This window comes from Paramormyrops kingsleyae, chromosome 11, assembly GCF_048594095.1.
Source record: "Paramormyrops kingsleyae isolate MSU_618 chromosome 11, PKINGS_0.4, whole genome shotgun sequence".
NCBI classification, from domain to species: domain Eukaryota; kingdom Metazoa; phylum Chordata; class Actinopteri; order Osteoglossiformes; family Mormyridae; genus Paramormyrops; species Paramormyrops kingsleyae.
Genome location: NC_132807.1, coordinates 7,057,927 through 7,123,043, shown reverse-complemented (window position 1 = coordinate 7,123,043; position 65,117 = coordinate 7,057,927). Strand labels below are relative to the sequence as shown.

The window sequence follows — 65,117 nt, the reverse complement described above, 5'->3', positions numbered from 1 at the left end:
GCACACACCATTCACAGCTATAAGCAATACGGCAACTCCAGTCAACCTCAGCTTGTTTTTGAACTGCAGGAGGGGAAACCAGAGCACCCAGAGGAAACCCCACAATGATATGGGGAGAAGATGCAAACTGCACATATATGGAGCCATGGCAGAGACTCAAACCCAGGTCCTAGAGGTGCGAGGCAACAGTGCTAACCACTGCACCACCACACCAACCATTAAAACAACAATTAAAAATAACAGAAGAGTCAGAATATAGAGCAATAATCTCAGTAATTACATATAGCGGTGTGCATCAGAAAGACGTGAAATGAGGAATGCCTGAAACGATGTAGTAAGAGTATTAGGCATGTAAAGTAAGAAGGTCTCCATAATAAACAAACCAGTAAATAAAATCTACAATGACAACATACAGTACCGATTGTGGCTTGCTAGGATTAATGCTGTTTGTCACTTTCTACAAAGGCAGTCACTCACATCCCATAAAAAAAATCTATATAGGTAAAACATGCCAGATTTTTTTTTAGTGTGATGTTTTTTGAATGCCTACAGTCCTATCAAGAGCTCCGGCATGGAGAGCGTTCTGCAGAGCTATATCTCACAAAATAAACTCAGTGACCATTACTAGACAGTCAACCACAACAGTCGCCCCAAGGCCTTTACATGGGTGTGTTGTGGTACTTTAACACTATTAAGGCAGAATAATACAGAAACAGGGAAAAGGAAAGACAAAGAAATGAAAGAAAAAAAGAAAGCCAAGAGACAAGGAGGAGAAGGAGGAGAAGAACCAAAAGCTACAAAGTAAGGAGAAAAAAACCTCTGGGGACAAAAAAAACTGGCTACCCAACCCCCCAGGGCAATGTCACATTACTGAACACAGAAAAGAGTGGACTTGCTTGTTAAAAGCAAGATGTAAACTGTAATTAACTGTAATTAAGGTCAAAGCCAAAATCCATCAATGAGTCAGATCCCCACGCCAGTGTGTGTAGGGTGGCAGACTGAAGGCTGCACCCACGCTGTTACAGTCCGTAAGTCACATCAACAGTGTCACAAGGTCACACGCTCTTTCCCTCTTTTTGAAGAAAGTCAGCATTGGCCAATGCACCTCACAGAATAGCAAACATCTACCAAAAAATCTGTCAGAAATTGTAACGTCATTTCTCAGCTGAAAGTTCTTCATGGAGAATGGATAAGGATTTATTAGTCGGGCACTACCAGAGCTGGTACTGATTGTGACCCTGTTGCCATCAGGCTGCCTAGTACCAGTTACACAGGCAAGAACCCCCATCTGGTCCAGAAACACAGAGTTCCATCTAGCAGCACTAGGCAGGGTACCTTCCAAAGCACCAACAACTGCCCTGCCCACCTCTGCCAGCCAGTGACACAGGGGCTGACAGCTGCTCACTGTGGTCTCATACCTGACCACAGAGTCTATCAGGACCAATTAAAAGAGGTGAAAATCCAGATCGGGGTTTCGTTCCAACCATCCAGCTGAGTACTCTGTGACTGTGACTCTTTACACTCAACTGGTTGGTTGAAACAAAACCTTGGTCTGGATTTTCTCGACCTGAACTTTCCACCTCTGCCAATCACATATATTCCCACCAGTCACTTCATGTTTTGGTCTGAGACAGTTCGATTGCAAAGAATCCAGTTTTCTTATTCCTGTTAACTGGAGCAGAAGCATTACCGTTTATCAGCGCAAAAGAGCTTTACACATGACTGACCATCTGCATATTCTCATAAACTTATAACAAAAGCACAAAAGAACTTTGTTAGTAAGACAAAGCCATCACCTTTATAATAGGAGCAGGTAATTTGCATACAATATTTTTTCAGCTCCACAAGCATCAGAGATTTACATAAGATTAAAAGTTTTTACAGGTGACAACCCATCTTCCGGAATTTACATAACACGTCAGCATAAGCTCTCTGAACCAGAGCACCATTAACCTCTGAAGACTGAAAAAGATTTTAGGATTTTAAAGTGGATGCTAGAGAAATGCCCTCTTCTTAAATAGCTATTTAACACAAAACACATTGGAATGCAGAGGTGTCCCACACTGTAGGTGAATTTCCAGCATGTTTAATGAATTAAATGTAAGTGAGGATTTCTACTTTCAGAATTGATTGATGCATATTTTTTACCAACACACTTCTGTACTTAAACTTGCATCATGTGAGGAATTAAAATCTTAGCCTTAATTAAAAGCATGTTTTAAAATTCTCTCCATATAAACCATATATGAATTCTTGCAAGGGACTGCTGGAGTGCTGTAAGTTGTAAGAAGATAATGTTTCTGAAAGCAGACTTTTATTTTGAGAAGACAACCAAAAGTAAGGTAAAGGATATTTCCTATAGGCCTATCTGCTCGTTAAATAAAAACATACTTGCATATAACTTTACCAAAAACCTTTTTTTCAACATCTGAAAATGAGCTGCGGTAAAGTCTTGGATGAAGAAGAGTAAAATGACTTTTTTCTTTTTTTTTTTTCAAATGTGAGATGCATGTCATCATTTACGCGAGCCTCTGAAATCCCAACCTATTCATTTCCACAAGGCACCCCAGAAAAGCACAGGTCTGACCCATTTAATTTCCAGGGATGGCCTGACGAGCCAATTGTGTCAAACCTAATGGAAGGAATCTGGAAAATCAGATCGCCTCGCTTTCAGTCAGCCGGTGCCAGTTCGACGACTGGCCTGACACGTGAAAAAGCAATTCGTTTCAAACTGCTCCTCCAGATGCGAGAGCACCAAGCGGAGCTGGAAAGGACGGAGGGTGAAAATAATCCCTTAAAAAAAGCTGCAGTTTATGGTATTCAAGGTGGTGACATGGCAACGGTGCAGCAAAAGGAGATTAGCGGCATTGCTAAGCTCTGTTTGGCAGCCACTCTCACCCATCCAGATGCAGCTACAGTATGGCTTTACACCTGACGGAGAGACACACCATAAAGCATGCAGCACTCTGATCTCACTTTATCCTAGGAAGTCCTGCAACCAAAGGGCTGACAGCACTGCAGTTAAACTCTCCCCTAGTTCTGCCACAATGTGGGCCGTTGGGCCAGAGCTAGAAACCGTGACACTGGGCAATCTTAGGCGCAACACTTTCAGTTCTAGATACACTATATGAACAAATGTATTGGGACACCTGGCCATTACACCCACAGGAACTTTTATGACGGATTCTAAATCCATAGGCATCAATATGGAGTTGGTCCCCCTTTGCAGCTATAGCAATTGCCAATGTTCTGGGAAGGCTGTCCACAAGATTTTGGAGTGTGTATGTGGGAATTTTTGCCCATTCATCTAGAAGAGCATTTGTGAGGTCAGGCACAGATGTTGGATGTGAAGGCCTGGCTCACAATCTCCCTTCTAGCTCATCCCAAAGGTGTTTGATGGGCTGAGGTCAGGGCTCTGACAAGAATAGCAAAATACAAATACTAATTTTCTATTCTACCCATAAACCGTATATTCTAGCACTCCAATAAAAACACAATGTACCACGATATTAAAAGAAAAGAAAAATGACTGAGGCTATATAAATTTAGCTAAGTATATAAACAGCACATAAATGTAAGTTTGTTTGAAGCAATATGAAGAACACATTCTACAAAATGGCACCACAGTGTTGGCTCACGAGTCCGTGAGTGAATTTCCTGAAAACGGCTGCCTGAGTCCAAGGCTAATGCTCTAAATGCGTACAATGGCGCCACCTTGTGATCATAGATGGATCTCACAGTCCGCTCACCTGTTGGCCTGAGATCATCTTCGTCTGCGCGATTCGACTGCTTGGTTTGCGCATGTCCGTTTAATGCCGTGCGTGGGCGTTTTCAACGCTAGTATTTTGCTTCAAAAACACATTTTGCGATTTAATTGGTATTTGCCGTTTTGATTGCACAGTTATATATTTCAGTTAGTGGCATGATACTTTAGTTCATTATATTTATTATAATAAATTCATTTTGAATTATAACTTACTATGGTGCCGTTTTGGAGGGCCGACATCCTTCCAAACATCGAATAACGAGGTTCACATTTGGTATAACTGGCCACTTAACCTGCCGAATAGCCTGTTCCCCTTGAAAAATAACATAAATACTTGAAAAACAAAATCTTTAATACTGATACCTTAACGGTGCTCTGATTATTCACCTAATCAACTAGTCCTCCTGAAGGCTAAACGACCCAGGTAATGCAACTATATCAACTGGTACAATGCAACTCAGTGCTGAAATGTTTAAGGTGACCAATTCTTTTTTAAGCTTGAAAGTGGGCAAGCCATACAGGAAACAATAGCAGACAAGCTTTTTAAATTACATATATCATATACGATTGCATATAAAATATTATATTATGTATACCTATAATATTAGATTAAAGCTATGGTAATACATAGTCAGGTCATTATTTCAAACATCTTGTACATGCAAAATGTATGTTTTTTTCAAAAACTGACACTTGAACGTAGCTGGTGATGAACTTATTTAATTACCACATATTTCAGGACAGGACAGAAAAGACCCCACCACAAGATATGTGCAGTTCATTGTATTAAAAGATGTATCTGACATTGCTTTGCATGCATGCCCTGTCTGAAAGCATTTCGCTTTAAAAGTGAGAGTGGATCGATTCGGACAACGCTAATGCATGGCGAAGGATACTCCGTTAATTTTATGTCAGGAAGTAAACCCTAGATGTCTTGCATATTTCGGAAATTAGTGTTCTCGTTTTCCTCTTAAACTGCGGACAAGAAACGGATAAAGTACAAGCTGCCTGTAATTTTTATGCGTATTTATCATCAATATATCTATAGTGAATATTTAAAAAACATAGTTTTAAGTGCCCTCATTAATACACTATGCGAATCAAGGCTTATCATTCTCTTATATAGAACTATATAAATCAGGCAAATAAAGTGACTTGAATCATCAGACTACAAAATGCACTATACAATTCTTAACAAAACGTGGTTAGAAACCTCTTAACTAATCAAGGCACAGTTTAAAAAAAAACAGTTCACAAACACAGAGACAAAAGTCACTCATTTGCTTTGCAGCTTAAAAGTTGTGCTTTGATATGCTGGTACAAAATGCAGGTTACTTTTTTTGACAAATACTTTTCGTCCCAATAGACTGACGGTTAGTAAGCCATGGCCCAAAGCTCTAGTGTGATGATCATGCAGGTATCAGGACATATTGGAGCAGGTCGTTCTCTGCGTGGAAAATTCCAGAAAACTCTGGGCTGTGAGCACCAACGCAGTCTGATCACTGCTGCTTTTGAAGTACAGGCTGTTTCAGGCACAGCTCGCTGCCACACGACACTATTGGTCTTTGGTTGTCCATATGATAGCGAATAAGGTGCCCCACACTCGTAAAAATGTGATCCTTTGTTCGCACCTTTGAAAAGAAGAATATCACACGAATTACATCTTCAGGAATGGTGAATGGTTCCTCAAGTAGAGCTCATTGACAGTGAAATATAACCAATGTACCTTGCTGATATATGCAGTCAGTTTAAAAATAAATAGAGACTTGTGCTCTAGATGGCACCGCAGATGAATACAACCTCCTTGGCTTACCATTCCTTCAGGGTCCACCAGTAGCAGGTGCTTCGCCGTCGCCCCCTGCAGGCCACTCAGCACATACTGCCCAGGAGAGGAGCTGCTCTCACGGACCAGGAAATCCCCGCTGTCGGTCAGCAGTCTCTCCGCGTCACGCCTGCTCATCCGTCCGTGATACCAGGCCTCATGCTGAAGGTGCTCCTGGATCTCCTGCAGGACACCTGCCGGGCCGCAATCCTCTTCCAGTGAGCTGTACGTTTGCTCAGTGCTCTCTGGAAGGACAGGCGCCAAGATTTGCTCCATATATGACATACGTACGAAAGGTGAACTCTTAGGTTACCTGACCTCATTTTTCATAAGGTTAACTTATTGATTTGAAATTACGGAAGAAATACAATATCCTGGTAAGTGCTCTGATAATATTCCCCAGTCAGTCCTTTACGGAAGTATCTGTTTTTCTTTCTGGAAGCCACTGCCATGTCTGACGGCTTTCTTCACTCTTGGTGACTATATATCCTTTGTGTATCAAATATCAATGTCCAGTGAAGTTGCTGTGCACCCAATAGCCTGAAGAGGCTTATTGCTTAAAAAAGATCAGAGGCACATGAATGAAAAATTGATTTTTAATCCATCTTTTAAAAAAGGTTGTTACAATAAAAGTGCACATCTCATGTTCTCTGCCTTTAATAGGCACCTAATTTATTAAATTAACTTATGAAACAGTGGCCGTCCTGTTAGGAAAACAGTCGGCGTAGTCAGTGCTTATGGAATAATTTAATTATGTGGGCAGGACGCACTGGGGCACCAGTCTGGTCTAAAAGCAACACGTGGAGACAGAAGTGGCAGCCCGCAGAGCACTTTGTTTTTGCCTCCCTACCCGCTCAGCGACGACAATGACGCGGCAGCCCCTGGCTCTCGCTCGCTCACCTGCAGAGGGAGGTGGATGTCTTTCGGTCAGAGCGCAGTTCTCGTACATGCCGGGGTGCTGCGGGCAGCCAATCTGGAAGAGAGCAAGTATAAGTAGCGGCAGTGAGTCGTCCAAGGAAGCTGTGGGCTGTGCATTATGGGACAGATTATGTGTGGATTAACGGAGGTAGGGGCTCACCCATCGGAGCATCTCCTCCTCCCCCTGACCTCCACCGAGGGACGCCTGGAGTATTTCCGCTTTTACCCGCATGTCTAAGAGGCCACCGGGAGGCGGCTGCTTGCCGGGAATCTCGTTGTAATACTCGTGCATCTCGCTGCCCTCCTGAAGCCAGCTGTTGCTGTCAGTGTCCAGCGTCCTGCCCGGAACACAGCCAAAGGAACAAGAGGTCGGCAATGAACTCTGACTCTTTCTCGGGTCTACAAACTGGACGAGCTCAGTGAACACACTGTAGACTAACTTCCAGTTACTGCCATTCGTATGAGGATGGAGTAATTGGGAAGCATGCCGCGAAACGTCTCTATGAGGAGCCTAAAAAGGCTCAGAGTGTGGCAAACAAAATGGGCATCACCAGGCTGATGGGCCATTGCGGTGAACTGGGAAAAAGCAGGAGAAAGTTCTACAGTACAATATAAGTGAAAATGACTACAACACAGGTGGATAATTTCACATGCACTTTAAGGCTCCATACAATTCTTCTTCAATGAGGAATGGAGTTTCAGATGAGTTAACTTCAAAGATATGCACTTGAAACCTGAGACATGCTGGAAAGATCAGTTAATGACTCAAAGATCTGTCTCTTCCTCCTAATTCACCACATCAGTCAGCAAGCGGTTGGCTTGGTCGTCGGGTCATGGCCTACACAGATTTTTTAATGTGGGCCAGATGTGCATCTATCCTGGACGGGAATTATGCCCATTCCCCATGTCACAGCAGCCGTTTCTATTCAAGAGGTAATACTGTACAGTGGTCCCTCCTTATCTGCAGTTTCAGTTACCTGTGGTCAACTGCCTTCTGAAAATATTAAATGGAAAATTTTACAAATTATTCATAAATTTGAAATCGCGTGCCATTCTGAGTAGCGTGAGAAATCTTACAACGTCCCGCCGGGGATGAGAATTGTCCTTTTGTCCAACGTATCCACGCTGTATACATGACCCACCCACTAAAAAAAGACCACACTCACAGAACTTTTATTACACTATATTGTTATAATTGATCTATTTAATTATTAGTTATTGTTGTTAATCTTCTATTGTGCCTAATTTATAAATTAAACTTTCTCATAGGTATGTGTAGGAAAAAGCATGATAATAATAATAGATACTTTATTAATCCCGAGGGGAAACTGTCTTTACGCCTCCCTCGACTTGCTCTTTGTGGAGTAAGTTGTCCGCAAAGGGCAGCTACCCGTAGCGGCGCCCAGGGAGCTGGGGGTTAAAGGCCTTGCTCATGGACCCACAGACATGCTGAAGCTGGGTTTGAACTGGTGACCTTGTGATTACAGGCACGCAGGCTTAGCCCACTGAGTCACACGCTGCCCCATAATGTATATATCGGGTTTCTGGCTTCTGCTGGGGGTTTTGAAACATATGCCCTGCAGATAAGGGGGTCTATTCACCGAACGCTGACCCTTCCCTGATGTTAGGGCAGTCAGATCAGTTCATTCTTTATTCTAGACAGGTTCACCCAGTTTTGTTGCAAGATGTGCAGGACTGATAAGGATGGCTTTTGGAAGGGTTTTCATTTTGGAGGGGGGGGGGCACACTGATAAAAATGCAAGATACTGACCTTTGAGTGGCTGCAATAAGGCAGGAGGGATTATTCAAAAACTGCCGGAAGCGCAGCTCAAATGCCTGTCCAATGGCATTTATAACCTCCTGAGCTAGTCCCTCTGGACACTCCAGGATGTGGCACGCTGGAAAACAGCACACGGACACGTAGTCATGCTAACGTAAATAAACCTGCAGCAAATCGACACCACCAACTCACCAGAGCTGATCTGTAAAACAAAAATAACTGAAATACTATAGGCGCACAGCGCCTACCAATAGTGTACAAATTGTACTCACCCCGCTGATTTACTGGGTCTTTGGCGACGTAAGCAACGTAATTTGTTATTTCCTGTAAAACATGATGGAAGCAAGAGGAGACCTAGAATCAGAGAATGTACCATGCTGAAAATGTACCCACCCAAAACGACGGAGAGTGCAAAGCCTTTAGACAAAGCAGGATTTAGGACATCTGCTTAGAAGAGGAATGAGTGGCCAGGCCGGCCTGTCTAGTCCGTCTCATCTCAGGTGAGCCATGTGAGAGCGAGGCCACCTCCCACGGACATCAGTCCCAGAGCCCAGGACTACCTGGGTTCACACTGGTGGCCCAACATGACCTTTCGGGTAGTGTGCGCACGTGCGAGACGGCTCCCCCGGTGGCGGGGTGCGGGACGTTCTCCATGAGTCAACAGGAAGCCAACCTCCCCATTTGCTACCGCTGGCAGTGAAGTAATTAGCAGTAATTTAATGACACGGTGCGTGCCACGTACACTGCTGGGACGATGATTAATACGGGAGCAGAATCAGGAAGTGGATGATGCTTGGGGGCGGCGAGAACGCCGCGTTAATTAAATCACCCCGTCCTCAGTCGGCCCCTCCCCTTCCCTCGTCTGTACCGTGCCACTCAGGATAATCAGCGTTTATAAATTCGCTGGCTTGTTTCGTCAGACTCTGCCATAAAAGAGAAAAACTGGCTACGCCACGGGAAAATGAAGCCGGCGCTGCTCCGCGTGGCCCACAGCGGGAAACAGGAAGAGCCGCCGTCACGCCGATAAGAGGATGATGAAAAGGACGACCTCTGGCTGCGCGCTCACATCATGTGTGAAACAGCCTTTTCCATCTGCACAACCAGCATCTCCATGCACCCTGTAACATACCCCACACCTTACACATGCACTCCATCCCCACATCATACGCCCATGATGTCATACTCAACGGTGTAGGACAACGTACAGGATCCCCTCCAGAAGCAAAAGAGATGGACTGCATGTGGTGATGGGCAATAGTCTGGAGAGGAAATGAACAGATATTAGCGAGGAAGCCATGACAGGAGATCGTCGTGGCAACATGAACATCACAGCTCTGCAGGGCGGCTGTGGCAGCGACAAACCATAAACCATCAGCCGCAGCAGCTCGCCTGTAAATACAGACGCCTGCTACTGTCCGAAGCTGGCACCATAAAACTGACCGTTGTTTCCATCTCTCATTACCATGGCGATAATGATGTTGCACATGCACGTTTTTGCTGTGGGGTTTCAGCTGAAAGAACCAGCGTTACCTGCTGTGAGTCCAGAGTGGTTAAACTCATACTCTCTGTGGAGATGCTTAGTCTGATGTTTGTTCCGGAAAACTGCAGGTTGCTCTTGCCCAAAATGGCGGAAAGTTCTTTATTTGGAGGCTAAAGGTCAAACAACAAAACATACATTTTTATAATACAAATATCACAGGCACTGTTTACATACACTATATGGAGAAAAGTATTGGGACACCCGCAGTAATTACAGGGATTGACCACATAAACAAGCTCCTGGGACCCACGGCCTGTGCGCAGAGAGTGCCCCGCTCGGCGTGCCCTGCGGTGTCCGCGTGAGAGTGTGCGTGCAGAGAGTGCCCCGCTCGGATTCCCCTGCCGCGTCCACGTGAGAGTGTGCGCGCGGAGAGTGCCCCGCTCGGATTCCCCTGCCGCGTCCACGTGAGAGTGTGTGCACAGAGAGAGCCCCACTCGGATTCCCCTGCCTTGTCTACGTGAGAGTGTGTGCACAGAGAGAGCCCCGCTTGGATTCCCCTGCCTTGTCCATGTGAGAGTGTGTGCACAGAGAGAGCCCCGCTTGGATTCCCCTGGCTTGTCCATGTGAGAGTGTGTGCACAGAGAGAGCCCCGCTTGGATTCCCCTGCCTTGTCCATGTGAGAGTGTGTGCACAGAGAGAGCCCCACAGGATTCCCCTGCCTTGTCCATGTGAGAGTGTGTGCACAGAGAGAGCCCCGCTTGGATTCCCCTGCCTTGTCCATGTGAGAGTGTGTGCACAGAGAGAGCCCCGCTTGGATTCCCCTGCCTTGTCCATGTGAGAGTGTGTGCACAGAGAGAGCCCCGCTTGGATTCCCCTGCCTTGTCCATGTGAGAGTGTGTGCACAGAGAGAGCCCCGCTTGGATTCCCCTGCCTTGTCCATGTGAGAGTGTGTGCACAGAGAGAGCCCCGCTTGACTTACCCTTCTGTGCTTGGATGCTGTCGTAGCTCCCGGCGCACAGTCACACAGGCGACTTATGGCTTCCCTAGAGACATGGGACAAAACGCATGGAAGAGGATGCCGGTGAGTCACAGATTAGGTCCCACACCACTTGGAGATTGCTGACCCCCAACCAATGCTGTTCATGGGGTATTGCGTTACCTACTGCGAGTGAATCGCAAGCCATACCGTAAGCTTGCTCACCTTCTCTCCCCATTAGAGTAACAGCCTTACATATTTAACATTAGTGTAACGTCACCAGTGGTATAGCCAATGTGACGTCACTGAAAATCTGTGCCATCTTTGTAGCAAAGATGCAAGCAGCCAGCCAATGGTTTCTGGGCCTGAGCTACTCCCATGCTTCTCATGGTGAGTCAAGTATACCCAGTAGTGTAAGCAGCAGGACATGACTGGGCCTGCAAGACGGGCGAAGGCGGTGGGGGACGGAGATGGGGGAGGGTCCAGGTGGTGGGGGATGGGGGGAAGGAGATGGGGGGAGGGTCCAGGTGATGGGGGATGGGGGGATGGAGATGGGGGGAGGGTCCAGGTGATGGGGGATGGGGGGATGGAGATGGGGGGAGGGTCCAGGTGATGGGGGATGGGGGGATGGAGATGGGGGGAGGGTCCCGGTGATGGGGGGACAGAGATGGGGGAGGGTCCAGGTGATGGGGGGACAGAGATGGGGGAAGGGTCCAGGTGGTGGGGGATGGGGGGATGGAGATGGGGGGAGGGTCCAGGTGATGGGGGGACGGAGATGGGGGAGGGTCCAGGTGATGGGGGGACGGAGATGGGGGAGGGTCCAGGTGATGGGGGGACAGAGATGGGGGAGGGTCCAGGTGATGGGGGGACGGAGATGGGGGAGGGTCCAGGTGATGGGGGGACGGAGATGGGGGAGGGTCCAGGTGATGGGGGGACGGAGATGGGGGAGGGTCCAGGTGATGGGGGGACAGAGATGGGGGAGGGTCCAGGTGATGGCTGTTCAGGATGCCAGCACTAAACTCACTGCTGTAAGAGGTGCTGACAGTCAGGAGACGTTCCCCTTCTGCAGCAGACCGCCCCATCGGGAGCTCACAGTCACACTTACCATTCACACATGCATGAGCTACAGGTGTGTGCGTGTTCCCTTACACGTCAGGAACCTCAACTCAATACATTTTGGACAACAGCGAAACAGACTGGATAGGCTATCAAGGCAGATCAAGGGACACATTCCAAGCACATACACACATACACACACGTGTGCACACACATATACACACACACATGCACATACATATACATACACACCTCACACATACATACAAACACATACGTGCACGCACACACACATGCATACAAACAGACCTGTACTCATATCTTTGTGGGGACCGTCCATTTGTTTCTATGGACAAAACCCTAATCCCAATAATACCAGCCGTAACCCCTACACAACCCTTAACTATACAGTATGTAACCAAACAAAACACAAGACTGCTGGCATTTTTAGTTTTTTGATTGCAGCCACAGATTTTTATAAAACTGAATTTCCTCTTGTGGGGACAAAAAAAATGGTCCCCCCTAATGTCAAAATAACAGGTTTTTATCACATTGTGAGGACATTTGGACTGTATGGAATGGAATGTATATCTAGACCACACACACACAAAACAATCAGCTGGAAACAGACAGACACAAAAAATAAAAACGAAAAAACCGAGGAAGACTCAGGTGATTCAATACCCCTTCTGGGTAAGGTTATGTAGGATCCTGCTGAACAGAAATGCGCCCCCTGCTGGTCACCCTGAACGGGTCAGATGGCTGCTCTAGAATGCCTCAGATTGTATGCTTAGAGGGTGCCTCGATGCTGATGCAGCTAAGCAGGAGATAGGAGTGAAAGCAGGGATGAGCGAATACTTAGTGAAAGAAGGGGTCTTTGGTACAGGAGGACAGGAAGTACAGGCAACATCTCCAGGGAGAAAAAGGCCCCCGTCCACATATGCACACGCAAACATGCATGTGTGCAACACACCACCTCCAGATCATGGGTTCTGATGAATGTGCTGTCAGCACTGGTCTTTAATATCCTACATATTATAGTGTATTACAGCAAATTAGGGTAATAAATGGATGCTGGAAGATCAAGTTCTATTTAATTTGTATAAATAGTCAAAAGTGCCTAAAAAACAGAGGCAGAATTAAGAAAAATTAAGAGAAAACTATGTTGCTGGCCTGATTAATTCAATTACGGTGGCTCCAAGAGCCCAGCAGGGACAGACCCACTTCAATAAGAGCAAGTAAACACGTCCCAATAAGCCATAAAACTTTTCTTCTGTTAGAGAACAAATTACAAATTGTGAACCACCATTCATCTTAAAATTTTATGAAACGCTATTAGCAGGAAATTTAATTTTCCAATAAATTATTCTTTGGGCTCAGTGATGGTACAAACAGATGTTCCATTCTATACTTTCCTTCCAAAATCCCTTGCAAATATCGACACTTTGAAGTTATTCCCAAGATAATAAAACATCTTCGTTTGGGACTAAGGATTCTTTGAGCTTGCCGGATTTAAATGCACAGCAGTGGCAGCCAGTAACATTTTGCAGACACACGAGGATCTCAGATCGTGGTGTAAGCGACTCGATGGGCACACAGCCAGAAAATGTGGCATTAATCAGTAAATGTGGATCTCTCTTATTTTGAGTGTCTTTGGTTCCTGGAAAATCTTTCACCATAATGACCCCCTGGCATCATTTGGTAAAGAGGATGCAGCTGGTTTTGCTCTGTAATCTTGAGTTTACTAGTATTTATTATTCAGAGATGGGTAGTTCAAGTCCAGAAAGTGAAAATCCAGACCAAAATTTTGTTTCAACCAAGCAGTAAAGTAGGAGTCACAGTCAAGAGTACTCAACTGGTTGGTTGAAAGAAAATCTTGGTCTGGATTTTACTTTCTGCACCTGAACTTTCCACCTCTGGTATTATTATTGCTGATATTCTTTATAATAAGATGAGACAATGGTTGGGAGCGAAACCTAGTTTCACTACAAGCACAGATGTCCATTTATTTCCCCGCTCAGGAGGCTCACCGTGTGACTTGTGTTCTTGTCTCGAAGTCCAAGAGCCTCATGGACTGGATCACCTCCAAGCAGCCCATATACTGCAGATGGAGCAAGTGGAGACAAAACAAAAGATCAGAATTTAAGCAATGGGGCCTACTTCCGTGGCGGGGGGGGGGGGTTGGCTCTGTGTAACCTGACCCTGCCTCCCCAGCAGGAAGCTACAAGAAGTTCAGGTGCACACCGAGCCAAAAAACACATGAGAGGGCAGAGTGTGGATCTGGTTCTGCTATATTGCACGTGCAAACAGGTCTTAATGTGGTTCGCTCTGGTTTGGGGTCACACTCTGGAGTGTCTTTGAAGGAAGAACGCAGAAGCAGGATGAGTCCTCTGCCTGGAAGGAGTTAAGCACACCCACTCAAGCAGCCCCACTGAATTCTGAAACGCGGTCTTACTATTCCAACCTTGATAGGACAGAGCCTTCACAAGAGCAGGTGACTCATCGTGGGAGCTCTCGCCAGGATGAATAAGTCCACTGCCATTTCCCCGGTCAGGATACGGGAGACTACAAAGCGCAGTGTAAAAATCAATACTGTGCTTGTGTGTGTGATTGCACATCCGTCTGGATGTGTATATATCTGGGTGCTTGATGGCCAGAACCAAATTAATGATTACCTCATATCATCTACCAAAATACCAACTGAGAAAAAGTACACAATGAGATAGTCAGTTTTAGCGATTAGTTAAGGAATTCGGACTTCAAATAGCATGTTAAAAGAAGGGGCATCAAAGCTCACTTCTGTCCGTTCATTCCATGTGTCCCTGGTCTTTAGGGATTTTCAGACAAATTCACGCAAACTGGTGCAAGTCGAGTACAAACAGCCAGTGTAGCGCGAGCTGCCTGTCAGAGCTGCTGGGCACGTGAAAATGAGTCATTCAGTAAGGCAAGACTTCAGAGAGGGACCCAGCACCTCTGCACCTGTTTTTCTGTTTTCGAGGCTGTGGGAAGAACAGCACGTGGCGAGATCACGCACCGATCAGCACGGAGCCGTTAGATCATTTCCGGCTAACACCCCCCACGCACCCCGCCTATAATGTCCTTAAGTCAGTAATACGACTACTGCCGAGAGCACAATTTGGGCTGGGTGCCTTTCTGCAGCTCGAGGACCATGTGGCCGTGGGCACTCGTTAAGTCATGCCTGCCCCCCTCCCCCCACCCCCCCCCTGCTGCGGGGCCACGTCTCTGTGGCCTGAGACTCAACCATGCGGCAAGTCCGCGGAAGCTGGCGGCCGCCCGCCTCACCGCGGACATGTCACCCGGCTCAGAACATTTCTGATCCAGCAGATCCAAACTGGAATATTAAGAGGAGATGAGTCATTTCTGTTAGCACAGGAAGTAGTGGCTGAGCGTGTGGGTGGGATGGGATGGGGGGGGGGGGTGTGTGTGGGGGTGTAACACTTCCACAGCTACTCTCTCTTCCTGCCTCGCATCTTGGTCTCCCCCCGCTTAAAGGGACACTGCGATGCAGGCTCACATCGCGCGGGCTCCCTTCCTCCAGTGACACGCGCCCGGCGCCGTGGTAACGGCAAGAAGGGGTGACAATGGCTACGGACCACAAAATGAAGACTGATGGTCTCAGTCTTAGGAGGCTGTCCCACCGTGTATCTCACATATCTGCATTATGCTTATGTTATTTAACGTGAGTTGCTGTTGTTAAATAGTAAAATTATAGGTATCCTGGTGCAACTTATAAGATCTTAGCTAAGGAGGGTGTATGAGTAAAACTTGATTATTCTAAACAAATACAGCAAAGCTTATGTGAGGCTAATTATACAGCAAAATTCCCTGGCAGAGGGTGGAGCCAGTGAACCAGAGAAACGACCAATCAGCTGCTTGGTGACGTTTCCCTACCCAGACACAACATCAATCAGTGTTCAGTATTCAACAGCATCACCTTCGATGTGGCACGGTGCGCAATATTGTGTCATAAAAATACATTGTTCTAACATCAGTATAGTGTAGGAGAATTAAGCAGAACATTGCACACAGACAAGTGGTTTCGTTAGGATGGATCACTGCCGTAAGCTGACTATGAAGAATGGGGGTGAAGGAAGACCTTGTATTCTCCAGGTCATTCAAGGCCAGGCACCATGAGCAAGGCCATGGAGAGGAGCTGCAGGAGAAGGTTTACACCACACAGTGCTGAGAGACTGCTGGATTATCCAGATTTTGTCGGAGGGTTGATTGAGAAGTTCAAGAAATCCGCTAGAAATCCACCCACCTCCACAACATTAATTTCTCATTAGAAAGTTGTTTAGATGTTTTCACACATAAAGGTTCTATCTATATTAATGCTAAGATGTGCTCAGCTTACACCATTTAAACTGTGATCCAGATGATGATCCAGCATCAGCTGATATCAGGAAGTTACACCTGAGGCCAGTTCATAAACAAACGCACACCCTTATAAACCCAGACAAATCCGGACACCAGTGTGATTAGAGTTATGCACTCGCACAGGTACCTTGATGTTGTACGACGTCCCTGACATCAGGACGCCTGGGCTGGGACACTCCGTCAGCGCTGTAGTCTTGGCAGCAGACAGCAGCCCCTCGGAGCAGGAGGGACCCTTGTCATCGTCGGGGGGTCGCGTCAGCTGGGAGGAGGCTGGCAGGTACCCGGCCAGGCGGACATGGGGTTTGGTGGGGCTGCAGTCCGCGCCCAGCTTTCCACGGGGCGTCTGCTTGGAGGACAGGGCCAGTCCCCTGAGGCCAAGCAAGCCGGCTGGGTTGGACAGCTTGATGGCAGCCATCTTGGGGATCAGAGTGCAAAGAGTGGTGGGATCCTCGTCCGGGGATGAGGCTGAGTGGTGGAAGGGGGGTGGCAGGGGGGCCAAGCAGGGCAGCGGAGCGCGGTCAGCGCAAGGGGCCGATTTACCACCGGGCGCGCTGTCCTCCAGGGACGTAACCGAGTCGTTGCGGAAGCGGCTGTACTTGCTCCGGTGCAGCATGTCTGCCTGTCCGAAGAATCCTACATGCAGCGCGTTTCCCCTGAGCCTGGGCTGGTTACGTTCTCTCATAGCCAGAGACTGTGTGAGACTGACGAAGCCAGACGCACAGGCTGACTAGCAGGACATCGGCGGATGGAGGGAGAGTAGGAGACACGGGACAGAGTGCCACCAAAATTGTTATAATATACAACCGCACACATATGCTTATTCTCATAAATACATTGTAGATTTTTATAATATATTCATAAGTAAAATATTTCCTTTATCCAACTTTTCATACACGCTCTATACAAACAGCACTTCCCTGGCTTACTACTGTAATTCATCTTGTGATTTATGGAGTATAAACTTATAGACTCTGAAGTAATAATTAGGTAGGACACATTAGGTGACGGCAATAATAAAATAAAAACGAAATAAAACAGCAGAACTGTTACATATAAGTATGTATACGATCTGCACGCGTGCCGCCGATGGTACGTAGGTACTTAGTTGTCGCGCTAGTTCTGTCCGCACGAGGCGGGCACGCGCCGCTTCGGTTTACCCGCGCGGTAATGTGTCAGCGCCCGATTTTTATTCCCTTCTGCTGCGCTGCCCTGCTCCTTTATTCCCTCTTCATCTAGATCATGGCATACGTTGCGGTCTTGAAATAAAGTGTCCCACACACACACAATTTCTTTCATGCATATAGATAAGCCAAGACTCACCCTCGGTCATCCTCCCGCGTCCTGCTGTCTGCTCCCCCTCCACTACGTAGAGTCCTGGACTCGGAGCTCGCAAGTGGAAGCGCAGGATGCTACGATTTTCATGAATGAACTTTTCCTTTTTTTATGAATGAGTTCCTCTCTCACTGCGCATGCTGATAAACGTGTGAATGAAGCAGACGATGCCTGTAATTGACTGACAGTGCTTGAGGGTGTTTTTTTCCTCTCTTATGCTACCGTCCAATCGCAAAAAGGCAGGGTGACTCATGCACCATAAATACACCAAAGCAGAAACCATTTGAATGTCCTCTTTTATCATTATCTGGTTTTGCTGTGCCGTATGTAACCATCGCATGCGAATGCTGTCGCAGCGTTCAAACGAAAAGACAGATTTTGCAGAGGGGAAAGACGTTCAGTGATGTGCTTTCGGAAAGATAGGTGGGGGAAAGGAATGGGGAAATTGCGAATATATGTTACCGTGGACACCGCGACATATGGTGTTTTCCCAAGGGAACGGTATGCTTCATTTTTACAATTCAGTTTTTTTGTCCGTTTGAATCTGTTGGTCCCATTCAAATGAACCGGGAGCCTCTCATGCCAGCCCCAAGAAAAGACTTTAGTGGATAATCGAAGCTATATGCTCCACATAATTTCACTCCCCCAACGTAAATTCATATGCTAAAGAGGAACTGCATACTGACCAGGAAAAATATTTTAAGTAAAAGATAGCTCGAACTTAAATGTTTAAAATGAAAACACGATCAAGAAGAAAATAATCCAGTCGTGCAACTGTATTGGTAAAAAAACACCGTGCTATTTAGGAGGGTCGTTATACTTATGAACTTGCGATCTGTTTCAAAATATCACAGGCCTACTTAAAAAAACGTAGGCTACGTAATGACATACATATTAATTAAAATATCCGAAATCCAATTGTAGTTAAGTAGCAGGTTGACGATAGGCGGCATATTTTTTTACTTCGAAATGAAGGTTGCGTAGCTGCTGGAAATCAAACGTGTGTTGCTCGTATTTCGTGTCTGCGGTGTATTTTGTAGTTTTACCTGAAGCCACACATATGAAAGTGTCCCGTCTAAGTCTAGCAAAGCCCTTGTATCCTAATGTGGCAAACAAGAGTCTTATGACCACAGGAAAGCATATGACTCATGAAGATGAAACAATTAGGGCATCCAGAGCAAACGTGGATATTCAAACTGCTGCATTGATGGAACCTGATGGGAAGCGATGATAGTGCGGGAATTTGCATTCATACTGCACGAGCAGTTATCTGTGCTGTTTTTTACACCGCAAAACCCGCCAATGTTACACACTGAAGTGAAAGAATCACATGTCATCTTACTGCGTTTTCTTTTGCTGGTTTAAGCTGAGAAACAAATTCATTTTAACACACGTTTAGTTAACTAACATTTACATGTAACTGGCTCAGCAAAGGCTCCGTACCACTGGAACACCGAGGCCCTCTGGTGGCTGTAGCGGGAAACCACAAGTACAGACACGCTGCGCTACCAGTTTCAACGTGTTTTTTCACCGTTACATTTACTCGTATGTCGCACTCTCGTATAAATGACCATTACATAATAAGAAAAATGATTAAATATGGCATTCCTGTTTTCTGTGATTATTAAAATTATCAGTGGCCACAGGCAAAAATGGGAGGGGGGGGGGGGTCCATATAATTGTGCATACCTGCAAAAGCAGGGGTGTAATTTTATTCATACGGTATGTTGATGACTTCCTGTATGGTGTCCAAAAAACAAAAGTTGTCCTGCCGGGGCTCAAAGCGGCTTATATTTTCAGGCTTCTCCAGCAACAGTCCACGATAATTAACTGCGCTAATTTTTATTTAAACATCTCTTCCCCCGATCCGGGGGTTTTGGCATTAACTTAGCAACAACTTTGTAGAGGATATAATTATTAGATTGAGCTTTAAGCCACACAGATACGTTGCACTGTGACTCTCCCGCAACTTTCAAAATAGAGAACAAGCTTCAGAATATCCATGTCCTTTGACGTACAGATTGATAACATTTAGCCATTGCATACATTTTCTCCAGTTTAATTTGAAGACATGAAAGGTTACGTAAAACGTTTTAATCATATTAACATTTAGTCATGTAGTCACACTTAGACAGGTATGAGAAGCACCCAGATTTGCCAGTGCTGGACTCAAAGAGCCATCCCCAAAAAAGTACTACAAAGAGGACTGACACACCAAACGGGATCTTCATACAACCAAACCTTTTACATTAGATACAAGAATTTTACTAGTATGTACAAAGTGCAAATGATGCGTTTGCTATCATTAATCCACACAAACTGCATAGACAAAAAAACAATAATAAGAGCTGACATGAAGCTTTATATCTACAGTACAGCACATCCAAAAAAAAAAGACCTTCATTCCTCATTCACAAATGTACAGCAAATCTCTTCCTGTCATGGCACTGCTCAGGAAACCAAGCTCTGATTCCTCGTGGTCACCTCCGTCACACATGCCATCTGTAACCAGGTACTATACAGTAATGGTGCTTGCCGCAAATTGGATTTTAAGAAAATTATTTAAAAATGTAAAAAGCTATTAGATGTCATTAAACAGTTTAAGTGGATAAATCCACTCAATCAATCATCCAGCTGCTTATACAGTAGAGGGTCATGGTTAAACGACACCTAGCAGTTTACCTCCCCCAGATCCTTAGCTGGAAACTACAAGCAAAGATCACAGAGCTTCTAGGTTGAGTTTAGCACTCAAACCACATAAACCAACATTAATCAAAGTTAATACCATCATACATAATACTTACGGTCATTATATAACATTGACACAGCTGAAGGAACTAGGATTTTAAAAGGGGCAGGTGGGGGGGGGGCAGTCACTAAAAGAACAAAGCAGGTAAGAGTAACACTGAACTGAAGAAACCGAAATGAGGGAGGGGGGCCTGGATTAACGGTGGAGCCCCCCCAGATTAACGGTGGCCAAAGAGAAATGTGACAGATGTGACCACACGTGGCCTGTGATCGCCCATCACAGTCCCTTCCTGGCAGTCAGACATAAGGGGACTGAGTGAGGTCTGGAGTCTCTCAGATTCAAAAGGTATTTTAGGTTTCTCCCAACAGTTTGAACTACCTAGAAAAGGAAATCTACACTGTAATTAGACCTGGTATTCATGGCAAATTTACTGCTAAAAGCGCCCTGTAGGACTCAGCCATGAGTACCAAGATTATATAAACACATACACACATTAATTAACCTAATCACAAACACTGCAACAGACAACACCCCTCCCGTAAAATTAATCTAAGCAACACAAAAATTATAGATTAAAAGGATATTCACGTCACATATACACATTCAGAAGAAATAAGAAAATTTGTTCTGTAATTTCAGCTTTTTAAATCTTGGAGCACCAAAAAACTGGCATGAAGACCTTTCCAGATTTATGAGGATTAATTTCCAAAGCTTTGAAAAGTACCTCTACTTAGCAACCGTAAAACAGAAAACCCTGGATAAACACAAATCTGTACTGCTTGAGCACAACCCATTCTAACATGATTCTGGGCATGAAAACGGCAGCGTTCACTATCTCCGCTAACCCAATGGGAGGACTGCGGTTTTACCTGCAATTGAGAGTAGAGAAAGTATGATGTTACAAAGTAACGCAAAAACCTAAACGGGAATCTTTTGTTCATATTCATATGGAACAATTCTAAGCATACTTTTGTAAAGTCCCAGCTCTGGGTTCTGTTTAAGAAATTAAAGGAAAAATAGGTGGAGTTATTTGAAATCGTCTGCATTGTTTGTACAGAAGATGGTCCTCAATGGAATGGCATTCTGGAAATAACTTAAGACGGAAATGTTAAGTATAACGGAAAGTGTGGTCTATAGGGGCGCCGGTGTCCGTTCTGCAAGCGAGCTGGACAGGGTGGGATTCCTGAGTTTCCAGTCGTCTTCTGGCAGCACATACACTGCTCCACTTGCGCTTTGTGGAAGCCAGTTGCTGGTTGGTTGCTGGGATAGTTGGAAGGAGCTCGGGACAGACAGGCCAATTAACATGCGATGCTTTTAGGCTCTGCTGCTGGGTCTTTGTGGTCCAATCCTGGCTCAGGCAGCTCGTCGTCCTCACTGTGCCCAGCCCCTTCTTCTTCTTCTTCCTCCTCCTCATCGTCTAAGTTATCCCTGCTCTTACCCAGCTGCAGGTTTTCCAAGGTCTCTGAGACCCAGGATTCAATCCGGCTACTAAGGGGTGGGACTTCTACAGAGATGGGTTCGGGGACGTAGTCCTCTTCTTCGTCTTCGTCATCCTCTTCCTCCTCACCTTCCTCTAGCATGCCGGGTACCAACGTGCTGGTGGTGCTGGTGATGGAGGAGTTGAGCAGGTCTCTGCAGCTGCCGTCCAGAGAACCAGTCTCCGTGCTCTGCTGGGATGCCCATTCCAGCCTGTCGTCCGTCTTAGCCTCCTCCCGGTCTAGACAGGCCCCAGCTTTCCCCAGGGCCTGCGCGCCCCCAGGAGGAGCTGGCGGCATATGGGCCACATGAGGAATGCTCTTTTGCGGCACGGCTCTCGCCTCGCCCCCAACAGAAGTCACTCTGCTGCTTGGCTCCCTGTCACTCTCTGCTGCCTCTAGACCATCTGAGTACTCTACCATGTTCCTCCAGTTGGTTTCTGAAAAGTAAAGGGGAGGGGGAGGACAAGGCATAGAGTTTAATGAACATGCAATGAGAAATAACCCAAAAGGGAAGATATCTGGATTCCTGCCAGAAGTATAAAATCAAGGTCTTACCATATTCCTTCTCGTTGACCTCAGATATGGGCTCCGAGATTACGCTGCAGAAGGAGATGGCACTGGCAGCTGAGGGGTTTCTGGAGTGCCCCATGTGGTGAGGAACCTTCTTGACGTTCTTCAGGGCTTCCTCAGCCTGCTCCTGCTCCAGCGCGGACACCATATCTTTGTAGGCCTTTCTGGCTTCTTCCGTTAGAGACACCAGCTTGTTGAAGAGTTCCTGAATGGAGACAACGGTGTGTGAAAACCAGAGGTTCGCAGGAATGAGCAGACAAGCTTGCCTATTGGCAGCTGGTCCCACTTACCTCTGCTCCGGAGTAGTTGAAGATTCCCACCACACTGACAGGCACCAGCTTGTTGACGCAGCGGCCGAGGGCCTTACGGCCCAAAGCGAACACAAAGGGGATTTCCTGTTCTCGGGCCATGGCGATGACATTGTAAAGAGCTTCATCCAGACCCCCTGATCAAGCACATCAAGAGTGTCACTGTTCATGTGCCCACATGCCTTTTATCTATTTTAACGCAACATTGTCAATGTCATGATCAAAATCAAGAATGTACTGATATCCCTCTAGTGGAAAGATCTAAAATGACAAGGATGAATTTCAATAAAGTCAGTTAAGAATGACCTAAAATACTGGACTGGACAGCCTAAAGTCACAGAAACAATACAATAAAAGGGGGGGGGGCAGAGATGGTGTGGAGGAGGCAACCACAGCGGCGGACATCACCTCCTCCTGGTAAGAGACAGAGCCTCACCTTTGGACTGAATCTTCTCGCAGTTGGGAGAGATGATCACACACTTGATCTTCAGGAGCTTCATGTGCTTGGTCACCTCACGCAAGCCCATGACCAGCCGGCGCTTGGCTTTAGCCTTCCCGGGGTCCCGCTGGTAGACGCGCTCCTGGAAGCGCACCAGCTCTTGTAGCAGCAAGGTGGCGCTCTCGTCGATCTCCTTGTTCAGCACCTGGTTACAGTACCTGTGGCAGGAACAGAGAGAGGTCGACGGGCCGCATTAAGTGATGTGATCAAGCCTCATTCCATCCCACTAAACACTGCACTTGATAAGTCCGTGGTTAACGTGTCCCTGAAATCCCACGGCGATGCATAAACGCAGAGGCGTGGGCTCAGATGCAGAATGTGTACGATGCAGGAGGCTGGGACAATGTGCTCACTGCTGCAGACTTTTCACACAACAAAGGCCCATCTGTAAAGGGTGGCATACATTGTACTTTGTACAGAGGATGCAGGCCTGGCACCATACAACGTACAATCCGTTATTGTATAGTCGCTCTTTAAAAGGCCGCATTTACATTCCCAGAGGACACTTTCCATTTCTGGGATGGACTTTTAGCCCCAATATGCTGGGTGGGTTAAGAATTCAGGCAACTAACCCATTCCTGTGACATTTCAGCTGCATGTAGGAAATCTTTGTTTGCAGTAATTTGCTGGTGAAGCATTGTATCCAAAGACACTGGCCTGTACAAAAATAATTCTAATCAGTCTAGGTCAGGGGTGCCCAACCTTTTTTAACTCAAGATCTACTTTTCAAGTGGCCAGTGTGCCGAGATCTACTCTGTTACTCTATTATTACTCTAGCTATTGCCTTTCTACATAGTTAACATGCACAGAGCAAATCCAGACAAATCCAGGTAATTCTCCAAATTGAAAAAGTGTAAATAAATGTATTTCTCTACCCTAGTGAGACCGGTGGCACTGGGAAGACGCAGCTGGGTAACAATTGACTGCTGTACTGCTAACGGACTTCTCAGTTCTCGCACTTTTTGGCTGCATATGGCTGTTTTAGTAGGGAACTCGATCTCGTAGTTTTAGTGCATCGTTTTGAAATTCCGCTCCAAATTGCCCTTCTTCCGTAAAGCCACGCTCGCATTGCATACAAGACATACGCTCGCATTGCATACAAGACATACGCTCGCATTGCATATAAGATATTTTTGATCTTTTGGCTTCTGACGTGTTTGCATGCTAAATGTTTACAGTACAAGATTAGTTGCACACTGAAAAATGGGTGCACATGCAAGTGCACAGACACGATCGATTGAGAATTACTCCGTGATCGACTCTTTGGGCACCCCTGGTCTAGGTGTACCCATAAAACGATTTCATCATAACCAAGAGCAGTCAGCAAAACTGCCACCTAACTGCCATTTGTGTGTTACTGTGTGAGTGAGTGTGTGTGAGAGAGCTGCATAATGGATTGAGATTACTGTGCCCCTAAATAGATAAGCGATTACTGAAAATTGATGGATGCAGGAAAAGATGGGTGGGATCTAATTTCATCCACCTCTAATTTAGAGAAGAAAATCTGTGCTACAGGGGTGAGGGTGAGAAGCGCACTTACTCTCTGAATCGGCGGCTGTGGATTTTGGTGATGGCAGAGGTGGCCATGGGGCTCCCGATCCCGGAGCTGGCGGGAGAGCCCTGGGAGACAGGGGTGATGCTGTACGGGGAGTTCTGACTGGCCGGCGACAGCGAGGTGTCACTGGGCACGCTCAGACCATTCTCTGCATAGCATCATAACCACAAGAGACAAGACTTCCCTGTTATTGTTATTTATTTGAGCTTTGTTTTTAGATGCATGCACGTTCCCTGTCTAATTTTTTACCGCCTGCTGCATTTGAATCCTTAAACTGAAATTTAATGGTTTTCGGAAGAGCAGACTGTTTACTCATGTCATTCTTTAAGGCGCCCCTGTGCCTACCGTCTTGGGACACTGCTTCTCGGGAGGGGTCGTCTGTAAAAATCAGCTCATCGTCCACCCGCTCGTCCGCTCTCAGTGCAGTGGGATCCAGGGAATACTTGCCCTTCTTCACCTCCCTCTCTTTCAGAATGATCTAAGCACAGGATGGGCAGAGTGGCGGGTGTCTCATGGATGTCAGGCAGCACAGGCGTAATGCAGCAGACCAGAGCAAAGAAAGAAACCACACAAAGCTTCACCTTCTCGGAGAGCTCACCTTTTTCAGAGCTGTAGGTCTCTTCACCTTGAGTACCTCCCTTTCCTTGCCCCTTTTCACCCTTGGAGCAGTGGAGTCCAGGCTGTTGTGGGGTCCGAGGTGCGGCTGGCTCTTCTGTCCCGACCCCATCCTTCCTGACTCCTTGGTATGATACAGAGCTGTTGTGCCAACTAACATAAGAGACAGAGCAGAATCAGGGGTGTGGTCACAGATAGACCTCAATTTAAGGGCCTGTATGTCGGCTCCCTTATAAAGCTTTAGATGTGTGCATGTTCATTCCTAGATTGTTTGGCCTCATCCAATTTTGTGAATTCCACATGGAACCCACAGCCCACCGGCGTGCTGAGCACCTGTGTAGGAGAGGGGCTTGGTGTTGGTCAGCTGCCGCGCTTTCATAGCCTGCTGCTGCCGCTCCAGGGCAGCCAGCATGTCTCCCAGGTCCAGCTGCACCGGGGTCTTGCTCTTCTTCCCTGCTGCCTTGGTCAGGGCCTCCTGCAGGGCACACGGGTGACATGCAGCTGAACTACGGAACTCCGCATACAGACACAAACACAGGGATACTGAATTGCCACTTGCAGGTCTGCTACATTTTTCTTGAAATACAGGGTGTTTCTAAATACAAAGAACATAAAGATTGTACTTGTGGTCTTGGCAAGACCGGTCTTGCTAACATGTCTCCCAAAAAGGAACTTGAGGTGCAATCACTCATGGGATTGGTCCTGTTTGACGAGGATGCAACTGATGCGTCCTTGATATTTGGGGCGGGACAAGAACAACATCTGGGGATTTTTACCATCCTCCGTACTTATTTCATGATTATTGGAACTGGTCTTCAGCAATGGAAGATGACATGAAACTGGTACACGAGAGCAAGTGTAAGTAAGTATACACGTTGAGAAACACCCATATTGAGTGGACAAATGGTTAGGAGTGAGGCCGACCTGCAGCTTCTTCTGCTCCATGCTGATCTCGGAGTACTCCTGGGCCGTGGCCAGGGCAGCCGCCAGGGCCTTCTTCCTCTGGCTCTTGGCTCTCTTGGGGACAGACGTGGTGATGGGGATCGGCGTTTGCACGATGTTGATGGGCGAGTTCTCCGGCAGGTTCTCCAGCTGAGGGGACAGAGAGGCACAATGGCAGGCAGGCGTCAGGGTTCTGCGAGGAGGCGCCTGGCCGCGAACCTGCAGGCCCTTTGATTCTCAGCTTAGGAATCTTCAGACACGCACCAGGCTTTTTGGGATCTTGGCCTGGACTTGCTCCAGTTTATTTCGTGACACAGGTCCTCCACTTCCACTGGAAAGTTCAGGAAACTCCTCTTCATCCTACGAAGGGATTCCATCATATCCCACATCAATTACTAACATTAATATTAATTAATATTATTACATCTGTACATATATCTGTCTCTCATGGAGAACAAGATAGGGTAGGAAAAAAAGAATCTCCCCATGGGGATTAATAAAGTATCAGTTTTCTTTTCTCTTTATTTTCTTTGTCTCATTTCCCAGATTTCCAATTTAAAGGCCATTTCACACCAAGTATGATTTTTTTTTCCCCACATGTAAAAACCAAAAAACATCATTCTGAAACCAACAAACGTATTTCTATGAAGGCTTTCAAATTAAGTCTGATTAATTTGCACTGTTGTGTTCCATCAAGACCAATAGTATTGCAGTTTTTACACTTGTGTTCTTTTGAATAGGAAGAAACCCCTTCTTTTGCTTTACAACACTAGCCTGTAGTGGTGGATGATACCACATACTTTCTTTTCGGTCCAGTTTTGATTAGACCCAAGGATGATGTCGCAGGTATCGAAATTCAGTGCCGGCCAAACCCTAACGATGAAATGAAGCCAAGCTCGAGGGGGGATTTTGTGGGTGGATCGATTGTCCCATTTTCCTGTAGTGGCTGGGCAGCAACTGTCCTGGTACCTTGTGTTTATGTTCATTTCCATTTAATTTTGTAAGGCCTTATAACATGACTGATTATATTAAATTGTGGCCATTTATTATTATTTTTACTTGACTTATAGACCTATCTGTCTACAATCAATATACAATATAAAATATAAAAAAAAAACAATGATCTGTTTTCTCTATTCCTGTTACGCAACTAATAATAGATGTTGCCATGTTTTAAAAATTAAATTTTACTTATCCTGATCAACCATCTGAAATGGAAAAAGTTCATGGAAAAGTTTAAACTTTTTCAGAATTGGATGTATGCAGTATTTGACTGACTTTTTTTTTTTTTTTTAAACTTGTTTGCTCAAAAGAAACAAGATACAACTTGGCACTGCTGCTAGTGCTTGTCGCCAGCATGATCATTTCTGGATGCAAACTTCTCAGTTACGTACATTTCATATTGCGAATTTGACGGATCAAAAAATTTCACATCCGAACATTTAGCAAATCCGTGCCGTTTTTTCTGGCCCCGCTCAGTGTGAGACGGCCTTAACCCTCCAACACAACAAGCATTAGAAAACAGCACTACATTTACATGGAGGCAGTGCATAGCTCAGTAAGATAGGAACCTGTGTCCATGTCCAGAACGTGGGTTTGAATCAAGCAACCAGCAGAGTTATCATACCACAATAAACATCGGGTACCTGGTGATGAAAGCAGGGGTCTCCTCTTTCACACTCTCACCTCAAAATAAAGCGGTTCTGCGGCAAGCTGGGTACCGGTCTGCACGGTCCCCTCCTGCAGCCTCTTCTGCTGGGTGCAGCCCCTGTCTGAGGAGGTGCTGCCACGCCCACGGAAGCCGGTCGGGAGCTCGGTCTAGAGGAGAGACGAGCCTCAGACCGAAGCTCCAAACCCCACACATCCTCCAACCACATCTTACGGATCTCACAAGAAGACACATCACCCAAAACATTCAGTGCAATTAATTACGCAAACAATACTGCACTTATTCCGTTATTTCGAGAAGCGTCCATGGGGAAGCACCTGCATGTAGCTCCTCTGAGAAGATGCCGCTCCTGTTTGATAAAAGGAGGAGCTTCTCTCACCCCAGGACTTCTGAGTGGCTTGGGAGGCAACATTGACCCAACTTGCGGCTGAAACCACAAACGTCACAGCTGAGAAACATGGGGCCTGAGCTTAGAAGAGCCTCCTCTCTAAAGGTGCATATAAAACAAAAATAAATTCATAATAAAAAAAGAAAAACACCAACCTGTTGCTGCTCCAGATTCACCAGCCTACACAATGGAAAAATATGTAGAATTACTTTAATTTAAAATAAATAACCACATATTTCCATAAAAGGTTCCCGTTTACTAAATATAGAGGGATAGAATGTGTAGAAAGGACATGAAACCTAAAAACACCCACTGCAGATGGGACTGCGCTGTAATAAAGGAGTCACCCCCCCCCCCCCAAGCCCCCAAGCCCCCAGCAGCGTCGGGCCGTACCACAGTAACCGAGGGATCCGAAGTCCGCAGGGTAGTGCCGCCGGCCTGGTTGTGCTTGGGACTGCAGTAGCCGCTGTCGCTGTCGATGTCGGCCTCGCTGGCCCCGTGCTCGCTGGACGACTCTGCCGGGTGGGAGGGCCGCCGTCGCCGTGCCCGGTTCTTCCACGCCAGCGGGCTGGCCCTCTCCATCAGGGGCTTTCCAGAAACATCCCCCGGGAAGTCTAAGGGGGATCGGGAGTGTCACCTGTGGTCAACCGGGGCTGAATTCTACGGCACAACCCAACAAAGTTCTGGTCATACCTGTCTGCTGGGCCGCATCCACCAGCACCACTGTCTTGGATCTGCCATCGGGGCCAGAGGCACTGACCTCCTTCTGGACCGCCACGCTCCGCATGGGGAGCCTCTTAGCCCTGCCCGCCTGAGGAACCAGCTGAAGGGACAGAAACGGTCAGACACCCGAACCGTCCAGCAGGTGCCCAAAACCCCCCCCCCCGGGGATGGCCCCTCCCTCACCTTGAGCGGCGCAGGGCTCCGGACAACACCCCTCCCTCTGTGGGCCAGGGTTCCAAATGCCTGGCCTGGGCCCGGGGACCGTTCTCCAAGGTCAGCGGAGAGTGTGGCCACCATCCCGGGCTGCACGGGGCCACCGTATGGGCCAGCAAACTGCTGGTAGAAGCCCATGACGGGGGGACAGGGGGCAGGCACGATCTGGTAATAGGCGTAGTCATTAGACACGGGAGGCTGGGGCGAGGACAAGATGGGGTAGGCCAGGTATGGCCCATTCGGGGTGGGGGCGGCCGCGTGCCACCGCAGGTCTCCATTATACACAGGGAGTTGCCTGTAAGGGAAGAGGACCAGAGTGAAAACAGAGGATCCGTTAGAAGACAAGAAAACACACTGATCTCACATACAGTGAGCTTTCTTGTGTCTGACACAGAACAGTCAAGAGTTAAGAATAGGAGGCCATTTTAATGAATATTTTCATGCCGCTGACACCCTCTCCCTCGAGATATCTACCCATTGTTTTCCACTCACTGGCTATATGGGTGGAGAATATGCAAGGCTCAGAAGATTTTTTGGCCCAGTCCGAGAGGGGATGCCTGCACGCCACTAAGCGCGGAGGACCAAGACCCCCCCCCCCATTTGCTAGAGAGACTGTGGCCTGAGCTTGAACCGTGCCTCTCGCCGGAAGGATGAGGCTTGCGCTTTTTTGGAGTTTTATTCCGTTGCAGCCAGCGTTTCCTTGCATTGAGAAAACGGGAAGGAAGGAAATGAGGGGCGGGAGGGCCTGGGAATGCAGCGGGGGCCACGAGGGACGCCACCATGCGCAGGACGTCGGCACGCGCTCGCACTCTCCACGACTTCCACTGAAACCACGTGTCTGCTTTTAACCTTTATGACGGAAAACATCTCCCTGGCCTGTCGACTTACTCGACAATGTCTCATATTAAAAAAATAAAGTGATAAACAGGCACTATAAGAACACAGTACCTGTTAGGCTGGCTCTCCTGGACAAATGGGTAGCAGGTGATGAGATAGCTGGGAATGGGCGTGGCTTCGGGCCCACTGCCCGGCCCCACCGCCGCTTCCACAGGCAGACCGATACCCACCAGGGCGGAGCCCTCGGGGCCTTTCTTCTGCGGGATGAAGGGCTCCACCTCTGCCGAGAGCTTCACATCCTGTCCAAACGAAGGAGGTCAGCCACGATTCAAACACCTGCACCGAAAAACAACCTAACCTCCTATTTCAGAGACTGCCATGTCTACAACAAATATTTACAGAAACTGGCATTACCGGTACATGACAAGTATGCTATCTCCTAAAGCAATGAAACTACAGTTGATCTTCTCAAAATTATTATGCCAGTGTATCAGCATGTTCAATATGGAGGGGGAAAAAAAATTTTCAATCACTATTCGTGCAATAACAGGGGATTTTACACCAGGAGGCTTCTGACACAGACGTCTCTTTGTCTAGTTAAGGTGGTAAAGTTCAGGGAAATCAGACACTTATGAGAAAGTGATGGGGTGATGGTGCCATCAGCGTTCCTGGGGATCTTCCTCATTCTCACCTTCATACCTGCAGCATTGCTTTGGGTGTAAATGACAAATGGCTGGATTGCTAACCACTTCTGAGAATGGTTTTCATTCTCGGCATTAATTGCGACAGTGAAAGACACCCGTCATGGAAACATCAGATAAACAAAGTACTTCCTCACCCTCGCTCTACCAGCACAGTCAGCAGCCGACTGTGACCAGGGAGGGTGTGAGGTATGGCAGAGGCTGCTTTCTGAGAATTTACACAGAATGACTTAGACCCACCAACCTCACCCACACTGGAGTGATGTACTGCATTTCAGTGACATCATTCTAGAGGTGCAGTAATAAAACTGAATGACCCATCCTCGCAAGAACTTTAGTTACTGTACCAGCATAAGTCATCACTTTGGGCCAAAACTAAAGAGCGAAAGTCTGTCAAAGTTATTCTATTCAACTGTTAATTAAATGCAAAACAAGATTTTCCACATCAGAACCCAACATGTGGTGAGATAAAACCATGGCTTGTGGAAGGGAGAGGTAATATTTACACAAATTAAAACCAAGTATCAAGTCTGTATCTACATCCAGAGGCCATTTTCAGTTAGTGTTTTTACATAGACTCTTGCATGAAAAGAAGCCGGTACAAATTTATGACAGGTCACTTTGAGAAAAGTGCTGACAACACTTACAGGGTGGTTTCAAACATGAAAAAGTGAGAGAAGCTTCTTTCCCCAAATGAGCATGTCACGGAAGGCAAACGCTGCTTCTGGGTTCAGATAAAAATGTCAGCCTGAACAATTCATAAGCATCCTCTGTCAGCTTGGGGCAGAGCTGCTCCTGACTAGTCCATCCTCCACTCTGCCGCTTCCCCGATGATCGACATGTTAGGCACTGCACTGTGCAGCACCTGATTCTCAAATGCCTCCCTCTTAGATGCAATCCATGGTGGCACCTTCGCTGACATATTGAAATTCCATTTTAGACACGTGCTCAGAGGTTAGGGTGACCTGACATAAGGTGAGGAACCTGAGGACTGCATGGTCAGCTCTGTATATTAAAGCACATTGCAACAGAAATGATGTTTCTATACTCTGGGCACTATGGTTCTTCAAGTGATTATTGACATTATTGACATCTCATCTGGGGTGTGTAGCGATAAGTCATAAAAAAACACTGGGGTCTAGTTATAATAATTCTCACACATATATAATATTAGAAAGACAGAGGATCCCTCTGAAGAAGCTTGAGCATGGTTGGACAGGATGCCATGCGGTCATGAGTCATTACTTTCCAGAGTGCGTGATGGAGATACACAAGCAGCCAATGAAATAGCCAAAAACCACTGCTTTAAGACAATGGACATTAATATTTGGAAGGAATGCGATAGGCAGAGATATGACCTCCAGCTCAGACAGGGATAGCGGAACAGTGAAAGACAGCGAAGGTAAAGCTTCTGAAAGACTTGTATTATGTGTTTAACAATCACTTTATGTGCCTTTGTCAATGGCAGAGGACAAAAGTGGAAAACAAGCCCTGCGTTACTACTCCTTGGTGACCATCCCTGCTGCTCACAGCCAAAGGCAAACAAACAAGCCAAGTAAACTGAATGCATAAGCTTTATAACTGCCAGTGAGCACAGAGACAGCCAGCAATTGTCCCCATATCCTGCTGACTGTTGATAGAGCATTCAACGGACAGGAAGCATTTAAACCCTCCATGTTTCAGTGCGAATAACACACACGGGACAAACTGGCATCTGACCATCATCAAGTCAGGGTTAACATAAATGCCAGCTCAGACAAATCCGTATGTAGTAAAGGACCTCTGAACCGATTTGTGTTGGGAAGTTCACTCAGTGGGAAACCTCATGGCTCCAGAGTTGCAGGCTGAAATCTGACTTTCTCCAATCTGCATGTTCTCCTCATGATGATGTGAGTTCTTGCCAATTTCCTCCTAAAACCCCAAAATGTGTTGTGCCAGTGAGTCTAAACGGCTATTGGTAACTTTTTTCATGAACCTGGGGCTGAATCAGCAATTGAGACATCTAGAAACAAGCCACTGCAACATAACTCCTCACTATTTAAAATGGACATCTAACAAATGAGACATTGTTCAAATAAATTACCAGTACAGTTAACCAACATATGGAACTAACCTAAAATAAATAAATAAATAAAAAACACTGAATAAATGGCCACGCTATTTACAGTACAGTACACTTTATGCGTTTTGAATGCTTTTTGAGTGCCAAGGTGTACCCTGGTCAAAGGCTGGACAACCACAGCTACAAAAATGCCTGTTATTTTGATCTGGATTTGCTCGACATTAGACTATTGTCTTAGGCCCCGGGGGCAGAAGAAGACCAGCACGCGAGTGAAAAGAGGCAATTGTACGTCTGCCACTGAGGTCAGCCCCAGATGTGTAGGGGCCCGGAGCTGTGCTGACACCGGTACGGATGCACTGGGCAGCCACCCCTTATGCTTACAGCACAAGGTTCGAAGCGAACGAGCCAGCACAGACCGTGGGACGCAGAGACAATGCCAGCTCCAGCTGCAGTACTCACACATTGAACAGACCATTTGACTGTCCTCTAAAAGAAAGACTTCAAGAGAAAGACATGTAACATCTGATTATGGAAAAAGACTAATGCACTGAAACACCTTTTTTCCTTCTAAGAAGCCCAACAAATTTGGCGTTAGGTTAAAGTTACCACATATTGACATTACATTTTAATGGTGCAACAGAAAGTTAATCGATTATATTACATCCCACAATTTGAACAATGAAAAGGTAGATTTTCCCCACCAGTTACACATACCAAGCTTTCTGTAAACCAGTTTTCTTTATGCGGGGATTATGACAAGTTATTAAGTTTCATCAATGTGCAACTAAACAAACTATAAAATGCCCACAATACACAAATATCACCTCCGAGGCACGCTATTCAGCTTTTTTTTTTTTTTTGCTTAAATATACCGATGCGTTATTTCCAAAACTACGAGAGAGAACCCATGGAAAACAGACGTTTCACACAGCTGAATTAAAAAAAAAAGCACATAACCAAACGCTTCCGCCGTGACAACTGTCACTCCAACTGTATCAGCAGCATAACATTTTCGTTACAGAATCTTCCCTAATTAACCCAGTAAACAAATACCAGTATAAGCGACAGAAGCCATTAAATATAATTTTACTTTAAGGCATTCAGTGAAAAACAACGAAGAAACACTAAGGATCCAGAAGCTACGCTGCTTGGACAACTAATAAGAAGCCAAATGGTTTGTGAGAGAAAATATATAGCTGCGAACCGACGTAGAAATATCTAATAAGCGAGGGCAAAGTTCCGGAGGTGGTACAATCAATGTTCAACTAATTTTAATAGGAGTCTACTATTACGCAGGTACAGCATATGGGCGATTTTGCATGTAATTACCGGCGTTTATTTTAGGAAAAAAACATTGCTAAAAAAAAACAGCAATTTAACTGGCAACAAATTAATTTTAGTCCATATATCTGACAGAATAGCAACAACAAGTTTGCAGAGGAATGCATTCTATTAAAATGTAAAACGATCGTGTTTGAAAATAAATTTTAAAAATCAGTGGAATATACGATGTACGGCGACTTTGACAACAGGTGGCTCTTATAGGACATGTGTGTTAGATTGACAAATTCATACTTAGAATTCACGTCGACAATCCGGATGATAAAGTTAAAGCTGCATTAAATCGCCTCAAGGCTTAACGTCCAAAGGAAAGTAAAGGGATGACAGGTGCGGTTAGGGTTAAGGTGGAGGTTAGGCTCAGAATCAGACACCACTGCAAATGAGAAGATAGACTTTTCTTTGAGGTTGGAAAAGGGCAATTTAAAGATCACACGTATATATAACCAGTTATCTTTTCATAGCACTCAGTGTCAGGCGAACGACTACAGCAACAATTAGTTAGCAGTACTGCTAACGTTTCGAGAAAGTTCGTTGGAAAAAAATAACATTTTATAATGACTTTCTGGTAATTCTGAGGAGTTTGCTAGTTCCTATGCTAGGTGACAAGACACCGGCATTACTCTCTAATTTAACGTCCCGACGCGACCGTGCATTTTGACGGCCTAGCGAAGCAGGCAGTTTGGCGGAGCGAACACAAAACCAGTCAACACCTTAAAAAAAGCCCGTTTACCTTAATGTCGCTACAGTCCATGACCCCGGTGGCGCCACGACACCGACTGACTAACAGACAGACCGCAAATGTCAAGGGGACGTCGTTGTTTCAGTCATGGTCGGCGCTCCGCCGCCCGTGCGAAAACACACCCAGCTGCCCTTTTCGCTGCAGTCGCAACAACTACTCGGCTTCCTGCGCCGCTCGCGTTTCTATGGTCAAAAAAAATAGAGCGTGTAAGTCGTAACGGAAGCCCCACTGGCCCAAAAAGTCGGAACCGTCCCAGCGTTTCTGAATAGAGCGTTGCATCGGACTGTGATTCGTTGAGCCATCGCCTGGGTTATCTCAGCTCGAGCCAAAAGAGGAATCGGCGAGAAGTGGTTAAAATTAGCAGAACAGAAGATAATGTGGCCTACTGTGGGTTCTGTTCCTCTCAACATTACATTACATTTCTTCACATTCGTCCCAAATTTAGCCACGGTAGGTCAGGGGTGGTTCTAGGGTTAGGGGCGATCAACGGCGATGAGAAATTCTGTCCATCTCTTCCGTTCAAAAATCACTAGAACAAAACACGCCAGAAAATGACTGTGTGCTTTCCTGCCGCACTAGACTGATCCTGGCGCTGTCACTGCTGTAGATAACTGGTTAACGTTTAGACTCAGCTTCATTGTCATTATCACATCTAAAACCACATCTTTATCCACTTAAATATATTTTGTGTTCATTTTGTATTGTATCAAGGGTATTTATGTGCTCTGCAATGACAGGCATCCCACCCAGGGTGTCCCCTGCCTCGTGCCTTATGCTAACGTTACCCATTACTTAATATGCAGTTGGGTAACTGCTGATTGTAAAAACAAATGCACGCAACTACAAATTCCAAATGGAAGTATCATTCATAAATCTATAAAGATCGAAATGTATTCATAAAATATTTTAGTTTAAAAAATGCCATGCTGGGGTGTAGGAACTTGAGGAACATGTACACTGCAATATTTAATTTGGCTTCAATAAAAAAATATTTGAATGATTGTCCCCTAGTATTAAACTCTTCCTACGTATTTGATGTAAGGACAACGGTGTTGTCAGAGACTAAAATGGCAGTACCTAACTAGATTGCACAATGTCACTTACCTAATTCAAAACTCACCTGGTTTGACAATTAATAAATAAGAGCTTGCCAACATATATGAAGGGTAATAAGCAAATACTTATATTGTGCTATTGGTATCTACAGGTACATTTCTTTCAGAACTATTGAGTAATCAGTCATTAAGTGTTTGACCTAAACACTTTCCTGCCTGTTGCAGGAAGACTATCTAAAAATGTTCAATAAAAAGCCTAAAAACCATCGGTTGAAAGTATAAGTTGTCCAACAGACAGTGCAGTGACCCAGACTGCATCTGCTTTATATTGTCATTCATATGGAGACACAGAATTAATTCTGGACTAGCTTTGCTGCGCTCAGGGGCTGTTTCTCACTCTGACCAAAAATATCCAGTCAGCTTCTCGCATGAATCATCTCTGGCACAGTTTAGGAAGGTCACACTAAGAGTTAGAAACTAGCAACTTGCATTTTTCTTTCCATGAAATTTACATGTAAAAACCACACCGACTTTATTTTGTAGTATGAAATCTCTATTTGCCAGGTAATCACGACATCAAGCATCCTGTTAAGTACAGCCACATTCTCAGGCATGAAACCCTTAGACATCTGACATTTTGCAGAGAACAGCCACTAAGCTGGTTCATGCATGGAAATAAGTGCTCAGAACAGGTTTACATTTCGTCTTTCAGTCATTTCATAGCCTAAGGCAGTGTTTCCCAATCCAGTCCTCAGGGGACTACAGTTGGTCCACATTTTTGCTCACTCCCAGCTCCCGGTAAAAACGTGGACTGTCTGTGGGACTGTGAGGACCGGATTGGGAAACACTGGTCTAAAGTGTTATACTAAATATTATAAATTAAAAGGACTTGATATCAAAACAACATCAATCCCAATGAGTTTTGGTTTTCTGATGAGCATTAAAGCTGTCTGTCTTGAAAAGTCATATTCGCCAACGTAAACGAGCTGATTAGAGAAATTGCTCTCAAGCTCCACTTAGCAGGACAATGTCAGCAGACAGCAAAACCGCTCTTTCCGGTGTCTGCAGTTTAGCATCGGCGCCTTGCAACTCTGACCCGTTCTTCTCAGCCACTGTCGCTCAGGCCAGCTTGCTAACAATGGCCTGGTTGAGGGTGTTAAGCTGATTTGTCCATTTGTCTAACGCTGAATATCGTGCACCTCCCCTTTTCTGATGATCCAATTCCAGTAGCTGGTTGACTTGGTCGATGCGTCCATGGATCGTGCTACAACAGAACATAACACGTGTTAGATCTTGGAATAAAAGTGATAAGAGCAGAATCACTGTCCCACATTATTTTAATTCATCCTAAGAAGAAACATGCAACTGAAGAGCTAAATCCTACAAAGCTGAGGAGTCTATTTGGTCAATGACATTGTCAAGCAAAGATGCATAAAGGTTCTGGCTCAACAGACAGTGGCGGGGAACTTACTTGTCCAATATACACTGAACAAGCAAACTTTCTACATCTGCAACATCAATGTTCAGCTCCTGGGTTAAAAGACGAACCATGAGAAGGGAAGAAAAACAATGGATCATAGAAGCAAACAAAGCTGAAAACTTAGTTAACTTACCTTTGAAATAAAAGGGATGTGTATTCTTGTGTAAGGCTTTATTAATTTTATTAGCACTTGTGTTCTGATGTTGCGTAAGAGCTCTGAAAGACAGGCATCATTTTAAAATGTTAAATTCCAACATCAAACCCCAGCCTCCCCAATTCCAGACATAACAGAAATGCACAAATTAAATGTGAAAGGCTGTGTTAACTTACCCTCGATGTGCTCCCTTATGAAGGGATCCTCCATTATATTACTGTGATTCGTCTTCAATATTTTCTCAAACTCTGTGATGTCATTATTTTGATAGGCACTTGAAGGAAAAAAAATCTTTTCAAAACACAAAATACTGCCATTTTGAAAAATTAAAACATATTCTAAAAACTAAATTGTAACCTACTTTTTATTGCAGTAAAACAAATGTGTGAAATGAATGAAAGGAAAATAATTACAAGATATACTTGTCATCTCTTCTCTTTCAAGCAATGACATTTGACAAAAACAGAAATTCTGGCACTGGATATAAAGGTTTAGGAGCTTAAATTTCTCAGTTGGCATGACTAAGTACTAAACTAGAAAGGCACACCAAAACTGAAAAAGATGTCAGATTTCAAAAGGCTGAGTTGGAATTTTAAAATGCTCTTTAAAATAATATCTAATATATTTATTTTCAAAAATGTTATTCAATTAAAAAAGGACCTCTGATGTTTCCGCCATATTCAGTTTCATTACAGAATAATATTTTATCAATGTCACGTTAGATAAATACTAAGTAAAAAAAAATTAAAAAAAAATAAAAATTCTTACCTTACTAGGTTAGTCACTGCAAGAATCTCTGGGTCATTTTTATAGGGCTTAGCCTACACAGAAAATACACACAGAAGAAACAAAAAGCTTTTTTTTTTTTTTTTCAAGCTTTAACATTCCAAAATGTTGTTCCCCCCACACTCCATAAACCAGATCATCCTGAGCGATCTAACCTATCCCTCTGCTTCACAAGGCTGTCACAGCTAACCAGGAAGCCTTTGTAATGTTAAGTCAGTTTTGGGAATTGAGGAATATGTAATAGAACAGAATGGCACTGGATGGAGTTTAGAAAAAAGAAAGGATGATGTTTTAGGGTGCACAAAAAAAAATAGATCAAATCCACACAGAACTGTAAAACGTAATTAATAGGATACAAATTGTGAGGATGACCAATAACAAGCCTTAACAAGTGTTTGGGGGGGGGGGGCACAGATCAAGATAAATTTAAGGAGGGGAATCCATACCTCCTGAGAGTCAAACGGGTTAATTCCTGATTTCATCAGCATGTTGGCTAAAACCAAATATTTCAGACAGGTGGTTCTCCTGGGACTCCCTGATTCATCGTAGTTCTTGAAAGCTTCAAAGAAGTCTGTATGAGCCTTTTCGAACTCCCCCTCTCGCAGGTGCATTTTACCCCCACACTCTAGGGAGAGCAGGAAAAAAAATATCAGTGGTATGTTAACATCAATCTCTGTGATGCTGAAGGCAACAGCAATAAGCATGGAAGAAAAAAATATTCACTGGAGTCATGTGTCACTTAAGAAGATACTATGTGCGAGCACAAACTATCACGGTCTCGCCCTCATTTAGATTAACTCAGTGGCTCCACCTGCTGGTTTGAGGTGGAATTTATGCAGAAAAGCTATGAGACGGAAAAATCTCACAAAGCTGAACTAGCAGGTCATGTTTATGAGGAAATACGCCAGTAACCAAACCGTGTCCTATCATACCCGTGACTGACAATGCATAATTGACACCCAGAGGTAAAACAAATGCAATTTTCATAGTACAAAGCTGTACTTTCTCCAGGGCACATAGTGAGTAATGTCAAAAGAGTTCTCACAAAGTGGAAAAATAATACAACCTATAATACAAAGACTAAGACCCCAAAGAGATGGGCTATTCATTTGTAGCCTGGAAAACAGCCATGCTTAAGTTATATAATACATCTTACACAAATTTTAAAACATTACATGTACAATATCAAAGTAAATGACAGCAGCTGTAATGTTTCAGTATGACTTGCATGACCAATGTAAGTTACAGGGCTTTATGGAGACCGTACCTCTGATGACGCCCATAATAAGGGGATGAGGGATTGCAGATTTGATGTGTAAGGACTGCTCATAGAGGGCTTTCAGCTTTTTGTTGTTCTTCTGCGCCGTGTACATTTGAATTTCAAGAGCATAAATTTCCAGAAGCTGTGTTCCTTTCTTCAGGTCATCTTCCCCATCGTCAGTCTAAACCACAGTATGGTTCAGTACATTCAATGCAATGCAACAGACCACAGAATAACAGTCATCCCTGGGTATCCGCAGGGGATCGGTTCCAGGACCTCCTAAAGATACCAAAATCTGCAGATGCCCAAGTCCCTTATATAAAATGGTGCTGTATTTGCATATAACGGGGTTCCCCAGTTCCGGTCCTGGTGGGACAGTCTGTGACACAGTTTGCAGATTTCCCTTCTGGTGAGCTGAATAAGGAGCAGGGAGACCTGCAAACTGTGTCGCAGACTGGCCCACCAGGACCGGAACTGGGGAGCTCTGGCATATAACCTATTAAATCTACACACATCCTCCCATATAGAGATTTAAATCTCTAGATAACTTATAACACCTAATGCAACGTAAATGCTATGTAAATAATTGTTATACTGTATTGTTTAGAGAATGAAAAGAAAAAAAAAATCATGTTCGTTGCAGACGCAGGCCACAGTGGGGGATGCTTACATATCACCTAAGTCGCGTGGATTAAGTGCACTGCTTGGCACATGGCAAATTCCAGTTTTGCTTTTTGGAACTTCTGGAATTTATTTTTATTTTTTCAATTTGGTTGGCTAAATCGGCAGATGCCGCACCTGCGGATTCGGAGGGCGGACCGTACTTCAAAAAGACAGGTAGGGGAGGGTCAAAGTGCACATTGTGGGCTCTGAAGCCGAACGTTGTGGGTTCAAATCCCTGCAGGAGCCACGCTGTAATACTTTACCTGACATGACTGGTGTAACTGTCGGAGGATCTTCTGAAGTTTTCCGAACTCCTCTCTCTCCAGGTACAGTTTTCCAAGCTAAAACAGACGGGCGGAAGAAAAACAAAAGGCGATTTAATAAAACCGTTTTGAAGGAATTTAAAGAAAACTCAATGTTTATTTTCAAAATGGGAGTGTACCTTTGTGTTCGTTTTGAACCACAGTCTATCGTTTTTGGCATCCTTTAATGCATCCAGAGTGGTTTCGTAAAACTCTTGCAATAAATCCATCTGTGAATAAACCATGCTTGTTACAGTGCTATTACTTCAAGCATATTTTCATAACCCACTGGCCGGGTTACAGTAAGGATCAGTACCTGTGTCTGGACTGGAAACCCCATGGTTACCAAAGTAATCAAATCACTGGTGGACCCTTAGGGAAGCCAATAAGCCTAACAGGGAACACTGGCTGCCCAGATCCCCGACCCCAAGCTTCCCTCACTTGTACATCACCTTGAATAAAATCAGCTGCTAAGTAAAAGTCAATTTTATTCTACAGTTATGCAGTGATCTGAAAAGGCGGAAGCTGCAGGCCGCTAAGTGGGACTTTCACTGGCACACACTGCAAGATGTGACCGATACGTCACACATGAAAGCTTCTATTGCTCCTATATATACGTTGTTAATTCACACAGTTTTGGCTTCTTTCCAAATCCTCTAAGCCGCTTCTTATTACCCACAATTGCAAACATGGTTTGTTGGGAAATCCATATTATCAGACTAAAATAACTAAAATGGTCCACACATATTCAGAAAACAATAAGGAAAAGAGAAGTGAAAATCTCAAAAACCACCAGGATTTTGGCAGATTTACAAGTCAATCTATAGCATTCAGTTCCAGTCCATACCTGCTTAGATGTGGAAATATAATCCAGAATGGAATTAATGGATTTCTCTGAGTAATTCCGGGTGACAGCACTCCGAATATAAGTGAGCAGCTGCTTGTATCGATTCATCATTTCAGGAAAGTTGGTCTGGAGAGGAGAGATAATCAAACTTCAGAAAGGTAAACAATAATTATATTACGCACAAGAACTTCAGAAAAGAGAAATTAAGCAATGTTATTGGGATTTCTGAGCACTTACCAGTTTGAAGTTAATTTTAATCATCTGTTTAAGTGCTTTAAACCCCCATTCCCCTTTCTCCCCCTCAAGCTCCAACACCTATAAAATGAAGAAACGTCACTCCATTACTATAATCTTAACAGTGGAAGTGACTCTTGCAATGGAAAAACTGCACAGAATAATTACAGCTAGACGGGTAAGAGTTTGAGAGGGTTCACATATCACCTTCTGAAAGCTACTGAGAGCTGCTTTGGGGTCATCTTCTTTCAAAGCTTTGGAGTTGTAGTACTGGTTCTCCAAGTCAACATTTGGCTCGGAATTGCTGTCTTCCGAGTATTCCTACAAGAAAAGAAGAAAAAGGAAAAAGATGAAAATTAAAAATAACCCAAAACATCACATCACAAAATATTTTTGACCCCCCAAGTCAAATACTGATTTGCATTAATTTTTTGTATTGCAACATCAGAGATCACAAACACGGCAAAAAAAATCTTACAATATTGTCCATGTACCAAATCTGCAATATCTGCATGGATACACTGCTTTGTAAACTTCCTACATATAAATTACCGTTTTTTTTCTGGTACTCTCTGCATCATTAACTTACCTCAGTTACCATCCGCATTTTGTATCTCTCATAATTTATTATAGATAATAAATATATCCGTCTGGTTTATTGTATTGCTGCTGTTATTATTGATACAGTTTATTTTTTGTTAGGCACTGAGAGTAGCAAAATGCTCATTGTTACACTGTTAAGCATAATAACCATACAGTTAATTCGTTCATTCATTAATAAGCTCGAAGATGGGTAGAGGTTAATGCGTAAATAAGAACGGGCGCTTTCGTTTTCATATGGATAAAATATTTAACAGATCAAACTTTCGAACTTCACTGACATTAAGCATTCCAGGCTTGGAGCATAGCCGGGCTGAGATGACGTCCTACTGCACTTTAAACTTGTAAATGTAAACTACGGCACATTCCGGGCAGAGACCATAACCCACATAAATGGGTTGCTGTGCAGCTCAGTGGGTTGGCAATCTGCGCCTTGGCCCGTGAATCAGGGCTGCCGGCTCTCACGCATCCTGACTCTCACGCAAGAAATCTTACGGCAAATCTGTATTATTCCATTACAAGCCTAAAATGAGCTGAATCGAAAGCGTTGGGGTAGTTTTCAAACAATACGGACTATTTACAAGGTAATAAAACGGTTACATTCGTGGGCATGTGTGCGCAGACTTGTCTTAAATAGGAAATCTCACTCCAGCCGGCTGACCGTAGTTGACAGCCCTGGTAAAGTCACAGGTTCGAATCCCGTGGTCCGCAGAGAAATTATATTACTGCTGGTCACCGGGACGCGGCTTATCCTCAGCCCAGGGTTTCCTCGCTTAGCTCCGGATAAAAGTATCCGGTAAATAAATGCAAATATCTAACCAGAGAGCTGATCTGTTTTTCCCCCTTTCAGCGACTTGTGGGCTTATAAAAGCCACATAAACAGATACATTATGAAGCGTAGAAAAAAAATGTACGCTCTTCAAAAGTAAGCAATATGTAAAACGTCTTAAAAATCTCCAAATTAAATGATACAGAAACCAGCATCACGGCAAAGGCCCCTCCGGTTAGCAAGCCGTATTTAGCGTATGCTAACTAACTGGTAAATTACACTAAGAAACACTGACTTGTTCGTCCAACACCTCGTGTAAATGTTTTCTTATTATGGTAAAATATGACAGTTACTCACTGACCCGAAAGCATGGCAACTTAGGGACGTTAACCCTGGATGTTTAATTTCACTGAAGTGTCAGTGAACTGCGGCTTGCATAAAACATTCATGACAATTAAATTGCAAAAGTGTACCCTCTGAAAAAGCAAAACCATTAAAGAAGGGTGAGAAAAAAACATGAAAAATGTCACGTTAGTCATTCCTTACCAGATCATAATCCTCCTCATCGTCGCACATAAAATCATCCTCCATGTCAGACATCTTGCTCCAGCACTTCCCAGAATCCTCTGCGCCAAGCAAACTATTTTTATCCAGCCATTTATCCATCAGTCCATCCATCCAGCTTCCATACTTGTCCTAGGTTGCATCGCAACAACAAACAACTATTATTTATTATTTTTTTATTATTTATTTATTTATTTTTATTTTATTATTATTATTATAACCCACAAGCAGTCACAAACATCGGTGCCTCGATCACAATTATGTGGGACATGGCCATTGACACCGATATATCCATATTAGCGAACCGGCCTGAGTTAGTGGTCCACGACAATAATATAAAGCAGGTGGCTAGACGGTTACAAGTCTGCGTTGGAATATCATCTAATGTACTAATTTATTTAAATTGGATGGATGGCTAAGTATGAAAACTGACAAATTTGCAGTTTTCTTGTTATTGAGACATTTGTTTACGCGGCACTGTTTGGTCTGGGGGGGGGCGGCATTTCGTTTTTTATGCATGCAAATCCATACATTTCATTATATCTAACAGGTCATCATAGTTCTGTTTTTTTTTTTTTTTAAAAAAAAGCTATCTATTGATTAGTTAATTTAGTTTCCATTTAAAAGCGATGCACACTTCAGATGATTATCTTTTTCCGCAAGTCAAGCTCTCGAAACGTGTCTGGGACCCGTTTACTCAGGATACTCAGTAGTAATCCGCGTTAGGTCCTCTGCCTACTGAAAAATACAGTAACTGATATTGCTCAAAACTACAGCCACGTGTATCTTGCTGATCTTGTTTACCTGTTCACTTGCTAAATCAAACTGAAGCACGTAGTAGAATATTTCATTCACAAACTCCGGAAACATTCAATGTACAAAATCGCACAATAAAGCATTTTTTCTGACATAGACAGCGGTGGAAATTTCAGGTCCAGAAAATAAAAAAATCCAGACCACGATTTAGTTACAACCAACAAGTTGAGCGCAAGGAGTCACAGTTACAGAGTACTCAACAGGTTGGTTGAAACAAAACCACGGTCTGGATTATTACTTTCTGGACCTGAAATTTCCACCTCTGAATATAGGCCTATGACATCAGGTCTATTTCTTTAAAATTACATTTAAATTGTAACAGTTCGGCGATTTATAAACGGTTCAAATATAAGAACATAAGAACTATACAAACGAGAGGAGGCCATTCGGCCCATCGAGCTCGCTTGGGGAGAACTTAACTAATAGCTCAGAGTTGTTAAAATCTTATCTAGCTCTGATTTAAAGGAACCCAATGATTCAGCTTGCACTACGTTACCAGGAAGACCATTCCATACTCTGACTACACGCTGTGTAAAGAAGTGCTTCCTTAAATCCAGTTTGAAATGTTCTCCCGCTAATTTCCACCTATGGCCACGAGTTCTTGTATTTGAACTAATGCTGAAGTAACTATTCGGTTGAACAGCATCCAAACCTGTTAGAATCTTATAGCCCTGGATCATGTCCCCCCGGCAGTTAATGCAATAATGTATGCGCAGAAAGGCTCGATAGCACGTCTCGATAGGTAGCTCAACTCGTCAGAACACCGGGAATCAAACCCTACTGTGTATGTAAACTTCATGATAAAAAGGGATTACCAGTACATTTAATGTATGTCACCTCGTACAGCACCTTGACCAATAAGAATGTTTTTTCACTTCTGCCAAACACCAGTATGAAAGAAAGGACAGAGTCTTGGATCTTGAAAAGCACCTGTTGTTTTGCAATCGACAATATCACTAACCGTTAGGTGGCGCTCTTACACCATTACATTACTGTTCTGTAAAACAATATCGATAAACAATCTTTAAAGGGGAATGCATTATAACAATATTACTCAGATAAACAATCTTTAAAGGGGAAGGCAGGTCTTTTGTGAAATACGTGTGCTATATGTAAACTATTTCTAGTCATATTTCTTGTAGAGCTAATTGATGCATAGTAATAGGTCTGTTAAATCAAACGTATAAAATGTAATAATAGGCCTACATAGTTTACAAGTGTTTATCGTTAAGCGTTTGTTTCAACATATAAACCTTGTAACTGTTTAAATAAATTTTCCACTTGTTAATTTCAGTTTACCTGCCATTGTATAACGTATTTAAAAGGAGTGAATTTTTCCTTTACACATACGTGTTTGTTCGATACCATAAAGCTGATTTTATAGCAACAGCTTTTCCCTATCGCATTAGGAATATGAATTTAATTTCTGACAGGGTCCAGCGGGATAGTCTAGTTATATCAGTTTTACCCTGTAAGTCATTCTTTTGGAATGCAACTGGAGCATATTTTGGCACAAACAATTTATTTCTAAGAAACTAGTACACGTTTCTTACAACGCTAAGAGCCCAAATCAGATTTAACCCTGTAGGGTCTGGTTCAGCTTATAGATGTACTCTTTCAGTTTCTTTTTATATGTTTTAATAAGTTTGCCTGCTATATTTCCGTTTTATTGCCATCAATTTAGAAACATGATTCAATTGGTGGAAATTTTAGATTTGTGGTGAACAACTTAATTGCTAAGAAATTTGTTCTCAGACAAGGCACCTGCTTTTATTTCAAGGAGGGGGGGGGGGGTCATCCATCCGAGTACTTAAATATGTGTTTGTTTGTGTAACGTTATATGTATGTAAGAGAAGGGGTAAGCTAATCACAATCACTGTTTTAAACTGCTATCCGTATAATTATGTTCTCAGCAGCGACCCTTTGCATCGTGAACGCTTAGAGTACATGAGTCCAATACAGTACGCATATATATGCGGGGTAAATTAGGTCACTGATTCCCCTGGACATCACGGAATTTAATGATGCAAATAAACCAAAGTATCCAGGAGGAAAAAAACATTCCCGAAGGAGAACTTGCACACACAGAGCTGGGTCTAGAGTCAAAGCCACAAATCCGGAGGTGTGAGGCAACAACTCTCTGAGCCACCGTGCCGCCTGCATAGCCTAAATAAATAAAATGAATGAAATTTGGAATCATGTTCAGATCGTAGTGTATAACGAGAGCGTATCCTGTTTTCATAGCGTAACCGCAATGGGGCCGCTGTCATCTATCAGCGCAAAGCCAAATGGACATATTTTTTCGGTCACGTCCCCATTAACGGTGCTGTTTTCATCACCAGATCGCTCGGACCTGACCGCTCCTGCAGCGGTGCTGTTTGAAAGCTTCCTGTCAACTCAATCCCGTCGAGCCCCTCAATGCCGACACGCTGCAGAAGCCCCATTTATCTCCTTCTCTCTCTGCCTGTATCGCTCGAGGGCAGCCATAAGAGCACCAACTGCACGCACACACGCGAGCCACGGAGCCCCGTGCACGATGCGGGACCCGCTCAGCGGAAATGAGGAACAGACACAAGGAGCTGTACCCTGGAGTAAACACTGACGTCCATGCCACCATGCTAGTCTTTAAGTTTCATTCTGAAACTAGACCGTCTAAACTTCATGTTAGTTTGGGAAATACATATTGTCATGCATTAATATTAATTCGTTTGGAATTCTAAACATTCTGCAAAGCTTTTAATAGCCACAAATCACAACAAAAAGTTTTTGTAATGCATTATATAAAATTGACCTCTGTATTAACAATGTTGTTGCACACAGACGGTTCTTGTAAGACATTCGGTGGTTACTGATTGATCCTGATTACGCTGTAATTTTGCTTTTCGATTCCAGTTCATCACCACCTGTCAACACAAAGACCAGAAAAGTGGCTGCGGAATGCCTGCATTTATTTTTTGGAGGGGAGCAATAATTTCAGTTCCGTCTTTAACACTGGAGTACTCATAAATCTGTCTAATCAGACAAACGGAACCCATCTGGAAGATAAAGCTGTATTATGACAATGTCATTAATAAATTGGAGACATGGGAAAACGACTGTTTTCTCAATGTCGGGGCATATAATCACACAGTAAAGCTATCAGCTCAGGGTAATCATCCTGTATTTCCCTGCATTTGGAGTTTGTCTCTTGCTTGTATTAGCATAACTAACCCCGATGCCTCTCTGCTCTCTTCTAGCAAGGCTCAATGCATCTTTGAAGTCCCGATTGCTCTGCGTCAGAACTCATAAACATTACGGGGCTATCCTTTCAAGTTGTGTTGTCAGAAGTTATTTTGTGATTCATTATAAAAAACTTTGCATATTAATATTATTCCCTTGTCAGAAATTTATACACATGGCTTTATCTGCCGTTTAATTTTTCTTTGCCAAAAACTGTTTTATGCGGAACCTAATGACCGTAATACAGTTAAACTAATCTTGTTTTTGACAGTTATTTAAACATTACCAGAACATTTTAGATGTTTCCAGCATGGCATTTGGCAAACGAGGTTCTGTGTGCATTTCACAGCATGTTACTTGATTTTATGTATCTCTAAATTTGTTTTTCAATTAAGTGCTCACACAAGACTGCTGACTTACTACAGCGCCGCGCCAGAAATGGCTCGGGGTCATATGTGCAGAGCCGGACTGTGCTCTTACCTCAGCCCATAAACGATGCGTGACTAAACATTTCACTTTTGGCGCTCCCCACTTCTTTTTTTCCCTTTTACAACATAAATTTTTTTTACGCACAAATTTCTGCGCTTCTCACGCGGCATGCACGCATCGCTGCAGGCTCGCACGCAAACAAGCATGCAAACTGGCAGTCCATGGGTAGCCTGTGCTTGTGGGGGGCTGCGCATGGTGGGGGGGGGGGGGGAGGCACGGTGACGCTACCCAGAGCAGCTGTTACCTTGACCTGTGACTACACTGTTGTTCTCCACTCCAGATGTTTCATTGCTGCCGCCTAATGAAGTCAGAACGGCCCCCCACCCAGGGTAAAGAGGCCCCCACCTCTCAGCCCAAGCCCATCACAGCATTCAGATACAGGGCTCACATTTTGCCTCCCAACCCCCCAACCCAGGAGGTGTGATGCATCACCAATACCCACCCAGGATCCTTGCCACCCTTTGCATGTTACTGTTTAAAAAGGCCTGATTTATGCAGGTTCCCGAAAGCAGAGTGCAGGTGATGACTGATGGTGGGCCAGCTAACAGGGGAAAGGGCGAGGTGCAAGTTCCACAGTGGGAGGTGGGTCCGTAGCTCCGGGAGAGTGTGGGCCGCGGTACACCGCGAAAGGACAAACCAGTCATGTGAAAGGCATAGACACAAAGTCATGTCAAGGCACTACTACTGACTTGGCCAAATGAGAGGTCCATCGATAAGATCTTTTGTGGCAAAGGCTGCACCCTGCATTCAAACCAACTGGTATTTTAGTCACTTCTATGCAAAGCCACATTTCCACCGTTATGAGTTTTACAAACATTAAAATCCCTATTGGGAGCGTTTTGTGCCACAATGGCTGCTTAAAAACTCGCCAATTACCATTCTTATATTTATATTTTCTCTGCTAAATTTTGTTTTATATGCCATTAGAATTAAATGCGCATTATAATAAACTTCATTTAATTGACCGCCGTTTCATAACCCCCCCAATAAACACCTCACTAAGACCAATAATAGTTTCGCTGTGGGATTTCTCAGCCAACATGAAATTCTCCAGCTCTGTTTTTTCATAAAGTAATGTCCTATCTAGCATAATATCCAATTTACTTTAATTATCTAAAATAACAACAGAATATTTCAAGCTAAAATTTCTATTATATGATCATTTTTCTTTCTTCCTTTTTCAATTATGTGCTTTGAGGGCAAATGACTGGATAACTGAGTCTCAATGGAAAACTTCCTTTGGCCATTTATAAGAAATCACAATACAGCATCAGATGTATGATTTATAAGGATGTCCCAGCAACACTATACTCTATGACAATAAGCTGTCCTCTTGGAGCCCGTGCCACAGAGGACGACAGTGAAGTGTGATGCCCCATCCCTTCCATGCACCATCACTCTGACATCAGCTGGGTTTGAGCCTTCGTGCCGAGTTGGATCATGGCTAATCCTCTCCTATTTGATTTAAACATCTTCCCGCTTTTTAAAGTCGCTGCTCCGAAGGCCTGTTAGTGCAAAAGAGGTGGACATCAGCTATTTGACGCTTGACGGTATTCTTCTTCATTTTTCCTGGTGTGATTTCTGAGTTTTCAGATTTTCCTCATCACCTTGTTCAGACGGCCCCATGGCACCTAGAGCATAACCCTAAAGCTTGCTGCATTCTAGACCAAAGCCGCCACTATCAGTCAAATTTCTCACTGGCCACTGTGAGCCACAGTGAAAAGCTCTGGTCAATGCCTCTGTTAATTCCAGATGTACAACTTCAGTGGTGAAGCCTGGTGGTCCTGCTTCAGTGAGGTCTGTTTTTCCCCCTCATTGGTTAAAGCCAGATAAAACTGTTTTTTCCGCTCCTTTTGAAACAAAGAAAAACATACAATCTTAACATGCAAAGGCCACCCAACTTCACCTTAGTCCAAATCCTTTAAGCACAGACAAAAAACATGCAGTTAATCAGAGTATAGGTAGCTGTCAGACATATACTTTTATGTAAAATCTTTATTTTAAAAAAGTATTCTTTAGATTTTTTAAACACCAAGGCAGTTTAAATGAAAATCCTAAACAAAGAAACAATCTGTGTCCCAAAAAAAGGTTCTGGCAAATAAACGTAAATTCCAGCCACTTTTCAGTGGTTTCAGGAAGGCATGAACAAAAGGAGCCATCCAAAAATAATAACAGCAATCAGATGTTTCTGGAACTGTGCTCAATTAAATTCGGCGGACAAACAGTAGTAATGTCAGATTAACCTGAGAATGGTGTGGCCAATAATTCTGCATAAACACTTAAGTATGGACTTGATGTCAGGCTGTCTGTATACACTGTTTCAATCATGGTGTCTCAGAGGTTTCTCCAGTCCAGGCTACTGCTTATACTGCTCTCCTGTTTCATTTCTGCTGTAATACAGTCACTGAAGAGGATATTAGAAAATGAACCTGAGGCTATTTGTATGCAACTATATATATTACAGATCAAGCTCAGGCATAATGACATTATTAGTAACACTACAATTAGCAATGATCTGATTGGGAAGATTATATATTGTTTATATACATATTACATATAAAGATCCGAGTAATTAATAAATGAATAACAATGAAAATGCCGTGCGTGGTCCATCTTTTAGGAATGCAACCGACAGTTTGTGTTTCAGCATTAAAGGTCAATGTTACCCCTCTCAATCGTGCATCTACTGTATCTGAAGACAGTATCTGCGATAGAAACCCCCAGTCTACCTAGGGCTGCACAATATTGGAAAAAATGAACATTGGGATAGTTGAAATTTTTTTGCAATAAATACTGCTATATACACTCATCTAAAGGATTATTAGGAACACCTGTTCAATTTCTCATTAATGCAATTATCTAATCAACCAATCACATGGCAGTTGCCTCAATGCATTTAGGGGTGTGGTCCTGGTCAAGACAATCTCCTGAACTCCAAACTGAATGTCAGAATGGGAAAGAAAGGTGATTTAAGCAATTTTGAGCGTGGCATGGTTGTTGGTGCCAGACGGGCCGGTCTGAGTATTTCACAATCTGCTCAGTTACTGGGATTTTCACGCACAACCATTTCTAGGGTTTACAAAGAATGGTGTGCAAAGGGAAAAACATCCAGTATGCGGCAGTCCTGTGGGCGAAAATGCCTTGTTGATGCTAGAGGTCAGAGGAGAATGGGCCGACTGATTCAAGCTGATAGAAGAGCAACTTTGACTGAAATAACCACTCGTTACAACCGAGGTATGCAGCAAAGCATTTGTGAAGCCACAACACACACAACCTTGAGGCGGATGGGCTACAACAGCAGAAGACCCCACCGGGGACCACTCATCTCCACTACAAATAGGAAAAAGAGGCTACAATTTGCACGAGCTCACCAAAATTGGACAGTTGAAGACTGGAAAAATGTTGCCTGGTCTGATGAGTCTCGATTTCTGTTGAGACATTCAAATGGTAGAGTCAGAATTTGGCGTAAACAGAATGAGAACATGGATCCATCATGCCTTGTTACCACTGTGCAGGCTGGTGGTGGTGGTGTAATGGTGTGGGGCATGTTTTCTTGGCACACTTTAGGCCCCTTAGTGCCAATTGGGCATCGTTTAAATGCCACGGCCTACCTGAGCATTGTTTCTGACCATGTCCATCCCTTTATGACCACCATGTACCCATCCTCTGATGGCTACTTCCAGCAGGATAATGTACCATGTCACAAAGCTCAAATCATTTCAAATTGGTTTCTTGAACATTACAATGAGTTCACTGTACTAAAATGGCCCCCACAGTCACCAGATCTCAACCCAATAGAGCATCTTTGGGATGTGGTGGAACGGGAGCTTCGTGCCCTGGATGTGCATCCCACAAATTTCCATCAACTGCAAGATGCTATCCTATCAATATGGGCCAACATTTCTAAAGAATGCTTTCAGCACCTTGTTGAATCAATGCCACGTAGAATTAAGGCAATTCTGAAGGCGAAAGGGGGTCAAACACCGTATTAGTATGGTGTTCCTAATAATCCTTTAGGTGAGTGTGTGTGTGTGTATATATATATATATATATATATATATTTAAAGTTGAAGATATACCCAAAATAAAACATAGCCTAATTACAAGCTCTCGCAAAAGTTTGTCAAATCAGCAGGTGGTGCTGCTTTTGGTTGTTCCAACAAGCACAAAGCAGTGCTGACAAACCACTCGATTTGCAAAATATCATTAGTGCTCAGTGGGCTAAGCCACCATGCCCGTAATCAGAAGGTGGTCGGTTCAGGCCCAGCTGCAGCATTTCTGCATGGGCCCTTAAACCCCACCTCCCTGGGGACAGCAACAGGCGGCTGCCCTTTGTGGCCAGCTTGCTTTCACGTAAAGAGAGCAAGCTGAGGGAGGCATAAAGAGAATTTCCCCACAGGTATCAATAAAGTATCAATTATCATTAGAATCCGAAATATTTCCATATAGGGGAAGACGAATGTCCTGTGGTGACCATTTCTTGTTCACATCTCTCCTCTTCACTGATTTTTGTTGCATTTCTCTATGAGTCTGACAGCAAGGATGAAAATGACTGTGATTGGATTGGAGAGTACTGACAGAGCTCATGCAAAAGCAGCGACAATAAACTTCACGCTTATTTTTGTAACATGTACTACATAATCTTGAAAATGAAAAATCATTGAAATTGCTATCTTGCTAAGTTTTGTTACCTATGACAGAGTAAACACCTACTGATGTTCTCACCCCAGATGACTACTGCGGTCCTGACAAATGCCTGTGCATTGCATGCAATGTCAATATTGACATCACATATCATGCAAGCCCAGTCCGCCCTCCAACATCTGCATGAAGCTTTTGTCAGGACCTGAGCATACACACCCACAACGCAAGGAATGTCACAGTTCCACTACAGCTAACAGTGCGGCTAATGATCAGACTGAGAGCAATTATTGACTTCTGTGGCATTGTTCACCTCCGAGGGGCTGAATCCCTAACAGGGAGCGTAGGGCTTAAACATGCCATGAAGATGCCCATCAGCAGTTTTCATACCACACCACATCACACAGAGCAAGAATGTGAGGTCACCAGCTTGTCATTGTTATGTTTCATTACTTTCAATCTGGTATTTTCAATCAGTTTGTTTATATCCCAGTTTTTATAGTCTACCACCAAACCCTAGTTAATGAACTTCCCAGAAAACCACATACTTAAATGCAGTTTATCAAGAGACCTTTAATACAAAGCATTTTGGAGTGAAACATTCAGACCGCCCTTAAACAAGTACTTTGTAGAGCTGATTCCAAAAGACTATTGAAACAGCCACAGACCTTGAGGGATCTGTCTCAGCTGGTCAGGGAATCCCTCCTTCACCTCATCTGCACCTTTTCCCTCTTTAAGTCATCCAGATTGGGGTTCCACAACATGCTGAAACATGGAAGTGAACCTTCCAGCTGAGACCTAGGCAAGGTCCATCCATCCATCCATCCATCCATCCATTCATCTTCTAATCACTTATCAAGGATTCAAGGATTGTTACGTGCAAGGTGTACAGTCAGACTACAACCGGCAATGAAACGAAAGGTGGTTAACTCTGCCGTAATAAAAATAGTAAAAGCAATAAAGACATAAAAAGTAGCAATGGAACAGAAATTTACACTGAAGAGAAAGTAAAAACAAAAAAAAAACAGAGAAAAAGAAAGAAGATCAGAGATATGCAACATAGTTTAAAAAAAAGTGTGGTGCAAGAGTATGAAGTGGATAAATTATAACAATTGATTAAGTCTTAATCTCATTAAGTTTGCAATTTAGGTCATTATAAGACCTGTAATTATCCAGAAAAGAAATGAATGAATGAAATTCTATAACTAACAACAGCAAAAGAACATAACTTTAGTTACATAAAATCTACCATCATCATGAATAACCTGCCCTGAGAATGGTCTCCTCTCGGTTGTACATCTCTTATGTTCTTCTTATTAGCATTCATTTTGCATAAGTAAATATTAATTGTAGTAGCGGGCTTGAAGTCTACCCAGCAAGTGCAAAGCCCCACCCAGTTATTTTGTTAGGGGAGCCTGATGCATTTGACCTTGATGTCCTGCAAGCATAGTTCGAATTACGGGGGGTACTGTACCCCCCGATCAAGACCCAGACCCCCCCAAAGAGACAAAAATAGCAGTTTGGGGGGGGTCTTAACATTTTTCATTTTTTGTAAAAAAAAAAAATTAAATAAAATAACCTCACCTTGTAGGAAACGTTTATGTAAAACGATTACAGACACCGCTAATGTGGACCGTACCATTTTAACCACCTCGGCGCTAGAAGCAGCTAGCCAGTCGGTTGCGTCATTCATTCTCATTGAGTGATCTGTTCATTGTGTTTGTCTGTCATGGTACTGTTTGTCGTGCGTTGGTAAATGTAAGTAGCCAGCAGAAGTCTAGCCTGTTGAAAATGTGTTATTTTACAACCTTTATTTATTCGTTTAAGTGTTTCATCTACTAATGCAAGCTGACGTCTTTATAAGTTGAATTACTTACCATTGTCCTTCTGAGGCAGATGTTCTGTCGAGTTGACCTACTTTGTCGAGGTTTACTACCTTAGTGCTAATTGATAGCCCTAACCATAGCTTACCTCGACAAAGTAGCTCAACTCGACAGAACACCGGTACAGTCAACTTTAGTTACGTTAACTAGCAAGATAAGCTAAGTTCTCTATTTAAACCAGGCTTATTTGTTGAGGTAAAATCGATCATGGTCATTTTCCAAGGAGATGAACTCCCTATGTTTAGGTATGTCACAATCACCAGTTCTGCGCCATAGGGGCTTTGGCAGGCAGCCTCGTTTTCAATTTGGTCGCCATTCCACAGAGCACCAGGGTATCCCAATAGTTTTTGCCTTTTTGTTGTGTTATTTTTGTGTCTATTAGGGTAACCCGTTCTGATAACGTAAAACACACCTTCATCTGGGGATTTCCATTCAAAACACGATAATCTGACTTTCTGATAACTTCGAAATTTCCTCCCGATCTTACCGAAAATTTCACTCGTTAAAACCTTCGTTGGGACAATAAACGTAAGCATAATTATTCTTCAAATTATGATAATTATATTTCTTAGTTAGTTTATTGTATTTAGGCGTATTTTGAGCAAAATGTATCGATCAGCAGTTCACTTTTTTGGATCCGCCGCGAGAGCCGGTCATGTTTTGTGGTGAACAGTGCAGCAAGAGCCGAAAATAGCATGATTTTCAGCATGGAATTTACAGCTTTAAAATGACGTGAAGGCTTTTAACACAGATGATTGATAATTTTGAATGGGTTGGAAAGGCTAGAAATAGTTGCATATTGTCCTTGCAGTTACCTTTAACATGAAGAGTAATCCTCCACAACCAGCACGGGCTGGCATAGCAAGGCAGCACCTCAAAGACTTCTTTTCTTCAACTCCCGGAGATCAGACAGTTCTTTACGGGCACATACTGCATATTTACCTGTACCTTTTGATACTTTACTATGGACAATGCTTTTCAAATGTATTATTATTGAATGGATTATAATGATAACACAAAGTACTTTTTAATTTGATGCTGTGGACTCTTTGCAAAGACATTCTTTGTATTATTCACTACATACATTCTCCGGTGAGTATTAATTGACAGACAAATAAATTAAATAATTATTTCTTTTATTTTCAGTGTATCTGAGACTGTTAGGCAAGGAATAAGCTTTCTAATGATACCTAGTTTATTAAAATCTGATAAACAATAACAGAGTTATGCTCATTTTTCTGAACACCATAAACAGGTCACAAAGTCAAGTATGGTTCTCCATTGTTTTATCTGTTACTAAGTGGACGTTAAAAAGCCTTAATTGGCGTTACAAAATATCCTATAACTTTCTTGCCATTCATCACAGAAAGAAGTTTTTGGTATCATTGGAAAGGTCTTATCAAGCCTGTTTATGGTACTATTTTTGTAAAAATCCAACAACTTTGAAATTTTTTGTGACATACCTACTATATGTTTTCATTCTCATTTTATCACAAATAAATTGTGCCATTCTGAAATTAATTCGCCACTTAGCCTGTGTGTTTTGTTATTAGGCAAATGTTAACGCAGAAGAAGGTCTAACGTTATGCTCTGAAAAAACATTACTATAAGTGAAACCTATAGGGGCAACGTAAAAAAAACCAGCTAGCAAATAATAAGCCCTATTCGAATTTTAGTGGTATTGATTCTGCATTCCACAATTTCATATTTATAGACATTTTTAGTAGCTTCTTCTGATAGCCCAGATACTGTTTTGTTAAATATAGATTCAATTTTATTCACAGACACACTATGAGGAAAAGGAAAGATGGAGACATCAGACACTTTTTTGGTGGTAAAAGAAGAGTAAGTAGGAAATATTAGTGTTAAGAGCTACAGAACATTACACCAAAAGTATAGACACAGTTTTGGAAACAATGTGTATAAAGGAAAGTGGTGGTCAGCAGGAGAGGCACAGGAGCAGGCAGCAGGAAGATGGCAGGATGAGGACAGTGCAGGACAGTGTGCAGGCAGCAGGGAGATGGCAGGATGAGGACAGTGTGCAGGCAGCAGGGAGATGGCAGGATGAGGACAGTGCAGGACAGTGTGCAGGCAGCAGGAAGATGGCAGGATATAGACAGCGTGCAGGTAGCAGGGAGATGGCAGGATGAGGACAGTGAGCAGGCAGCAGGAAGATGGCAGGATGAGGACAGTGTGCAGGCAGCAGGGAGATGGCAGGATGAGGACAGTGTGCAGGCAGCAGGGAGATGGCAGGATGAGGACAGTGTGCAGGACAGTGTGCAGGCAGCAGGAAGATGGCAGGATATAGACAGCGTGCAGGTAGCAGGGAGATGGCAGGATGAGGACAGTGAGCAGGCAGCAGGGAGATGGCAGGATGAGGACAGTGAGCAGGCAGCAGGGAGATGGCAGGATGAGGACAGTGAGCAGGCAGCAGGGAGATGGCAGGATGAGGACAGTGTGCAGGCAGCAGGGACATGGCAGGATGAGGACAGTGAGCAGGCAGCAGGGAGATGGCAGGATGAGGACAGTGAGCAGGCAGCAGGGAGATGGCAGGATGAGGACAGTGAGCAGGCAGCAGGGAGATGGCAGGATGAGGACAGTGAGCAGGCAGCAGGAAGATGGCAGGATGAGGACAGTGTGCAGGCAGCAGGAAGATGGCAGGATGAGGACAGTGTGCAGGCAGCAGGGAGATGGCAGGATGAGGACAGTGAGCAGGCAGCAGGGAGATGGCAGGATGAGGACAGTGAGCAGGCAGCAGGAAGATGGCAGGATGAGGACAGTGTGCAGGCAGCAGGAAGATGGCAGGATGAGGACAGTGTGCAGGCAGCAGGGAGATGGCAGGATGAGGACAGTGTGCAGGCAGCAGGGAGATGGCAGGATGAGGACAGTGTGCAGGCAGCAGGGAGATGGCAGGATGGGGACAGTGTGCAGGCAGCAGGAAGATGGCAGGATGAGGACAGTGTGCAGGCAGCAGGGAGATGGCAGGATGAGGACAGTGTGCAGGCAGCAGGGAGATGGCAGGATGAGGACAGTGTGCAGGCAGCAGGGAGATGGCAGGATGAGGACAGTGTGCAGGCAGCAGGGAGATGGCAGGATGAGGACAGTGTGCAGGCAGCAGGGAGATGGCAGGATGAGGACAGTGTGCAGGACAGTGTGCAGGCAGCAGGATGATGGCAGGATGAGGACAGTGTGCAGGACAGTGTGCAGGCAGCAGGGAGATGGCAGGATGAGGACAGTGTGCAGGCAGCAGGGAGATGGCAGGATGGGGACAGTGTGCAGGCAGCAGGAAGATGGCAGGATGAGGACAGTGAGCAGGCAGCAGGAAGATGGCAGGATGAGGACAGTGTGCAGGCAGCAGGAAGATGGCAGGATGAGGACAGTGAGCAGGCAGCAGGAAGATGGCAGGATGAGGACAGTGTGCAGGCAGCAGGAAGATGGCAGGATGAGGACAGTGAGCAGGCAGCAGGAAGATGGCAGGATGAGGACAGTGTGCAGGCAGCAGGGAGATGGCAGGATGAGGACAGTGAGCAGGCAGCAGGGAGATGGCAGGATGAGGACAGTGAGCAGGCAGCAGGGAGATGGCAGGATGAGGACAGTGTGCAGGACAGTGTGCAGGCAGCAGGGAGATGGCAGGATGAGGACAGTGTGCAGGCAGCAGGGAGATGGCAGGATGAGGACAGTGTGCAGGCAGCAGGGAGATGGCAGGATGAGGACAGTGTGCAGGCAGCAGGGAGATGGCAGGATGGGGACAGTGTGCAGGCAGCAGGAAGATGGCAGGATGAGGACAGTGTGCAGGCAGCAGGGAGATGGCAGGATGAGGACAGTGTGCAGGCAGCAGGGAGATGGCAGGATGAGGACAGTGTGCAGGCAGCAGGGAGATGGCAGGATGAGGACAGTGTGCAGGCAGCAGGGAGATGGCAGGATGAGGACAGTGTGCAGGCAGCAGGGAGATGGCAGGATGAGGACAGTGAGCAGGCAGCAGGGAGATGGCAGGATCAGGACAGTGTGCAGGCAGCAGGGAGATGGCAGGATGAGGACAGTGTGCAGGCAGCAGGGAGATGGCAGGATGAGGACAGTGTGCAGGCAGCAGGGAGATGGCAGGATGAGGACAGTGTGCAGGCAGCAGGAAGATGGCAGGATGAGGACAGTGTGCAGGCAGCAGGGAGATGGCAGGATGAGGACAGTGTGCAGGCAGCAGGGAGATGGCAGGATGAGGACAGTGTGCAGGCAGCAGGGAGATGGCAGGATGAGGACAGTGAGCAGGGAGATGGCAGGATGAGGACAGTGAGCAGGCAGCAGGGAGATGGCAGGATGAGGACAGTGTGCAGGCAGCAGGGAGATGGCAGGATCAGGACAGTGAGCAGGCAGCAGGAAGATGGCAGGATGGGGACAGTGTGCAGGCAGCAGGAAGATGGCAGGATGAGGACAGTGTGCAGGCAGCAGGGAGATGGCAGGATGAGGACAGTGTGCAGGCAGCAGGATGAGGACAGTGTGCAGGCAGCAGGAAGATGGCAGGATGAGGACAGTGTGCAGGCAGCAGGAAGATGGCAGGATGAGGACAGTGTGCAGGCAGCAGGAAGATGGCAGGATGAGGACAGTGTGCAGGCAGCAGGAAGATGGCAGGATGAGGACAGTGTGCAGGCAGCAGGAAGATGGCAGGATGAGGACAGTGTGCAGGCAGCAGGGAGATGGCAGGATGAGGACAGTGTGCAGGCAGCAGGAAGATGGCAGGATGAGGACAGTGTGCAGGCAGCAGGAAGATGGCAGGATGAGGACAGTGTGCAGGCAGCAGGGAGATGGCAGGATGAGGACAGTGTGCAGGCAGCAGGGAGATGGCAGGATGAGGACAGTGTGCAGGCAGCAGGAAGATGGCAGGATGAGGACAGTGTGCAGGCAGCAGGGAGATGGCAGGATGAGGACAGTGTGCAGGCAGCAGGGAGATGGCAGGATGAGGACAGTGTGCAGGCAGCAGGGAGATGGCAGGATGAGGACAGTGTGCAGGCAGCAGGGAGATGGCAGGATGAGGACAGTGTGCAGGACAGTGTGCAGGCAGCAGGAAGATGGCAGGATGAGGACAGTGAGCAGGCAGCAGGGAGATGGCAGGATGAGGACAGTGTGCAGGCAGCAGGAAGATGGCAGGATCAGGACAGTGTGCAGGCAGCAGGGAGATGGCAGGATGAGGACAGTGTGCAGGCAGCAGGAAGATGGCAGGATCAGGACAGTGTGCAGGCAGCAGGGAGATGGCAGGATCAGGACAGTGAGCAGGCAGCAGGAAGATGGCAGGATGGGGACAGTGTGCAGGCAGCAGGGAGATGGCAGGATGAGGACAGTGTGCAGGCAGCAGGGAGATGGCAGGATGAGGACAGTGTGCAGGCAGCAGGAAGATGGCAGGATGAGGACAGTGTGCAGGCAGCAGGAAGATGGCAGGATGAGGACAGTGTGCAGGCAGCAGGGAGATGGCAGGATCAGGACAGTGAGCAGGCAGCAGGAAGATGGCAGGATGGGGACAGTGTGCAGGCAGCAGGAAGATGGCAGGATGAGGACAGTGTGCAGGCAGCAGGGAGATGGCAGGATCAGGACAGTGAGCAGGCAGCAGGAAGATGGCAGGATGGGGACAGTGTGCAGGCAGCAGGAAGATGGCAGGATGGGGACAGTGTGCAGGCAGCAGGATGAGGACAGTGTGCAGGCAGCAGGAAGATGGCAGGATGAGGACAGTGTGCAGGCAGCAGGGAGATGGCAGGATGAGGACAGTGTGCAGGCAGCAGGAAGATGGCAGGATGAGGACAGTGTGCAGGCGGCAGGAAGATGGCAGGATGAGGACAGTGTGCAGGCAGCAGGGAGATGGCAGGATGAGGACAGTGTGCAGGTAGCAGGAAGATGGCAGGATGAGGACAGTGTGCAGGACCAAGAGGTGAGTTAGAAATTAGGCAAATATGTATTTCTGAAGGCTGTTGGAGCTGGGGGGACTGAGAGGGCAGGAATAACACCAGACTGCTGGACCAGACCAGGCTGTTTGTAAATGTATAGGCTTATTACTTTTACTAGTATACTTCTCCTAGGATAATTCCTGGGAGTTAGGGTTAGGGTTAATTCTTTTGGATAGGGATAAGGACAATGAGATCTTCTGTATTGATTCTCATTGTATCGCATGTTCAGACCATGACCGTGTGTTACATACATGTTAGTAAACACCCCTAGTGCATCTTGCACTCTTAACATTGATCCTGGTGGCTATTCGTATTGACGCGGTAGCGGACCGTAATGGTCATAGAAGTGTTATGAAGTCAGTACCCCCCAGTTATGGAGGGGTAATTTGCACTCTGCCTGCAAATATTACTTACACTAGATTGCCAGCATTAAGAAACAAAGCACAATTTTGAAAAGCGATGTTATTTATGCAATGCTTTGCAGTCACATCTTACTGTCGGGGTCAGTGCCCATCCATCTCTGTCCTTCATATCTCTTCCCCGTTTGGCCAGCAGGTGTCACTGGCCATCCTGTTTCGTCCTCTGTCTTCCTACTAACCCCTAGTGTGTTCTCTTATCCCACCTGCTGCCTGTTTTCCCTGCACCCTTGCTATTGGTTAATTGTCTCAGTTGCCACATCTGTCCCCTCATTAGTCAGTTGTCTGTTTGTATTTAAGTGCCTACCTGTGTTACTTTCCTTAGTTAGCAATTGTGCGCTATGTTCTTGCATGTTGGTTGCTCTGGTCCCTTGCCTGTTGTAGCTCCTGGTGTTGCCTTGTTCCCTGACCTTGTTCCCTTTTGGTTTCTTACATTGCTCTGTTATTTCCCCTTGTTTGTTTTGTCATATTGCGGTCCATTTTATTTTGCGCCTTCCGCATTGTGTTCCATTTTCTTAATAAACCCCTCCGTCTCAGAGTCGCAAGTGGATCGTGACATTCTCTTCCTGCCTGCACCATACATCGCCATTGTAACAGTTGCATTTTTCACAAATATGTGACTCACTCTGATTTCTTGTTTAGTCTGTCTTGATTCCACAAACTTGATTATTTTTTTTCTGTTGTTAACTTCGCTTTTCAACCAACTGGAGCGACTCGACCACCCGGAGCACCCGCATTAAGAGTCCATCCAGAATATTTGCTTATGTTTGTGTTTTGTCTGTTCCCAGAACACAAACCTTTGTTCCACACATATAGATGCAAATAGTAATAGTAATACATTTATTTCAGACTCAAGCAGCATATGTATTTAGGGAGGCGGGGGGGGGGGCATGCATGTTGGGGTACTGCACCCGTGCCCCCTCCCCCAAACCGCTCCTGGCCCAAGACAGGGGGGTGCCTTGGACAGAAACTCACAGAAACGTGAGCACAGAGACACTCTGTGTTTTTGGGTTGGAGATGAAAACCCAGACAAATCCCCCCACAACAACATGCACATGGCCAGCATGGGACATCATACCTCCAGGCCTGGAGGCGTGTGCTGGAGCTATCCACTCAGATGCCTCTACCGCTGGATTTGTCTGAGCAGATTTATCTTCTGTCAGTGGCTTAAGTTGTATGGCTATTTTTTTTCATAACAGAATAAACATTGCAGGATATTTTATCTTTTAGATATGTTAGTTTGTACTTAGATAAATGTTTAAAAATTCCCAGGGAGCAATCTGTCAACAACAAAAAAAAAAGACTGAGTTTGATTGACGAGGTTGATATAGCACACGTGGTGCATTTCCGACCAAATCTCGTAGCAGGTTGTTCATAAACAGGGGACGAGTGTAATCCTTTTTTTTCTCTGCCTGTTTGTGTCTACAGATGCTTAATTTTTTTTCCACCACCGGGGCCAATTGCTGATCAAGCTGAGATGTTTCTGTCAGTTTCATGTAATAGGAGTACTTTCCAGTGCTATGTTTGCGATTATGTAGGCCTACTTGCAGCGCAACACAATTTATCATCAAAGAGAAATACTGAGAAATCAGTCAATTAAAGGTAATCAAAGTGCTTCACTGCGGTTAAACAAACTTCTCCACTCTAGGTCTGAAGTGGTGATACAAGGTTTCGTGTAAAAAAGATAGATTTTTTAAGTTGTTTTAACGCTGTGCTACTAAAAACCATGCAGTTAAGTGCATGGACATTACGACCTTTCTGACTTTTTACTTTTACTAAATGTAATTAATCAGCGTTATAGAGCAACCCCACGGCTAAATGAAATGTTTTATGACGTGATAGAATGTATTGAACACCCCCTTACCTTATACAATCCACCATAGCTACTCGAGCGTTTAAGAAGGGGAGAGGAAGACCTGTGTGGTCCCAAGCTTCCTTCTTCGTGTCGCGACATGGGACCCAGGCTTTGGGATGGCGAAAAGATGGCATCTTGCCTAGATTTTTGTGGTTGCGACGAAGTCTCGATTATCCGACAGTTATTAGTTATATTAGTCCGACAGACATGTGCCCGAGGCTGCCGAGGGTTTGCGCTCGTGCCATACGAAACACATGAGAAATTCAGCAAATTGCAACTTTGCATGCAAACTGTAAGCAGATGGGGACGCTAATTATAGGCTTGTACAGTGTAATGAGAGTATACTGCTGTACTCTCATTTGGGTTGCGGTTTTTTTTTCGATACCTAGCGATATGGGTCTGCATTTGATTTGTTTAATTGTCTTAATGGCAACAGGCAGCAAAAAGTAACACGCAGGTGCACGTGAGCGGCGATCGGAGCAGCTTTGCGCAACTCGCCAGCTTTCAGTCTCTCCTCTGAGTTGGGAAGGGGCGGCACCACCCACCTGGCATCGTCTACAGCAGGGGTGAGCAGTCTTATCCGCAACGGGCCGGTGTGTATGCAGATTTTTGGGATAACTTTTAGGTCCGCTGTTCAAACCCAAGTGTGAGGACTCTTTAGCCAATCAGTCCTCTAATTACTGACCTAATTAGGGAGTTGTAGCGAAAACCTGCACACAGAGCGGCCCTTTGCGGATTAGACTGCTCACCCCTGGTCTACAGTCACCCACGAACGAACCTGCGACTGAGCTGAACTCCTCTCGCGTCGCTCAGACCCAGTACTACGGGCCCCCCTATATTCTTCCTATTCCCTCCAGGAGGCTGAGAGTTTATCTGACATTTCAAAATGAAATAGTGAATTATAATGTTACAGAGATCAAAGGCTTACAAATAAACATTAAACTTAAAATGTTTCATTTCGTTTATGTTATCTTATTAGCAAACAATTCAGCTTGTAACACACCCTCAAACATAAAAAATAACGAACTTCAAATATCGATCTGGTTTCATTTATATATCCCTTTTGTTATTGTAAAACAACACCGTCGCAAGTCAAAATAAACTGTGGCTTTTTAAAAGTAACATACATTTTCATATCAAATATATTTCGGTGATATATAAGCGGTTGCATCTGCTCATGAACCTATTATGTTGTCATTAGAAATGACTGACTTAATCCTGTTTTAACGGGACATTTGTATAACACAGCGCACGACGGTCGCAGATGGGGAAGTTTTGGTGCTAATTATTACTTTTTTGAAATGAACCAGACTTCGGCGTTTCGTTCCAGCGCCTGGGTGGTGCAGCACCAAGGGGCATCTTGCCCTCTCTTCGCAGTCTTCATATGGTACCTCACTCAGCAGAGATGCCTCACAACCAGCCGTCCCGTGTGGGTGACACCGAATGATTTACGCCTGAATTTTGCACTCCGTGGGTCCGTCATTCTGAGCTCGGGATACTGTACATATACTTGCGCGGTATCTTTTTTTAGTTTTCCCTATTGAATGGCCCGGCTCTAAATGACAGATCCTACTGTGCAATAACTTATATTTTTGCACGTTTCACCAAAAGCTTAGAGTATTGGTTTCATATTTTTCAATGTGACGTGAACTATTGCCAGACTTTGAAAAATAAAAATAAAATGAAAACAAAATGCAAGTTGATTATGCAAAAACTTTGTTGTTATGCAAGTATTTTGTTAGACGCTGAATACTGCGGACACTCATAACTTTGCTTTGTAACAGGCAATGCATTGACATTTATATTTTTGATGTGTCAAAAAAGAAAACTTCAAATGGTAGGGCGATATGTCATATGGCCCTATTACACAAAATACATTTTGTTCCAGGGCTGTCGGAGTCCTTCGTGTTTTTCTTATCACATTGAGCTTGTTAAAACTGCTTTCTTGGAGTCATTCAAAGGTTGTAAATATATAATTACCAACAGAGATAATATTGGGGGAAAAATATGCTTACATAGTAGTGATTCATTTGGGGTTCATAAAAGACGGTATTTGATGTCAGACATTTAGGTGTTAATAGGCTAACAGGGTGCAGCTGCCCAGCTGTGGATTATATTTATACATATTAAACACGCAAGTTGTGCTTGTTGGTGCCACAGGCTAACAGGGCCCACGGCTGAAAGCAGGGCTGGGTATTTGTGCACCAAATGAGTCAGGGGGGTTTTGGGAAAGGACTAC

General features: G+C 44.7%; 3 protein-coding genes across 6 annotated transcripts; all 3 read right to left on the bottom strand.

Annotated features, from left to right (window-relative positions):
* Positions 1–4,470: 4,470 nt before the first annotated feature.
* LOC111844965 (SHC-transforming protein 4) lies at positions 4,471–19,006 on the bottom strand. Of its 4 annotated transcripts, XM_023813927.2 has the most exons (13): positions 18,937–19,006; positions 17,517–17,668; positions 16,324–16,919; positions 13,829–13,899; positions 10,746–10,809; positions 9,817–9,936; positions 9,492–9,545; positions 8,559–8,610; positions 8,278–8,404; positions 6,667–6,844; positions 6,489–6,561; positions 5,580–5,833; positions 4,471–5,397 (listed from the first exon to the last, which is right to left on the bottom strand). In XM_023813927.2, exons 2-13 carry the CDS (start codon positions 17,524–17,526, stop codon positions 5,266–5,268), a joined length of 1,731 nt encoding a protein of 576 aa, XP_023669695.2. In that variant the 5' UTR covers positions 17,527–17,668; positions 18,937–19,006; the 3' UTR covers positions 4,471–5,265. The 4 variants fall into 4 exon arrangements, with proteins under 4 accessions (XP_023669695.2, XP_023669696.2, XP_023669694.2 ...); XM_023813928.2 differs by lacking the exon at positions 18,937–19,006 and having other exon boundaries at positions 6,667–6,826; positions 17,517–18,282; XM_023813926.2 differs by lacking the exon at positions 18,937–19,006 and having other exon boundaries at positions 17,517–18,279.
* Positions 19,007–19,571: 565 nt separating this feature from the next.
* Positions 19,572–35,120, bottom strand: LOC111844968 (SECIS binding protein 2-like). The gene is made up of 18 exons (XM_023813932.2): positions 34,909–35,120; positions 30,186–30,373; positions 29,208–29,532; positions 28,995–29,124; positions 28,695–28,915; positions 28,457–28,481; positions 28,231–28,340; positions 27,931–28,062; positions 26,509–26,604; positions 26,227–26,394; positions 25,636–25,777; positions 25,286–25,455; positions 25,033–25,165; positions 24,673–24,835; positions 23,070–23,290; positions 22,616–22,770; positions 22,311–22,530; positions 19,572–22,192 (listed from the first exon to the last, which is right to left on the bottom strand). The coding sequence occupies exons 1-18, from the start codon at positions 34,927–34,929 to the stop codon at positions 21,576–21,578; spliced, it is 3,237 nt and encodes a 1,078-aa protein (XP_023669700.2). The 5' UTR covers positions 34,930–35,120; the 3' UTR covers positions 19,572–21,575.
* Positions 35,121–36,479: 1,359 nt separating this feature from the next.
* LOC111844969 (COP9 signalosome complex subunit 2-like) lies at positions 36,480–48,615 on the bottom strand. The gene is made up of 14 exons (XM_023813933.2): positions 48,599–48,615; positions 43,615–43,764; positions 41,907–42,020; positions 41,703–41,780; positions 41,466–41,591; positions 40,759–40,848; positions 40,580–40,657; positions 39,660–39,834; positions 38,839–39,017; positions 38,375–38,427; positions 37,783–37,880; positions 37,586–37,668; positions 37,444–37,502; positions 36,480–37,236 (listed from the first exon to the last, which is right to left on the bottom strand). The coding sequence occupies exons 2-14, from the start codon at positions 43,744–43,746 to the stop codon at positions 37,092–37,094; spliced, it is 1,410 nt and encodes a 469-aa protein (XP_023669701.1). The 5' UTR covers positions 43,747–43,764; positions 48,599–48,615; the 3' UTR covers positions 36,480–37,091.
* Positions 48,616–65,117: the final 16,502 nt, after the last annotated feature.

What these genes read in the sequence shown, in the direction of transcription:
- LOC111844968 (XM_023813932.2), bottom strand. Translation starts at nt 34,929, where the DNA reads ATGGACTGTAGCGACATTAAG. An exon ending in CGGATCCCTCGGTTACTGTG is followed by an intron (nt 28,482 to 28,694) that starts GTACGGCCCGAC and finishes TCCATTGTGTAG; the next exon opens with GCTGGTGAATCTGGAGCAGC. An exon ending in CTCAGAGGAGCTACATGCAG is followed by an intron (nt 28,063 to 28,230) that starts GTGCTTCCCCAT and finishes TCTCTCCTCTAG; the next exon opens with ACCGAGCTCCCGACCGGCTT.
- LOC111844965 (XM_023813927.2), bottom strand. An exon ending in GGACGTCGTACAACATCAAG is followed by an intron (nt 13,900 to 16,323) that starts GTACCTGTGCGA and finishes CTCCATCTGCAG; the next exon opens with TATATGGGCTGCTTGGAGGT. An exon ending in AGGAGGAGATGCTCCGATGG is followed by an intron (nt 6,562 to 6,666) that starts GTGAGCCCCTAC and finishes GCTCTCTTCCAG; the next exon opens with ATTGGCTGCCCGCAGCACCC.
- LOC111844969 (XM_023813933.2), bottom strand. Translation starts at nt 43,746, where the DNA reads ATGGATGGACTGATGGATAAATGGCTGGATAAAAATAGTTTGCTTGGC. An exon ending in CTCTCAGTAGCTTTCAGAAG is followed by an intron (nt 41,781 to 41,906) that starts GTGATATGTGAA and finishes TTCATTTTATAG; the next exon opens with GTGTTGGAGCTTGAGGGGGA. An exon ending in GGTTCAAAACGAACACAAAG is followed by an intron (nt 40,658 to 40,758) that starts GTACACTCCCAT and finishes CGTCTGTTTTAG; the next exon opens with CTTGGAAAACTGTACCTGGA.